Genomic DNA, 69,469 nt, shown 5'->3' with positions numbered 1-69,469 from the left:
GGGGTCAGTGTGTGTCTGTGTTACGGGGGTTCAGAGTATGTTTCGAACTGGGTGTCAGTGTGTGTCTGTGTTACTTGGTGTCAGTGTATGTCTGTGTTACTTGGTGTAAGTGTGTGCCTGTGTTACTGGGTGTCAGTGTGTGTCTGTGTTACTTGGTGTAAGTGTGTGTCTTTGTTACTTGGTGTCCGTGTGTGTCTGTGTTACTGGGTGTCAGTGCACGTCTTTGTTACTTGTTGCCAGTGTATATCTGTGTTACTTGGAGTAAGTGAGTGTCTTTGTTACTTGGTGTAATTGTATGTCTTTGTTACTTGGTGTCAGTGTATGTCTTTGTTCGTTGGTGTAAGTGTGTGTCTGTGTTACTTGGTGTAAGTGTGTGTCTGTATTCCTGGGTATCAGTGTGTGTCCTTGTTACTTGGTGTCAGTGTATGTCTGTGTTACTTGGTGTAAGTGTGTGTCTGTCTTACTGGGTATCAGTGTATGTCTTTGTTACTTGGTGTCAGCGTATGTCTGTGTTACTTGGTGTAAGTGTGTGTCTGTGTTACTGCGTGTCAGTGTGTGTCTGTGTTACTTGGTGTAAGTGTGTGTCTTTGTTACTTGGTGTCCGTGTGTGTCTGTGTTACTGGGTGTCAGTGTATGTCTTTGTTACCGGGTGTCATTGCATGTCTTTGTTACTTGGTGTAAGTGTGTGTCTGTGTTACTGGGTATCAGTGTCTTTCTTTGTGACTTGGTGTCAGAGTGTGTCTGTGTTACTGGGTAACAATGTATGTCTTTGTTACTTGGTGTCAGTGTATGTCTGTGTTACTTGGTGTAAGTGTGTGTCTGTGTTACGGGGTATCAGTGTATGTCTTTGTGACTTGGTGTCAGTGTATGTCTTTGTTACTGGGTGTCAGTTTGTGTCTTTGTGACTTGGTATCAGTGTATGCCTTTGTTACTGGTTGTCAGTGTGTGTCTGTGTTACTGGGTATCAGTGTATGTCTTTGTGACTTGGTATCAGTGCATGTCTTTGTTACTGGGTGTCAGTGTGTTTCTGTGTTACTGGGTATCAGTGTATGTCTTTGTGACTTGGTATCAGTGTATGTCTTTGTTACTGGGTGTCAGTGTGTGTCTGTGTTCCTGGGTATCAGTGTATGTCTTTGTCACTTGGTGTCAGTGTATGTCTTTGTTTCTGGGTGTGAGGATGTGTCTTTGTGACTTGGTGTCAGTGTATGTCTTTGTTACTTGGTGTAAGTGTGTGTCTGTGATACTGGGTATGAGTGTATGTCTTTGTTACTTGGTGTCAGTGTATGTCTGTGTTACTTGGTGTAAGTGTGTGTCTGTGTATCAGTGTATGTCTTTGTGACTTGGTGTCAGTGTATGTCTTTGTTACTGGGTGTCAGTGTGTGTCTTTGTGACTTGGTGTCAGTGTCTGTCTGTGTTACTGGGGGTCAGTGTGTGTCTGTGTTACGGGGGTTCAGAGTATGTTTCGAACTGGGTGTCAGTGTGTGTCTGTGTTACTTGGTGTCAGTGTATGTCTGTGTTACTTGGTGTAAGTGTATGTCTTTGTTACTTGGTGTAAGTGTGTGTCTGTGTTACTTGGTGTAAGTGTGCGTCTGTGTTCCTGGGTATCAGTGTATGTCTTTGTTACTTGGTGTCAGTGTATGTCTGTGTTACTTGGTGTAAGTGTGTGTCTGTGTTACTGGGTATCAGTGTATGTCTTTGTTACTTGGTGTCATGGTATGTCTGTGTTACTTGGTGTAAGTGTGTGTCTGTGTTACTGGGTGTCAGTGTGTGTCTGTGTTACTTGGTGTAAGTGTGTGTCTTTGTTACTTGGTGTCCGTGTGTGTCTGTGTTACTGGGTGTCAGTGCATGTCTTTGTTACTTGGTGCCAGTGTATAACTGTGTTACTTGGTGTAAGTGTGTGTCTTTGTTACTTGGTGTAATTGTATGTCTTAGTTACTTGGTGTCAGTGTATGTCTGTGTTACTTGGTGTAAGTGTGTGTCTGTGTTACTTGGTGTAAGTGTGTGTCTGTGTTCCTGGGTATCATTGTATGTCTTTGTTACTTGGTGTCAGTGTATGTCTGTGTGACTTGGTGTAAGTGTGTGTCTGTGTTACTGGGTATCAGTGTATGTCTTTGTCACTTTGTTTCAGTGTATGTCTGTGTTACTTGGTGTAATTGTGTGTCTGTGTTACTGGGTGTCAGTGTGTGTCTGTGTTACTTGCTGTAAGTGTGTGTCTTTGTTACTTGGTGTCCGTGTGTGTCTGTGTTACTTGGTGTAAGTGTGTGTCTTTGTTACTTGGTGTAATTGTATGTCTATGTTACTTGGTGTCAGTGTATGTCTGTGTTACTGGGTAACAGTGTATGTCTTTGTTACTTGGTGTAAGTGTGTGTCTGTATTCCTGGGTATCAGTGTATGTCTGTGTTACTTGGTGTAAGTGTGTGTCTGTGTTTCTGGGTATCAGTGTATGTCTTTGTTACTTGGTGTCAGTGTATGTCTGCGTTACTTGGTGTAAGTGTGTGTCTTTGTTACTTGGTGTCCATGTGTGTCTGTGTTACTGGGTGTCAGTGTATGTCTTTGTTACTGGGTGTCAGTGTATGTCTTTGTTACTTGGTGTCAGTGTGTGTCTGTGTTACTGGGTATCAGTGTCTGTCTTTGTTACTTTGTGTAAGTGTGTGTCTGTGTTACTGGCTATCAGTGTATGTCTTTGTTACTTGGTGTCAGTGTATGTCTTTGTTACTTGGTGTAAGTGTGTGTCTGTGTTACTGGGTATCAGTGTCTGTCTTTGTTACTTTGTGTAAGTGTGTGTCTGTGTTACTGGTTATCAGTGTATGTCTTTGTGACTTGGTGTAATTGTATGCCTTTGTTACTTGGTGTCAGTGTGTTTCTGTGTTACTGGGTATCAGTGTATGTCTTTGTGACTTGGTATCAGTGTATGTCTTTGTTACTGGGTGTCAGTGTGTGTCTGTGTTCCTGGGTATCAGTGTATGTCTTTGTGACTTGTTGTCAGTGTATGTCTTTGTTTCTGGGTGTCAGGATGTGTCTTTGTGACTTGGTGTCAGTGTATGTCTTTGTTACTTGGTGTCAGTGTTTGTCTGTGTTACTTGGTGTAAGTGTGTGTCTGTGTATCAGTGTATGTCTTTGTGACTTGGTGTCAGTGTATGTCTTTGTTACTGGGTGTCAGTGTGTGTCTTTGTGACTTGGTGTCAGTGTTTGTCTGTGTTACTGGGGGTCAGTGTGTGTCTGTGTTACGGGGGTTCAGAGTATGTTTCGAACTGGGTGTCAGTGTGTGTCTGTGTTACTTGGTGTCAGTGTATGTCTGTGTTACTTGGTGTAAGTGTGTGCCTGTGTTACTGGGTGTCAGTGTGTGTCTGTGTTACTTGGTGTAAGTGTGTGTCTTTGTTACTTGGTGTCCGTGTGTGTCTGTGTTACTGGGTGTCAGTGCACGTCTTTGTTACTTGTTGCCAGTGTATATCTGTGTTACTTGGAGTAAGTGAGTGTCTTTGTTACTTGGTGTAATTGTATGTCTTTGTTACTTGGTGTCAGTGTATGTCTTTGTTCGTTGGTGTAAGTGTGTGTCTGTGTTACTTGGTGTAAGTGTGTGTCTGTATTCCTGGGTATCAGTGTGTGTCCTTGTTACTTGGTGTCAGTGTATGTCTGTGTTACTTGGTGTAAGTGTGTGTCTGTCTTACTGGGTATCAGTGTATGTCTTTGTTACTTGGTGTCAGCGTATGTCTGTGTTACTTGGTGTAAGTGTGTGTCTGTGTTACTGCGTGTCAGTGTGTGTCTGTGTTACTTGGTGTAAGTGTGTGTCTTTGTTACTTGGTGTCCGTGTGTGTCTGTGTTACTGGGTGTCAGTGTATGTCTTTGTTACCGGGTGTCATTGCATGTCTTTGTTACTTGGTGTAAGTGTGTGTCTGTGTTACTGGGTATCAGTGTCTTTCTTTGTGACTTGGTGTCAGAGTGTGTCTGTGTTACTGGGTAACAATGTATGTCTTTGTTACTTGGTGTCAGTGTATGTCTGTGTTACTTGGTGTAAGTGTGTGTCTGTGTTACTGGGTATCAGTGTATGTCTTTGTGACTTGGTGTCAGTGTATGTCTTTGTTACTGGGTGTCAGTTTGTGTCTTTGTGACTTAGTGTCAGTGTATGTCTTTGTTACTTGGTGTAAGTGTGTGTCTGCGTTAATGGGTATCAGTGTATGTCTTTGTTACTTGGTGTCAGTGAATGTCAAAATACTTGGTGTAAGTGTATGTCTTTGTTACTTGGTGTAATTGTCTGTCTTTGTTACTTGGTGCAAGTGTATGTCTTAGTTACTTGGTGCCAGTGTATGTCTTTGTTACTTGGTGTCAGTGTATGTCTGTGTTACTTGGTGTAAGTGTGTGTCTTTGTTACTTGGTGTAAGTGTATGTCTTTGTTACTTGGTGTCAGTGCGCGTCTTTGTTACTTGGTGTCAGTGTGTGTCTGTGTTACTGGGTATCAGTGTATGTCTTTGTGACTTGGTATCAGTGTATGCCTTTGTTACTGGTTGTCAGTGTGTGTCTGTGTTACTGGGTATCAGTGTATGTCTTTGTGACTTGGTATCAGTGCATGTCTTTGTTACTGGGTGTCAGTGTGTTTCTGTGTTACTGGGTATCAGTGTATGTCTTTGTGACTTGGTATCAGTGTATGTCTTTGTTACTGGGTGTCAGTGTGTGTATGTGTTCCTGGGTATCAGTGTATGTCTTTGTCACTTGGTGTCAGTGTATGTCTTTGTTTCTGGGTGTGAGGATGTGTCTTTGTGACTTGGTGTCAGTGTATGTCTTTGTTACTTGGTGTAAGTGTGTGTCTGTGATACTGGGTATGAGTGTATGTCTTTGTTACTTGGTGTCAGTGTATGTCTGTGTTACTTGGTGTAAGTGTGTGTCTGTGTATCAGTGTATGTCTTTGTGACTTGGTGTCAGTGTATGTATTTGTTACTGGGTGTCAGTGTGTGTCTTTGTGACTTGGTGTCAGTGTCTGTCTGTGTTACTGGGGGTCAGTGTGTGTCTGTGTTAGGGGGGTTCAGAGTATGTTTCGAACTGGGTGTCAGTGTGTGTCTGTGTTACTTGGTGTCAGTGTATGTCTGTGTTACTTGGTGTAAGTGTATGTCTTTGTTACTTGGTGTAAGTGTGTGTCTGTGTTACTTGGTGTAAGTGTGCGTCTGTGTTCCTGGGTATCAGTGTATGTCTTTGTTACTTGGTGTCAGTGTATGTCTGTGTTACTAGGTGTAAGTGTGTGTCTGTGTTACTGGGTATCAGTGTATGTCTTTGTTACTTGGTGTCATGGTATGTCTGTGTTACTTGGTGTAAGTGTGTGTCTGTGTTACTGGGTGTCAGTGTGTGTCTGTGTTACTTGGTGTAAGTGTGTGTCTTTGTTACTTGGTGTCCGTGTGTGTCTGTGTTACTGGGTGTCAGTGCATGTCTTTGTTACTTGGTGCCAGTGTATAACTGTGTTACTTGGTGTAAGTGCGTGTCTTTGTTACTTGGTGTAATTGTATGTCTTAGTTACTTGGTGTCAGTGTATGTCTGTGTTACTTGGTGTAAGTGTGTGTCTGTGTTACTTGGTGTAAGTGTGTGTCTGTGTTCCTGGGTATCATTGTATGTCTTTGTTACTTGGTGTCAGTGTATGTCTGTGTGACTTGGTGTAAGTGTGTGTCTGTGTTACTGGGTATCAGTGTATGTCTTTGTCACTTTGTTTCAGTGTATGTCTGTGTTACTTGGTGTAATTGTGTGTCTGTGTTACTGGGTGTCAGTGTGTGTCTGTGTTACTTGGTGTAGGTGTGTGTCTTTGTTACTTGGTGTCCGTGTGTGTCTGTGTTACTTGGTGTAAGTGTGTGTCTTTGTTACTTGGTGTAATTGTATGTCTATGTTACTTGGTGTCAGTGTATGTCTGTGTTACTGGGTAACAGTGTATGTCTTTGTTACTTGGTGTAAGTGTGTGTCTGTATTCCTGGGTATCAGTGTATGTCTGTGTTACTTGGTGTAAGTGTGTGTCTGTGTTTCTGGGTATCAGTGTATGTCTTTGTTACTTGGTGTCAGTGTATGTCTGTGTTACTTGGTGTAAGTGTGTGTCTTTGTTACTTGGTGTCCATGTGTGTCTGTGTTACTGGGTGTCAGTGTATGTCTTTGTTACTGGGTGTCAGTGTATGTCTTTGTTACTTGGTGTCAGTGTGTGTCTGTGTTACTGGGTATCAGTGTCTGTCTTTGTTACTTTGTGTAAGTGTCTGTCTGTGTTACTGGCTATCAGTGTATGTCTTTGTTACTTGGTGTCAGTGTATGTCTTTGTTACTTGGTGTAAGTGTGTGTCTGTGTTACTGGGTATCAGTGTCTGTCTTTGTTACTTTGTGTAAGTGTGTGTCTGTGTTACTGGTTATCAGTGTATGTCTTTGTGACTTGGTGTAATTGTATGCCTTTGTTACTTGGTGTCAGTGTATGTCTGTGTTACTTGGTGTCAGTGTATGTCTTTGTTACTTGGTGTAAGTGTGTGTCTGTGTTACTTGGTGTAAGTGTGTGTCTGTGTTCCTGGGCATCAGTGTATGGCTTTGTTACTTGGTGTAAGTGCATGTCAAAATACTTGGTGTAAGTGTATGTCTTGGTTACTTGGTGTAAGTGTGTGTCTGTGTTCCTGGGTATCAGTGTATGTCTTTGTTACTTGGTGTCATGGTATGTCTGTGTTACTTGGTGTAAGTGTGTGTCTGTGTTACTGGGTGTCAGTGTGTGTCTGTGTTACTTGGTGTAAGTGTGTGTCTTTGTTACTTGGTGTCCGTGTGTGTCTGTGTTACTGGGTGTCAGTGCATGTCTTTGTTACTTGGTGCCAGTGTATAACTGTGTTACTTGGTGTAAGTGTGTGTCTTTGTTACTTGGTGTAATTGTATGTCTTAGTTACCTGGTGTCAGTGTATGTCTGTGTTACTTGGTGTAAGTGTGTGTCTGTGTTACTTGGTGTAAGTGTGTGTCTGTGTTCCTGGGTATCATTGTATGTCTTTGTTACTTGGTGTCAGTGTATGTCTGTGTGACTTGGTGTAAGTGTGTGTCTGTGTTACTGGGTATCAGTGTATGTCTTTGTCACTTTGTGTCAGTGTATGTCTGTGTTACTTGGTGTAATTGTGTGTCTGTGTTACTGGGTGTCAGTGTGTGTCTGTGTTACTTGGTGTAAGTGTGTGTCTTTGTTACTTGGTGTCCGTGTGTGTCTGTGTTACTTGGTGTAAGTGTGTCTCTTTGTTACTTGGTGTAATTGTATGTCTATATTACTTGGTGTCAGTGTATGTCTGTGTTACTGGGTAACAGTGTATGTCTTTGTTACTTGGTGTAAGTGTGTGTCTGTATTCCTGGGTATCAGTGTATGTCTGTGTTACTTGGTGTAAGTGTGTGTCTGTGTTACTGGGTATCAGTGTATGTCTTTGTTACTTGGTGTCAGTGTATGTCTGTGTTACTTGGTGTAAGTGTGTGTCTTTGTTACTTGGTGTCCATGTGTGTCTGTGTTACTGGGTGTCAGTGTATGTCTTTGTTACTGGGTGTCAGTGTATGTCTTAGTTACTTGGTGTCAGTGTGTGTCTGTGTTACTGGGTATCAGTGTCTGTCTTTGTTACTTTGTGTAAGTGTGTGTCTGTGTTACTGGGTATCAGTGTATGTCTTTGTTACTTGGTGTCAGTGTATGTCTTTGTTACTTGGTGTAAGTGTGTGTCTGTGTTACTGGGTATCAGTGTCTGTCTTTGTTTCTTTGTGTAAGTGTGTGTCTGTGTTACTGGTTATCAGTGTATGTCTTTGTGACTTGGTGTAATTGTATGCCTTTGTTACTTGGTGTCAGTGTATGTCTGTGTTACTTGGTGTCAGTGTATGTCTTTGTTACTTGGTGTAAGTGTGTGTCTGTGTTACTTGGTGTAAGTGTGTGTCTGTGTTCCTGGGCATCAGTGTATGGCTTTGTTACTTGGTGTAAGTGTATGTCAAAATACTTGGTGTAAGTGTATGTCTTTGTTACTTGGTGTAAGTGTGTGTCTGTGTTCCTGGGTATCTGTGTATGTCTTTGTTACTTGGTGTCAGTGTATGCCTGTGTTACTTGGTGTAAGTGTGTGTCTGTGTTACTGGGTGTCAGTGTGTGTCTGTGTTACTTAGTGTAAGTGTGTGTCATTGTTACTTGGTGTCCATGTGTGTCTTTGTTACTGGGTGTCAGTGTATGTCTTTGTTACTGGGTGTCAGTGTATGTCTTTGTTACTTGGTGTAAGTGTGTGTCTGTGTTACTGGGTATCAGTGTCTTTCTTTGTTACTTGGTGTAAGAGAGTGTCTGTGTTACTGGGTATCAGTGTATGTCTTTGTTACTTGGTGTCAGTGTATGTCTGTGTTACTTGGTGGAAGTGTGTGTCTGTGTTACTGGGTATCAGTGTATGTCTTTGTTACTGGGTGTCAGTGTGTGTCTATGTGACATAGTGTCAGTGTATGTCTTTGTTACTTGGTGTAAGTGTGTGTCTGTGTCACTGGGTATCAGTGTATGTCTTTGTTACTTGGTGTCAGTGTATGTCTTTGTTACAGGGTGTCAGTGTGTGTCTGTGTTACTTGGAGTAAGTGTCTGTCTGTGTTACTGCTTATCAGTGTATGTCTTTGTGACTTGGTGTCAGTGTATGTCTTTGTTACAGGGTGTCAGTGTGTGTCTTTGTGACGTGGTGTCAGTGTATGTCTTTGTTACTTGGTGTAAGTGTGTGTCTGTGTTACTGGGTATCAGTGTATGTCTTTGTTACTTGGTGTCAGTGTATGTCAAAATACTTGGTGTAAGTGTATGTCGTTGTTACTTGGTGTAATTGTCTGTCTTTGTTACTTGGTGTCAGTGTGTGTCTGTGTTACTGGGTATCAGTGTCTGTCTTTGTTACTTGGTGTAAGTGTGAGTCTTTTTTACTTTTTGTAATTGTATGTCTTCGTTACTTGGTGTCAGTCTATGTCTGTGTTACTTGGTGTAAGTGTATGTCTTTGTTACTTGGTGTAAGTGTGTGTCTGTGTTACTTGGTGTAAGTGTGTGTCTGTGTTCCTGGGTATCATTGTATGTCGTTGTTTCTTGGTGTCAGTGCGTGTCTGTGTTACTTGTTGTAAGTGTGTGTCTGTGTTACTGGGTATCAGTGTATGTCTTTGTTACTTGGTGTCAGTGTATGTCTGTCTTACTTGGTGTAAGTGTGTGTCTGTGTTACTGGGTGTCAGTGTGTGTCTGTATTACTTGGTGTAAGTGTGTGTCTTTGTTACTTGGTGTCCGTGTGTGTCTGTGTTACTGGGTGTCAGTGCATGTCTTTGTTACTTGTTGCCAGTGTATATCTGTGTTACTTGGTTTAAGTGTGTGTCTTTGTTACTTTGTGTATATGTATGTCTTTGTCACTTGGTGTCAGTGTATGTCTGTGTTACTTGGTGTAAGTGCATGTCTTTGTTACCTGGTGTAAGTGTGTGTCTGTATTCCTGGGTATCAGTGTATGTCGTTGTTACTTGGTGTCAGTGTATGTCTGTGTTACTTGGTGTAATTGTGTGTTTGCGTTACTGGGTATCAGTGGATGTCTTTGTTACTTGGTGTCAGTGTATATCAAAATACTTGGTGTAAGTCTATGTCTTTGTTACTTGGTTTAATTGTCTGTCTTTGTTACTTGTTGTCAGTGTATGTCTGTGTTACTTGGTGTAAGTGTGTGTCTTTGTTACTTGGTGTAAGTGTGTGTCGTTGTTACTTGGTGTCAGTGCGTGTCTTTGTTTCTTGGTGTCAGTGTGTGTCTGTGTTACTGGGTATCAGTGTATGTCTTTGTGACTTGGTATCAGTGTATGTCTTTGTTACTGGTTGTCAGTGTGTGTCTGTGTTCCTGGGTATCAGTGTATGTCTTTGTGACTTGGTGTCAGTGTATGTCTTTGTTACTGGGTGTCAGTGTGTGTCTTTGTGACTTGGTGTCACTGTATGTCTTTGTTACTTGGTGTAAGTGTGTGTCTGTGATACTGGGGATCAGTGTATGTCTTTGTTACTTGGTGTCAGTGAATGTCTGTGTTACTTGGTGTAAGTGTGTGTCTGTGTTACTGGGTATCAGTGCATATCTTTGTCACTTGGTGTCAGTGTATGTCCTTGTTAATTGGTGTAAGTGTGTGTCTGTGTTACTGGGTATCAGTGTATGTCTTTGTTACTTGGTGTCAGTGTATGTCTGTGTTACTTGGTGTAAGTGTGTGTCTGGTTTACTGGGTGTCAGTGTGTGTCTGTGTTACTTGGTGTAAGTGTGTGTCTTGGTTACTTGGTGTCCATGTGTGTCTGTGTTACTGGGTGTCAGTGTATGTCTTTGTTACTTGGTGCCAGTGTATAACTGTGTTACTTGGTGTAAGTGTGTGTCTTTGTTACTTGGTGTAATTGTATGTCTTTTTTACTTGGTGTAAATGTGTGTCTTTGTTACTGGGTGTCAGTGTGCGTCTGTGTAACTTGGTGTAAGTGTGTGTCTTTGTTACTTGGTGTCCATGTGTGTCTGCGTTACTGGGTGTCAGTGTATGTCTTTGTTACTGGGTGTCAGTGTATGTCTTTGTTACTTGGTGTCAGTGTATGTCAAAATACTTGGTGTAAGTGTATGTCTTTGTTACTTGGTGTAATTGTCTGTCTTTGTTACTTGGTGTCAGTGTGTGTCTGTGTTACTGGGTAACAGTGTATGTCTTTGTGACTTGGTATCAGTGTACGTCTTTGTGACTTGGTGTCAGTGTATGTCTTTGTTACTGATTATTAGTGTTTCTCTGTGTTACTGCGTGTCAGTGTGTGTTTGTTTGTGTTACTGGGTGTCAGTATTTTTCTTTGTTACTTGGTGTAAGTTTGTGTCTGTGTTACTGGGTATCAGTGTCTGTCTTTGTTACTTGGTGTAAGTGTCAGTCTATTTTACTTGGTGTAATTGTATGTCTTCGTTACTTGGTGTCAGTCTATGTCTGTGTTACTTGGTGTAAGTGTATGTCTTTGTTACTTGGTGTAAGTGTGTGTCTGTGTTACTTGGTGTAAGTGTGTGTCTGTGTTCCTGGGTATCATTGTATGTCTTTGTTACTTGGCGTCAGTGCATGTCTGTGTTACTTGGTGTAAGTGTGTGTCTGTGTTACTGGGTATCAGTGTATGTCTTTGTTACTTGGTGTCAGTGTATGTATGTCTTACTTGGTGTAAGTGTGTGTCTGTGTTAATGGGTCTCAGTGTGTGTCTGTGTTACTTGGTGTAAGTGTGTGTCTTTGTTACTTGGTGTCCGTGTTTGTCTGTGTTACTGGGTGTCAGTGCATGTCTTTGTTACTTGTTGCCAGTGTATATCTGTGTTACTTGGTTTAAGTGTGTGTCTTTGTTACTTGGTGCAATTGTATGTCTTTGTTACTTGGTGTCAGTGTATGTCTGTGTTACTTGGTGTAAGTGTATGTCTTTGTTACCTGGTGTAAGTGTGTGTCTGTGTTACTTGGTGTAAGTGTGTGTCTGTATACCTGGGTATCAGTGAATGCCTTTGTTACTTGGTGTCAGTGTATGTCTGTGTTACTTGGTGTAATTGTGTGTCTGTGTTACTGGGTATCAGTGTATGTCTTTGTTACTTGGTGTCAGTGTATGTCTTTGTTACTTGGTGTCAGTGTATGTCTGTGTTACTTGGTGTAAGTGTGTGTCTTTGTTAATTGGTGTAAGTGTATGTCGTTGTTACTTGGTGTCAGTGCGTGTCTTTGTTACTTGGTGTCAGTGTGAGTTGGTGTTACTGGGTATCAGTGTATGTCTATGTGACTTGTTATCAGTGTATGCCTTTGTTACTGGGTGTCAGTGTGTGTCTGTGTTACTGGGTATCAGTGTATGTCTTGGTGACTTGGTATCAGTGTATGTCTTTGTTACTGGGTGTCAGTGTGTTTCTGTGTTACTGGGTATCAGTGTATGTCTTTGTGACTTTGTATCAGTGTATGTCTTTGTTACTGGTTGTCAGTGTGTGTCTGTGTTCCTGGGTATCAGTGTATGTCTTTGTGACTTGGTGTCAGTGTATGTCTTTGTTACTGGGTGTCAGTGTGTGTCTTTGTGACTTGGTGTCACTGTATGTCTTTGTTACTTGGTGTAAGTGTGTGTCCGTGATACTGGGTATCAGTGTATGTCTTTGTTACTTGGTGTCAGTGTATGTCTGTGTTACTTGGTGTAAGTGTGTGTCTGTGTTACTGGATATCAGTGTATATCTTTGTCACTTGGTGTCAGTGTATGTCTGTGTTACTTGGTGTAAGTGTGTGTCTTTGTTAATTGGTGTAAGTGTATGTCGTTGTTACTTGGTGTCAGTGCGTGTCTTTGTTACTTGGTGTCAGTGTGTGTCTGTGTTACTGGGTATCAGTGTATGTCTATGTGACTTGTTATCAGTGCATGTCTTTGTTACTTGGTGTCAGTGTATAACTGTGTTACTTGGTGTAAGTGTGTGTCTTTGTTACTTGGTGTAATTGTATGTCTTTGTTACTTGGTGTAAGTGTGTGTCTGTATTCCTGGGTATCAGTGTATGTCTGTGTTACTTGTTGTAAGTGTGTGTCTGTGTTCCTGGGTATCAGTGTATGTCTTTGTTACTTGGTGTCAGTGTATATCTGTGTTACTTGGTGTAAATGTGTGTCTGTGTTACTGGGTGTCAGTGTGTGTCTGTGTTACTTGGTGTTAGTGTGTGTCTTTGTTACTTGGTGTCCATGTGTGTCTGCGTTACTGGGTGTCAGTGTATGTCTTTGTTACTGGGTGTCAGTGTATGTCTTTGATACTTGGTGTAAGTGTGTGTCTGTGCTACTGGGTATCAGTGTCTTTCTTTGCTACTTGGTGTAAGAGAGTGTCTGTGTTACTGGGAATCAGTGTATGTCTTTGTTACTTGGTGTCAGTGTATGTCTGTGTTACTTGGTGTAAGTGTGTCTCTGTGTTACAGGGTATCAGTGTATGTCTTTGTGACCTGGTGTCAGTGTATGTCTTTGTTACTGGGTGTCAGTGTGTGTCTATGTTACTTGGTGTAAGAGTGTGTCTGTGTTACTGGGTATCAGTGTTTCTTTGTTACTTGGTGTCAGTGTGTTTCTGTGTTACTGGGTATCAGTGTATGTCTTTGTGACTTTGTATCAGTGTATGTCTTTGTTACTGGTTGTCAGTGTGTGTCTGTGTTCCTGGTTATCTGTGTATGTCTTTGTGACTTGGTGTCAGTGTATGTCTTTGTTACTGGGTGTCAGTGTGTGTCTTTGTTACTTGGTGTCACTGTATGTCTTTGTTACTTGGTGTCAGTGTGTGTCTGTGATACTGGGTATCAGTGTATGTCTTTGCTACTTGGTGTCTGTGTATGTCTGTGTTACTTGGTGTAAGTGTGTGTCTTTGTTACTGGGTATCAGTGTATATCTTTGTCACTTGGTGTCAGTGTATGTCTGTGTTACTTGGTGTAAGTGTGTGTCTGTGTTACTGGGTATCAGTGTATGTCTTTGTTACTTGGTGTCAGTGTATGTCTGTGTTACTTGGTGTAAGTGTGTGTCTGTGTTACTGGGTGTCAGTGTGTGTCTGTGTTACTTGGTGTAAGTGTGTGTCTTGGTTACTTGGTGTCCGTGTGTGTCTGTGTTACTGGGTGTCAGTGCATGTCTTTGTTACTTGGTGCCAGTGTATAACTGTGTTACTTGGTGTAAGTGTGTGTCTTTGTTACTTGGTGTAATTGTATGTCTTTGTTACTTGGTGTAAGTGTGTGTCTGTATTCCTGGGTATCAGTGTATGTCTGTGTTAATTGGTGTAAGTGTGTGTCTGTGTTACTGGGTATCAGTGTATGTCTTTGTTACTTGTTGTCAGTGTATGTCTGTGTTACTTGGTGTAAGTGTGTGTCTTTGTTACTTGGTGTAAGTGTATGTCGTTGTTACTTGGTGTCAGTGCGTGGCTTTGTTTCTTGGTGTCAGCGTGTGTCTGTGTTACTGGGTATCTGTGTATGTCTTTGTGACTTGTTATCAGTGTATGCCTTTGTTACACGGTGTCAGTGTGTGTCTGTGTTACTGGGTATCAGTGTATGTCTTGGTGACTTGGTATCAGTGTGTGTCTTTGTTACTTGGTGTCATTGTGTTTCTGCGTTACTGGTTATCAGTGTATGTCTTTGTGACTTGGTATCAGTGTATGTCTTTGTTACTGGTTGTCAGTGTGTGTCTGTGTTCCTGGGTATCAGTGTATGTCTTTGTGACTTGGTGTCAGTGTATGTCTTTGTTACTGGGTGTCAGTGTGTGTCTTTGTGACTTGGTGTCACTGTATGTCTTTGTTACTTGGTGTAAGTGTGTGTCTGTGATACTGGGTATCAGTGTATGTCTTTGTTACTTGGTGTCAGTGTATGTCTGTGTTACTTGGTGTAAGTGTGTGTCTGTGTTACTGGGTATCAGTGTATATCTTTGTCACTTGGTGTCAGTGTATGTCCGTGTTACTTGGTGTAAGTGTGTGTCTGTGTTACTGGGTATCAGTGTATGTCTTTGTTACTTGGTGTCAGTGTATGTCTGTGTTACTTGGTGTAAGTGTGTGTCTGTGTTAATGGGTGTGAGTGTGTGTCTGTGTTACTTGGTGTAAGTGTGTGTCTTTGTTACTTGGTGTCCGTGTGTGTCTGTGTTACTGGGTGTCAGTGCATGTCTTTGTTACTTGGTGCCAGTGTATAACTGTGTTACTTGGTGTAAGTGTGTGTCTTTGTTACTTGGTGTAAGTGTATGTCTGTGATACTGGGTATCAGTGTATGTCTTTGTTACTTGGTGTCAGTGTATGTCTGTGTTACTTGGTGTAAGTGCATGTCTTTGTTACCTGGTGTAACTGTGTGTCTGTATTCCTGGGTATCAGTGTATGTCGTTGTTACTTGGTGTCAGTGTATGTCTGTGTTACTTGGTGTAATTGTGTGTTGGCGTTACTGGGTATCAGTGGATGTCTTTGTTACTTGGTGTCAGTGTATATCAAAATACTTGGTGTAAGTCTATGTCTTTGTTACTTGGTTTAATTGTCTGTCTTTGTTACTTGTTGTCAGTGTATGTCTGTGTTACTTGGTGTAAGTGTGTGTATTTGTTACTTGGTGTAAGTGTATGTCGTTGTTACTTGGTGTCAGTGCGTGTCTTTGTTTCTTGGTGTCAGTGTGTGTCTGTGTTACTGGGTATCAGTGTATGTCTTTGTGACTTGGTATCAGTGTATGTCTTTGTTACTGGTTGTCAGTGTGTGTCTGTGTTCCTGGGTATCAGTGTATGTATTTGTGACTTGGTGTCAGTGTATGTCTTTGTTACTGGGTGTCAGTGTGTGTCTTTGTGACTTGGTGTCACTGTATGTCTTTGTTACTTGGTGTAAGTGTGTGTCTGTGATACTGGGGATCAGTGTATGTCTTTGTTACTTGGTGTCAGTGTATGTCTGTGTTACTTGGTGTAAGTGTGTGTCTGTGTTACTGGGTATCAGTGTATATCTTTGTCACTTGGTGTCAGTGTATGTCCGTGTTACTTGGTGTAAGTGTGTGTGTCTGTGTTACTGGGTATCAGTGTATGTCTTTGTTACTTGGTGTCAGTGTATGTCTGTGTTACTTGGTGTAAGTGTGTGTCTGGTTTACTGGGTGTCAGGGTGTGTCTGTGTTACTTGGTGTAAGTGTGTGTCTTGGTTACTTGGTGTCCATGTGTGTCTGTGTTACTGGGTGTCAGTGCATGTCTTTGTTACTTGGTGCCAGTGTATAACTGTGTTACTTGGTGTAAGTGTGTGTCTTTGTTACTTGGTGTAATTGTATGTCTTTTTTACTTGGTGTAAATGTGTGTCTGTGTTACTGGGTGTCAGTGTGCGTCTGTGTAACTTGGTGTAAGTGTGTGTCTTTGTTACTTGGTGTCCATGTGTGTCTGCGTTACTGGGTGTCAGTGTATGTCTTTGTTACTGGGTGTCAGTGTATGTCTTTGTTACTTGGTGTAAGTGTGTGTCTGTGTTTCTGGGTATCAGTGTATGTCTTTGTTACTTGGTGTCAGTGTATGTCAAAATACTTGGTGTAAGTGTATGTCTTGTTACTTGGTGTAATTGTCTGTCTTTGTTACTTGGTGTCAGTGTGTGTCTGTGTTACTGGGTAACAGTGTATGTCTTTGTGACTTGGTATCAGTGTACATCTTTGTGACTTGGTGTCAGTGTATGTCTTTGTTACTGATTATTAGTGTTTCTCTGTGTTACTGCGTGTCAGTGTGTGTTTGTTTGTGTTACTGGGTGTCAGTGTTTTTCTTTGTTACTTGGTGTAAGTTTGTGTCTGTGTTACTGGGTATCAGTGTCTGTCTTTGTTACTTGGTGTAAGTGTCATTCTTTTTTACTTGGTGTAATTGTATGTCTTGGTTACTTGGTGTCAGTCTATGTCTGTGTTACTTGGTGTAAGTGTATGTCTTTGTTACTTGGTGTAAGTGTGTGTCTGTGTTACTTGGTGTAAGTGTGTGTCTGTGTTCCTGGGTATCATTGTATGTCTTTGTTACTTGGTGTCAGTGCATGTCTGTGTTACTTGGTGTAAGTGTGTGTCTGTGTTACTGGGTATCAGTGTATGTCTTTGTTACTTGGTGTCAGTGTATGTATGTCTTACTTGGTGTAAGTGTGTGTCTGTGTTACTGGGTCTCAGTGTGTGTCTGTGTTACTTGGTGTAAGTGTGTGTCTTTGTTACTTGGTGTCCGTGTGTGTCTGTGTTACTGGGTGTCAGTGCATGTCTTTGTTACTTGTTGCCAGTGTATATCTGTGTTACTTGGTTTAAGTGTGTGTCTTTGTTACTTGGTGCAATTGTATGTCTTTGTTACTTGGTGTCAGTGTATGTCTGTGTTACTTGGTGTAAGTGTATGTTTTTGTTACCTGGTGTAAGTGTGTGTCTGTGTTACTTGGTGTAAGTGTGTGTCTGTATACCTGGGTATCAGTGAATGCCTTTGTTACTTGGTGTCAGTGTATGTCTGTGTTACTTGGTGTAATTGTGTGTCTGTGTTACTGGGTATCAGTGTATTTCTTTGTTACTTGGTGTCAGTGTATGTCTTTGTTACTTGGTGTCAGTGTATGTCTGTGTTACTTGGTGTAAGTGTGTGTTTTTGTTAATTGGTGTAAGTGTATGTCGTTGTTACTTGGTGTCAGTGCGTGTCTTTGTTACTTGGTGTCAGTGTGTGTCTGTGTTACTGGGTATCAGTGTATGTCTATGTGACTTGTTATCAGTGTATGCCTTTGTTACTGGGTGTCAGTGTGTGTCTGTGTTACTGGGTATCAGTGTATGTCTTGGTGACTTGGTATCAGTGTATGTCTTTGTTACTGGGTGTCAGTGTGTTTCTGTGTTACTGGGTATCAGTGTATGTCTTTGTGACTTTGTATCAGTGTATGTCTTTGTTACTGGTTGTCAGTGTGTGTCTGTGTTCCTGGGTATCAGTGAATGTCTTTGTGACTTGGTGTCAGTGTATGTCTTTGTTACTGGGTGTCAGTGTGTGTCTTTGTGACTTGGTGTCACTGTATGTCTTTGTTACTTGGTGTAAGTGTGTGTCCGTGATACTGGGTATCAGTGTATGTCTTTGTTACTTGGTGTCAGTGTATGTCTGTGTTACTTGGTGTAAGTGTGTGTCTGTGTTACTGGATATCAGTGTATATCTTTGTCACTTGGTGTCAGTGTATGTCTGTGTTACTTGGTGTAAGTGTGTGTCTGTGTTACTGGGCATCAGTGTATGTCTTTGTTACTTGGTGTCAGTGTATGTCTGTGTTACTTGGTGTAAGTGTGTGTCTGTGTTACTGGGTGTCAGTGTGTGTCTGTGTTACTTGGTGTAAGTGTGTGTCTTGGTTACTTGGTGTCCGTGTGTGTCTGTGTTACTGGGTGTCAGTGCATGTCTTTGTTACTTGGTGTCAGTGTATAACAGTGTTACTTGGTGTAAGTGTGTGTCTTTGTTACTTGGTGTAATTGTATGTCTTTGTTACTTGGTGTAAGTGTGTGTCTGTATTCCTGGGTATCAGTGTATGTCTTTGTTACTTGGTGTCAGTGTATATCTGTGTTACTTGGTGTAAACGTGTGTCTGTGTTACTGGGTGTCAGTGTGTGTCTGTGTTACTTGGTGTTAGTGTGTGTCTTTGTTACTTGGTGTCCATGTGTGTCTGCGTTACTGGGTGTCAGTGTATGTCTTTGTTACTGGGTGTCAGTGTATGTCTTTGTTACTTGGTGTAAGTGTGTGTCTGTGCTACTGGGTATCAGTGTCTTTCTTTGTTACTTGGTGTAAGAGAGTGTCTGTGTTACTGGGAATCAGTGTATGTCTTTGTTACTTGGTGTCAGTGTATGTCTGTGTTACTTGGTGTAAGTGTGTGTCTGTGTTACAGGGTATCAGTGTATGTCTTTGTGACTTGGTGTCAGTGTATGTCTTTGTTACTGGGTGTCAGGGTGTGTCTATGTTACTTGGTGTAAGAGTGTGTCTGTGTTACTGGGTATCAGTGTTTCTTTGTTACTTGGTGTCAGTGTGTTTCTGTGTTACTGGGTATCAGTGTATGTCTTTGTGACTTTGTATCAGTGTATGTCTTTGTTACTGGTTGTCAGTGTGTGTCTGTGTTCCTGGTTATCAGTGTATGTCTTTGTGACTTGGTGTCAGTGTATGTCTTTGTTACTGGGTGTCAGAGTGTGTCTTTGTTACTTGGTGTCACTGTATGTCTTTGTTACTTGGTGTCAGTGTGTGTCTGTGATACTGGGTATCAGTGTATGTCTTTGCTACTTGGTGTCTGTGTATGTCTGTGTTACTTGGTGTAAGTGTGTGTCTTTGTTACAGGGTATCAGTGTATATCTTTGTCACTTGGTGTCAGTGTATGTCTGTGTTACTTGGTGTAAGTGTGTGTCTGTGTTACTGGGTATCAGTGTATGTCTTTGTTACTTGGTGTCAGTGTATGTCTGTGTTACTTGGTGTAAGTGTGTGTCTGTGTTACTGGGTGTCAGTGTGTGTCTGTGTTACTTGGTGTAAGTGTGTGTCTTGGTTACTTGGTGTCCGTGTGTGTCTGTGTTACTGGGTGTCAGTGCATGTCTTTGTTACTTGGTGCCAGTGTATAACTGTGTTACTTGGTGTAAGTGTGTGTCTTTGTTACTTGGTGTAATTGTATGTCTTTGTTACTTGGTGTAAGTGTGTGTCTGTATTCCTGGGTATCAGTGTATGTCTGTGTTACTTGGTGTAAGTGTGTGTCTGTGTTACTGGGTATCAGTGTATGTCTTTGTTACTTGTTGTCAGTGTATGTCTGTGTTACTTGGTGTAAGTGTGTGCCTTTGTTACTTGGTGTAAGTGTATGTCGTTGTTACTTGGTGTCAGTGCGTGGCTTTGTTTCTTGGTGTCAGCGTGTGTCTGTGTTACTGGGTATCAGTGTCTGTCTTTGTGACTTGATATCAGTGTATGCCTTTGTTACACGGTGTCAGTTTGTGTCTGTGTTACTGGGTATCAGTGTATGTCTTGGTGACTTGGTATCAGTGTGTGTCTTTGTTACTTGGTGTCATTGTGTTTCTGCGTTACTGGTTATCAGTGTATGTCTTTGTGACTTGGTATCAGTGTATGTCTTTGTTACTGGTTGTCAGTGTGTGTCTGTGTTCCTGGATATCAGTGTATGTCTTTGTGGCTTGGTGTCAGTGTATGTCTTTGTTACTGGGTGTCAGTGTGTGTCTTTGTGACTTGGTGTCACTGTATGTCTTTGTTACTTGGTGTAAGTGTGTGTCTGTGATACTGGGTATCAGTGTATGTCTTTGTTACTTGGTGTCAGTGTATGTCTGTGTTACTTGGTGTAAGTGTGTGTCTGTGTTACTGTGTATCAGTGTATATCTTTGTCACTTGGTGTCAGTGTATGTCCGTGTTACTTGGTGTAAGTGTGTGTCTGTGTTACTGGGTATCAGTGTATGTCTTTGTTACTTGGTGTCAGTGTATGTCTGTGTTACTTGGTGTAAGTGTGTGTCTGTGTTAATGGGTGTGAGTGTGTGTCTGTGTTACTTGGTGTAAGTGTGTGTCTTGATTACTTGGTGTCCGTGTGTGTCTGTGTTACTGGGTGTCAGTGCATGTCTTTGTTACTTGGTGCCAGTGTATAACTGTGTTACTTGGTGTAAGTGTGTGTCTTTGTTACTTGGTGTAAGTGTATGTCTGTGATACTGGGTATCAGTGTATGTCTTTGTTACTTGGTGTCAGTGTATGTCTGTGTTACTTGGTGTAAGTGTGTGTCTGTATTCCTGGTTATCAGTGTATGTCTGTGTTACTTTGTGTAAGTGTGTGTCTGTGTTACTGGGTATCAGTGTATGTCTTTGTTACTTGGTGTCAGTGTATGTCTGTGTTACTTGGTGTAAATGTGTGTCTGTGTTACTGGGTGTCAGTGTGCGTCTGTGTTACTTGGTGTAAGTGTGTGTCTTTGTTACTTGGTGTCCATGTGTGTCTGCGTTACTGGGTGTCAGTGTATGTCTTTGTTACTGGGTGTCAGTGTATGTCAAAATACTTGGTGTAAGTGTATGTCTTTGTTACTTGGTGTAATTGTCTGTCTTTGTGACTTGGTGTCAGTGTATGTCTTTGTTACTATGTGTCAGTGTGTGTCTGTGATACTTGGTGTCAGTGTATGTCTTTGTTACTGATTATTAGTGTTTCTCTGTGTTACTGCGTGTCAGTGTGTGTTTGTTTGTGTTACTTGGTGTCAGTGTTTTTCTTTGTTACTTGGTGTAAGTTTGTGTCTGTGTTACTGGGTATCAGTGTCTGTCTTTGTTACTTGGTTTAAGTGTGTGTCTTTGTTAATTGGTGTAAGTGTGAGTCTTTGTTACTTGGTGTAATTGTATGTCTTCGTTACTTGGTGTCAGTCTATGTCAGTGTTACTTGGTGTAAGTGTATGTGTTTGTTACTGGGTGTCAGTGTGTGTCTGTGTTACTTGGTGTAAGTGTGTGTCTGTGTTCCTGGGTATCATTGTATGTCTTTGTTACTTGTTGCCAATGTATATCTGTGTTACTTGGTTTAAGTGTGTGTCTTTGTTACTTGGTGTAATTGTATGTCTTTGTTACTTGGTGTCAGTGTATGTCTGTGTTACTTGGTGTAAGTGTATGTCTTTGTGACCTGGTGTAAGTGTGCGTCTGTGTTACTTGGTGTAAGTGTGTGTCTGTAATCCTGGGTATCAGTGTATGTCTTTGTTACTTGGTGTCAGTGTATGTCTGTGTTACTTGGTGTAATTGTGTGTCTGTGTTACTGGGTATCAGTGTATGTCTGTGTTACTTGGTGTAAGTGTGTGTCTGTGTTACTGGGTGTCAGTGTGTGTCTGTGTTACTTGGTGTAAGTGTGTGTCTTGGTTACTTGGTGTCCGTGTGTGTCTGTGTTACTGGGTGTCAGTGCATGTCTTTGTTACTTGGTGTCAGTGTATAACTGTGTTACTTGGTGTAAGTGTGTGTCTTTGTTACTTGGTGTAATTGTATGTCTTTGTTACTTGGTGTAAGTGTGTGTCTGTATTCCTGGGTATCAGTGTATGTCTGTGTTACTTGTTGTAAGTGTGTGTCTGTGTTACTGGGTATCAGTGTATGTCTTTGTTACTTGGTGTCAGTGTATATCTGTGTTACTTGGTGTAAATGTGTGTCTGTGTTACTGGGTGTCAGTGTGTGTCTGTGTTACTTGGTGTTAGTGTGTGTCTTTGTTACTTGGTGTCCATGTGTGTCTGCGTTACTGGGTGTCAGTGTATGTCTTTGTTACTGGGTGTCAGTGTATGTCTTTGTTACTTGGTGTAAGTGTGTGTCTGTGCTACTGGGTATCTGTGTCTTTCTTTGTTACTTGGTGTAAGAGAGTCTCTGTGTTACTGGGAATCAGTGTATGTCTTTGTTACTTGGTGTCAGTGTATGTCTGTGTTACTTGGTGTAAGTGTGTGTCTGTGTTACAGGGTATCAGTGTATGTCTTTGTGACTTGGTGTCAGTGTATGTCTTTGTTACTGGGTGTCAGTGTGTGTCTATGTTACTTGGTGTAAGAGTGTGTCTGTGTTACTGGGTATCAGTGTTTCTTTGTTACTTGGTGTCAGTGTGTTTCTGTGTTACTGGGTATCAGTGTATGTCTTTGTGACTTTGTATCAGTGTATGTCTTTGTTACTGGTTGTCAGTGTGTGTCTGTGTTCCTGGTTATCAGTGTATGTCTTTGTGACTTTGTGTCAGTGTATATCTTTGTTACTGGGTGTCAGTGTGTGTCTTTGTTACTTGGTGTCACTGTATGTCTTTGTTACTTGGTGTCAGTGTGTGTCTGTGATACTGGGTATCAGTGTAAGTCTTTGCTACTTGGTGTCTTTGTATGTCTGTGTTACTTGGTGTAAGTGTGTGTCTTTGTTACTGGGTATCAGTGTATATCTTTGTCACTTGGTGTCAGTGTATGTCTGTGTTACTTGGTGTAAGTGTGTGTCTGTGTTACTGGGTATCAGTGTATGTCTTTGTTACTTGGTGTCAGTGTATGTCTGTGTTACTTGGTGTAAGTTTGTGTCTGTGTTACTGGGTGTCAGTGTGTGTCTGTGTTACTTGGTGTAAGTGTGTGTCTTGGTTACTTGGTGTCCGTGTGTGTCTGTGTTACTGGGTGTCAGTGCATGTCTTTGTTACTTGGTGCCAGTGTATAACTGTGTTACTTGGTGTAAGTGTGTGTCTTTGTTACTTGGTGTAATTGTATGTCTTTGTTACTTGGTGTAAGTGTGTGTCTGTATTCCTGGGTATCAGTGTATGTCTGTGTTACTTGGTGTAAGTGTGTGTCTGTGTTACTGGGTATCAGTGTATGTCTTTGTTACTTGTTGTCAGTGTATGTCTGTGTTACTTGGTGTAAGTGTGTGCCTTTGTCACTTGGTGTAAGTGTATGTCGTTGTTACTTGGTGTCAGTGCGTGGCTTTGTTTCTTGGTGTCAGCGTGTGTCTGTGTTACTGGGTATCAGTGTATGTCTTTGTGACTTGTTATCAGTGTATGCCTTTGTTACACGGTGTCAGTGTGTGTCTGTGTTACTGGGTATCAGTGTATGTCTTGGTGACTTGGTATCAGTGTGTGTCTTTGTTACTTGGTGTCATTGTGTTTCTGCGTTACTGGTTATCAGTGTATGTCTTTGTGACTTGGTATCAGTGTATGTCTTTGTTACTGGTTGTCAGTGTGTGTCTGTGTTCCTGGGTATCAGTGTATGTCTTTGTGACTTGGTGTCAGTGTATGTCTTTGTTACTGGGTGTCAGTGTGTGTCTTTGTGACTTGGTGTCACTGTATGTCTTTGTTACTTGGTGTAAGTGTGTGTCTGTGATACTGGGTATCAGTGTATGTCTTTGTTACTTGGTGTCAGTGTATGTCTGTGTTACTTGGTGTAAGTGTGTGTCTGTGTTACTGTGTATCAGTGTATATCTTTGTCACTTGGTGTCAGTGTATGTCCGTGTTACTTGGTGTAAGTGTGTGTCTGTGTTACTGGGTATCAGTGTATGTCTTTGTTACTTGGTGTCAGTGTATGTCTGTGTTACTTGGTGTAAGTGTGTGTCTGTGTCAATGGGTGTGAGTGTGTGTCTGTGTTACTTGGTGTAAGTGTGTGTCTTGATTACTTGGTGTCCGTGTGTGTCTGTGTTACTGGGTGTCAGTGCATGTCTTTGTTACTTGGTGCCAGTGTATAACTGTGTTACTTGGTGTAAGTGTGTGTCTTTGTTACTTGGTGTAAGTGTATGTCTGTGATACTGGGTGTAAGTGTGTGTCTGTATTCCTGGTTATCAGTGTATGTCTGTGTTACTTGGTGTAAGTGTGTGTCTGTGTTACTGGGTATCAGTGTATGTCTTTGTTACTTTGTGTCAGTGTATGTCTGTGTTACTTGGTGTAAATGTGTGTCTGTGTTACTGGGTGTCAGTGTGCGTCTGTGTTACTTGGTGTAAGTGTGTGTCTTTGTTACTTGGTGTCCATGTGTGTCTGCGTTACTGGGTGTCAGTGTATGTCTTTGTTACTGGGTGTCAGTGTATGTCAAAATACTTGGTGTAAGTGTATGTCTTTGTTACTTGGTGTAATTGTCTGTCTCTGTTACTTGGTGTCAGTGTGTGTCTGTGTTACTGGGTAACAGTGTCTGTCTTTGTGAGTTGGTATCAGTGTACGTCTTTGTGACTTGGTGTCAGTGTATGTCTTTGTTACTATGTGTCAGTGTGTGTCTGTGATACTTGGTGTCAGTGTATGTCTTTGTTACTGATTATTAGTGTTTCTCTGTGTTACTGCGTGTCAGTGTGTGTTTGTTTGTGTTACTGGGTGTCAGTGTTTTTCTTTGTTACTTGGTGTAAGTTTGTGTCTGTGTTACTGGGTATCAGTGTCTGTCTTTGTTACTTGGTGTAAGTTTGAGTCTTTGTTACTTGGTGTAATTGTATGTCTTCGTTACTTGGTGTCAGTCTATGTCTGTGTTACTTGGTGTAAGTGTATGTGTTTGTTACTGGGTGTCAGTGTGTGTCTGTGTTACTTGGTGTAAGTGTGTGTCTGTGTTCCTGGGTATCATTGTATGTCTTTGTTACTTGTTGCCAATGTATATCTGTGTTACTTGGTTTAAGTGTGTGTCTTTGTTACTTGGTGTAATTGTATGTCTTTGTTACTTGGTGTCAGTGTATGTCTGTGTTACTTGGTGTAAGTGTATGTCTTTGTTACCTGGTGTAAGTGTGCTTCTGTGTTACTTGGTGTAAGTGTGTGTCTGTAATCCTGGGTATCAGTGTATGTCTTTGTTACTTGGTGTCAGTGTATGTCTGTGTTACTTGGTGTAATTGTGTGTCTGTGTTACTGGGTATCAGTGTATGTCTTTGTTACTTGGTGTCAGTGTATGTCAAAATACTTGGTGTAAGTGTATGTCTTTGTTACTTGGTGTAATTGTCTGTCTTTGTTACTTGGTGTAAGTGTATGTCTTTGTTACTTGGTGTCAGTGTATGTCTTTGTTACTTGGTGTCAGTGTATGTCTGTGTTACTTGGTGTAAGTGTGTGTCTTTGTTACTTGGTGTAAGTGTATGTCGTTGTTACTTGTTGCCAGTGTATATCTGTGTTACTTGGTTTAAGTGTGTGTCTTTGTTACTTGGTGCAATTGTATGTCTTTGTTACTTGGTGTCAGTGTATGTCTGTGTTACTTGGTGTAAGTGTATGTCTTTGTTACCTGGTGTAAGTGTGTGTCTGTGTTACTTGGTGTAAGTGTGTGTCTGTTTACCGGGGTATCAGTGAATGCCTTTGTTACTTGGTGTCAGTGTATGTCTGTGTTACTTGGTGTAATTGTGTGTCTGTGTTACTGGATATCAGTGTATGTCTTTGTTACTTGGTGTCAGTGTATGTCTTTGTTACTTGGTGTCAGTGTATGTCTGTGTTACTTGGTGTAAGTGCGTGTCTTTGTTAATTGGTGTAAGTGTATGTCGTTGTTACTTGGTGTCAGTGCGTGTCTTTGTTACTTGGTGTCAGTGTGTGTCTGTGTTACTGGGTATCAGTGTATGTCTATGTGACTTGTTATCAGTGTATGCCTTTGTTACTGGGTGTCAGTGTGTGTCTGTGTTACTGGGTATCAGTGTATGTCTTGGTGACTTGGTATCAGTGTATGTCTTTGTTACTGGGTGTCAGTGTGTTTCTGTGTTACTGGGTATCAGTGTATGTCTTTGTGACTTTGTATCAGTGTATGTCTTTGTTACTGGTTGTCAGTGTGTGTCTGTGTTCCTGGGTATCAGTGTATGTCTTTGTGACTTGGTGTCAGTGTATGTCTTTGTTACTGGGTGTCAGTGTGTGTCTTTGTGACTTGGTGTCACTGTATGTCTTTGTTACTTGGTGTAAGTGTGTGTCCGTGATACTGGGTATCAGTGTATGTCTTTGTTACTTGGTTTCAGTGTATGTCTGTGTTACTTGGTGTAAGTGTGTGTCTGTGTTACTGGATATCAGTGTATATCTTTGTCACTTGGTGTCAGTGTATATCTGTGTTACTTGGTGTAAGTGTGTGTCTTTGTTAATTGGTGTAAGTGTATGTCGTTGTTACTTGGTGTCAGTGCGTGTCTTTGTTACTTGGTGTCAGTGTGTGTCTGTGTTACTGGGTATCAGTGTATGTCTATGTGACTTGTTATCAGTGTATGCCTTTGTTACTGGGTGTCAGTGTGTGTCTGTGTTACTGGGTATCAGTGTATGTCTTGGTGACTTGGTATCAGTGTATGTCTTTGTTACTGGGTGTCAGTGTGTTTCTGTGTTACTGGGTATCAGTGTATGTCTTTGTGACTTTGTATCAGTGTATGTCTTTGTTACTGGTTGTCAGTGTGTGTCTGTGTTCCTGGGTATCAGTGTATGTCTTTGTGACTTGGTGTCAGTGTATGTCTTTGTTACTGGGTGTCAGTGTGTGTCTTTGTGACTTGGTGTCACTGTATGTCTTTGTTACTTGGTGTAAGTGTGTGTCCGTGATACTGGGTATCAGTGTATGTCTTTGTTACTTGGTGTCAGTGTATGTCTGTGTTACTTGGTGTAAGTGTGTGTCTGTGTTACTGGATATCAGTGTATATCTTTGTCACTTGGTGTCAGTGTATGTCTGTGTTACTTGGTGTAAGTGTGTGTCTGTGTTACTGGGTATCAGTGTATGTCTTTGTTACTTGGTGTCAGTGTATGTCTGTGTTACTTGGTGTAAGTGTGTGTCTGTGTTACTGGGTGTCAGTGTGTGTCTGTGTTACTTGGTGTAAGTGTGTGTCTTGGTTACTTGGTGTCCGTGTGTGTCTGTGTTACTGGGTGACAGTGCATGTCTTTGTTACTTGTTGTCAGTGTATAACTGTGTTACTTGGTGTAAGTGTGTGTCTTTGTTACTTGGTGTAATTGTATGTCTTTGTTACTTGGTGTAAGTGTGTGTCTGTATTCCTGGGTATCAGTGTATGTCTGTGTTACTTGTTGTAAGTGTGTGTCTGTGTTACTGGGTATCAGTGTATGTCTTTGTTAATTGGTGTCAGTGTATATCTGTGTTACTTGGTGTAAATGTGTGTCTGTGTTACTGGGTGTCAGTGTGTGTCTGTGTTACTTGGTGTTAGTGTGTGTCTTTGTTACTTGGTGTCCATGTGTGTCTGCGTTACTGGGTGTCAGTGTATGTCTTTGTTACTGGGTGTCAGTGTATGTCTTTGTTACTTGGTGTAAGTGTGTGTCTGTGCTACTGGGTATCAGTGTCTTTCTTTGTTACTTGGTGTAAGAGAGTGTCTGTGTTACTGGGAATCAGTGTATGTCTTTGTTACTTGGTGTCAGTGTATGTCTGTGTTACTTGGTGTAAGTGTGTGTCTGTGTTACAGGGTATCAGTGTATGTCTTTGTGACTTGGTGTCAGTGTATGTCTTTGTTACTGGGTGTCAGTGTGTGTCTATGTTACTTGGTGTAAGATTGTGTCTGTGTTACTGGGTATCAGTGTTTCTTTGTTACTTGGTGTCAGTGTGTTTCTGTGTTACTGGGTATCAGTGTTTGTCTTTGTGACTTTGTATCAGTGTATGTCTTTGTTACTGGTTGTCAGTTTGTGTCTGTGTTCCTGGTTATCAGGGTATGTCTTTGTGACTTGGTGTCAGTGTATGTCTTTGTTACTGGGTGTCAGTGTGTGTCTTTGTTACTTGGTGTCACTGTATGTCTTTGTTACTTGGTGTCAGTGTGTGTCTGTGATACTGGGTATCAGTGTATGTCTTTGCTACTTGGTGTCTGTGTATGTCTGTGTTACTTGGTGTAAGTGTGTGTCTTTGTTACTGGGTATCAGTGTATATCTTTGTCACTTGGTGTCAGTGTATGTCTGTGTTACTTGGTGTAAGTGTGTGTCTGTGTTACTGGGTATCAGTGTATGTCTTTGTTACTTGGTGTCAGTGTATGTCTGTGTTACTTGGTGTAAGTGTGTGTCTGTGTTACTGGGTATCAGTGTATGTCTTTGTTACTTTGTGTCAGTGTATGTCTGTGTTACTTGGTGTAAATGTGTGTCTGTGTTACTGGGTGTCAGTGTGCGTCTGTGTTACTTGGTGTAAGTGTGTGTCTTTGTTACTTGGTGTCCATGTGTGTCTGCGTTACTGGGTGTCAGTGTATGTCTTTGTTACTGGGTGTCAGTGTATGTCAAAATACTTGGTGTAAGTGTATGTCTTTGTTACTTGGTGTAATTGTCTGTCTTTGTTACTTGGTGTCAGTGTGTGTCTGTGTTACTGGGTAACAGTGTCTGTCTTTGTGAGTTGGTATCAGTGTACGTCTTTGTGACTTGGTGTCAGTGTATGTCTTTGTTACTATGTGTCAGTGTGTGTCTGTGATACTTGGTGTCAGTGTATGTCTTTGTTACTGATTATTAGTGTTTCTCTGTGTTACTGCGTGTCAGTGTGTGTTTGTTTGTGTTACTGGGTGTCAGTGTTTTTCTTTGTTACTTGGTGTAAGTTTGTGTCTGTGTTACTGGGTATCAGTGTCTGTCTTTGTTACTTGGTGTAAGTTTGAGTCTTTGTTACTTGGTGTAATTGTATGTCTTCGTTACTTGGTGTCAGTCTATGTCTGTGTTACTTGGTGTAAGTGTATGTGTTTGTTACTGGGTGTCAGTGTGTGTCTGTGTTACTTGGTGTAAGTGTGTGTCTGTGTTCCTGGGTATCATTGTATGTCTTTGTTACTTGTTGCCAATGTATATCTGTGTTACTTGGTTTAAGTGTGTGTCTTTGTTACTTGGTGTAATTGTATGTCTTTGTTACTTGGTGTCAGTGTATGTCTGTGTTACTTGGTGTAAGTGTATGTCTTTGTTACCTGGTGTAAGTGTGCTTCTGTGTTACTTGGTGTAAGTGTGTGTCTGTAATCCTGGGTATCAGTGTATGTCTTTGTTACTTGGTGTCAGTGTATGTCTGTGTTACTTGGTGTAATTGTGTGTCTGTGTTACTGGGTATCAGTGTATGTCTTTGTTACTTGGTGTCAGTGTATGTCAAAATACTTGGTGTAAGTGTATGTCTTTGTTACTTGGTGTAATTGTCTGTCTTTGTTACTTGGTGTAAGTGTATGTCTTTGTTACTTGGTGTCAGTGTATGTCTTTGTTACTTGGTGTCAGTGTATGTCTGTGTTACTTGGTGTAAGTGTGTGTCTTTGTTACTTGGTGTAAGTGTATGTCGTTGTTACTTGTTGCCAGTGTATATCTGTGTTACTTGGTTTAAGTGTGTGTCTTTGTTACTTGGTGCAATTGTATGTCTTTGTTACTTGGTGTCAGTGTATGTCTGTGTTACTTGGTGTAAGTGTATGTCTTTGTTACCTGGTGTAAGTGTGTGTCTGTGTTACTTGGTGTAAGTGTGTGTCTGTTTACCGGGGTATCAGTGAATGCCTTTGTTACTTGGTGTCAGTGTATGTCTGTGTTACTTGGTGTAATTGTGTGTCTGTGTTACTGGATATCAGTGTATGTCTTTGTTACTTGGTGTCAGTGTATGTCTTTGTTACTTGGTGTCAGTGTATGTCTGTGTTACTTGGTGTAAGTGCGTGTCTTTGTTAATTGGTGTAAGTGTATGTCGTTGTTACTTGGTGTCAGTGCGTGTCTTTGTTACTTGGTGTCAGTGTGTGTCTGTGTTACTGGGTATCAGTGTATGTCTATGTGACTTGTTATCAGTGTATGCCTTTGTTACTGGGTGTCAGTGTGTGTCTGTGTTACTGGGTATCAGTGTATGTCTTGGTGACTTGGTATCAGTGTATGTCTTTGTTACTGGGTGTCAGTGTGTTTCTGTGTTACTGGGTATCAGTGTATGTCTTTGTGACTTTGTATCAGTGTATGTCTTTGTTACTGGTTGTCAGTGTGTGTCTGTGTTCCTGGGTATCAGTGTATGTCTTTGTGACTTGGTGTCAGTGTATGTCTTTGTTACTGGGTGTCAGTGTGTGTCTTTGTGACTTGGTGTCACTGTATGTCTTTGTTACTTGGTGTAAGTGTGTGTCCGTGATACTGGGTATCAGTGTATGTCTTTGTTACTTGGTTTCAGTGTATGTCTGTGTTACTTGGTGTAAGTGTGTGTCTGTGTTACTGGATATCAGTGTATATCTTTGTCACTTGGTGTCAGTGTATATCTGTGTTACTTGGTGTAAGTGTGTGTCTTTGTTAATTGGTGTAAGTGTATGTCGTTGTTACTTGGTGTCAGTGCGTGTCTTTGTTACTTGGTGTCAGTGTGTGTCTGTGTTACTGGGTATCAGTGTATGTCTATGTGACTTGTTATCAGTGTATGCCTTTGTTACTGGGTGTCAGTGTGTGTCTGTGTTACTGGGTATCAGTGTATGTCTTGGTGACTTGGTATCAGTGTATGTCTTTGTTACTGGGTGTCAGTGTGTTTCTGTGTTACTGGGTATCAGTGTATGTCTTTGTGACTTTGTATCAGTGTATGTCTTTGTTACTGGTTGTCAGTGTGTGTCTGTGTTCCTGGGTATCAGTGTATGTCTTTGTGACTTGGTGTCAGTGTATGTCTTTGTTACTGGGTGTCAGTGTGTGTCTTTGTGACTTGGTGTCACTGTATGTCTTTGTTACTTGGTGTAAGTGTGTGTCCGTGATACTGGGTATCAGTGTATGTCTTTGTTACTTGGTGTCAGTGTATGTCTGTGTTACTTGGTGTAAGTGTGTGTCTGTGTTACTGGATATCAGTGTATGTCTTTGTCACTTGGTGTCAGTGTATGTCTGTGTTACTTGGTGTAAGTGTGTGTCTGTGTTACTGGGTATCAGTGTATGTCTTTGTTACTTGGTGTCAGTGTATGTCTGTGTTACTTGGTGTAAGTGTGTGTCTGTGTTACTGGGTGTCAGTGTGTGTCTGTGTTACTTGGTGTAAGTGTGTGTCTTGGTTACTTGGTGTCCGTGTGTGTCTGTGTTACTGGGTGTCAGTGCATGTCTTTGTTACTTGGTGTCAGTGTATAACTGTGTTACTTGGTGTAAGTGTGTGTCTTTGTTACTTGGTGTAATTGTATGTCTTTGTTACTTGGTGTAAGTGTGTGTCTGTATTCCTGGGTATCAGTGTATGTCTGTGTTACTTGTTGTAAGTGTGTGTCTGTGTTACTGGGTATCAGTGTATGTCTTTGTTAATTGGTGTCAGTGTATATCTGTGTTACTTGGTGTAAATGTGTGTCTGTGTTACTGGGTGTCAGTGTGTGTCTGTGTTACTTGGTGTTAGTGTGTGTCTTTGTTACTTGGTGTCCATGTGTGTCTGCGTTACTGGGTGTCAGTGTATGTCTTTGTTACTGGTTGTCAGTGTATGTCTTTGTTACTTGGTGTAAGTGTGTGTCTGTGCTACTGGGTATCAGTGTCTTTCTTTGTTACTTGGTGTAAGAGAGTGTCTGTGTTACTGGGAATCAGTGTATGTCTTTGTTACTTGGTGTCAGTGTATGTCTGTGTTACTTGGTGTAAGTGTGTGTCTGTGTTACAGGGTATCAGTGTATGTCTTTGTGACTTGGTGTCAGTGTATGTCTTTGTTACTGGGTGTCAGTGTGTGTCTATGTTACTTGGTGTAAGAGTGTGTCTGTGTTACTGGGTATCAGTGTTTCTTTGTTACTTGGTGTCAGTGTGTTTCTGTGTTACTGGGTATCAGTGTATGTCTTTGTGACTTTGTATCAGTGTATGTCTTTGTTACTGGTTGTCAGTGTGTGTCTGTGTTCCTGGTTATCAGGGTATGTCTTTGTGACTTGGTGTCAGTGTATGTCTTTGTTACTGGGTGTCAGTGTGTGTCTTTGTTACTTGGTGTCACTGTATGTCTTTGTTACTTGGTGTCAGTGTGTGTCTGTGATACTGGGTATCAGTGTATGTCTTTGCTACTTGGTGTCTGTGTATGTCTGTGTTACTTGGTGTAAGTGTGTGTCTTTGTTACTGGGTATCAGTGTATATCTTTGTCACTTGGTGTCAGTGTATGTCTGTGTTACTTGGTGTAAGTGTGTGTCTGTGTTACTGGGTGTCAGTGTGTGTCTGTGTTACTTGGTGTAAGTGTGTGTCTTGGTTACTTGGTGTCCGTGTGTGTCTGTGTTACTGGGTGTCAGTGCATGTCTTTGTTACTTGGTGCCAGTGTATAACTGTGTTACTTGGTGTAAGTGTGTGTCTTTGTTACTTGGTGTAATTGTATGTCTTTGTTACTTGGTGTAAGTGTGTGTCTGTATTCCTGGGTATCAGTGTATGTCTGTGTTACTTGGTGTAAGTGTGTGTCTGTGTTACTGGGTATCAGTGTATGTCTTTGTTACTTGTTGTCAGTGTATGTCTGTGTTACTTGGTGTAAGTGTGTGCCTTTGTTACTTGGTGTAAGTGTATGTCGTTGTTACTTGGTGTCTGTGCGTGGCTTAGTTTCTTGGTGTCAGCGTGTGTCTGTGTTACTGGGTATCAGTGTATGTCTTTGTGACTTGTTATCAGTGTATGCCTTTGTTACACGGTGTCAGTGTGTGTCTGTGTTACTGGGTATCAGTGTATGTCTTGGTGACTTGGTATCAGTGTGTGTCTTTGTTACTTGGTGTCTTTGTGTTTCTGCGTTACTGGTTATCAGTGTATGTCTTTGTGACTTGGTATCAGTGTATGTCTTTGTTACTGGTTGTCAGTGTGTGTCTGTGTTCCTGGGTATCAGTGTATGTCTTTGTGACTTGGTGTCAGTGTATGTCTTTGTTGCTGGGTGTCAGTGTGTGTCTTTGTGACTTGGTGTCACTGTATGTCTTTGTTACTTGGTGTAAGTGTGTGTCTGTGATACTTGGTGTAAGTGTGTGTCTGTGTTACTGTGTATCAGTGTATATCTTTGTCACTTGGTGTCAGTGTATGTCCGTGTTACTTGGTGTAAGTGTGTGTCTGTGTTACTGGGTATCAGTGTATGTCTTTGTTACTTGGTGTCAGTGTATGTCTGTGTTACTTGGTGTAAGTGTGTGTCTGTGTTAATGGGTGTGAGTGTGTGTCTGTGTTACTTGGTGTAAGTGTGTGTCTTGATTACTTGGTGTCCGTGTGTGTCTGTGTTACTGGGTGTCAGTGCATGTCTTTGTTACTTGGTGCCAGTGTATAACTGTGTTACTTGGTGTAAGTGTGTGTCTTTGTTACTTGGTGTAAGTGTATGTCTGTGATACTGGGTATCAGTGTATGTCTTTGTTACTTGGTGTCAGTGTATGTCTGTGTTACTTGGTGTAAGTGTGTGTCTGTATTCCTGGTTATCAGTGTATGTCTGTGTTACTTGGTGTAAGTGTGTGTCTGTGTTACTGGGTATCAGTGTATGTCTTTGTTACTTGGTGTCATTGTATGTCTGTGTTACTTGGTGTAAATGTGTGTCTTTGTTACTGGGTGTCAGTGTGCGTCTGTGTTACTTGGTGTAAGTGTGTGTCTTTGTTACTTGGTGTCCATGTGTGTCTGCGTTACTGGGTGTCAGTGTATGTCTTTGTTACTGGGTGTCAGTGTATGTCAAAATACTTGGTGTAAGTGTATGTCTTTGTTACTTGGTGTAATTGTCTGTCTTTGTTACTTGGTGTCAGTGTGTGTCTGTGTTACTGGGTAACAGTGTCTGTCTTTGTGAGTTGGTATCAGTGTACGTCTTTGTGACTTGGTGTCAGTGTATGTCTTTGTTACTGATTATTAGTGTTTCTCTGTGTTACTGCGTGTCAGTGTGTGTTTGTTTGTGTTACTGGGTGTCAGTGTTTTTCTTTGTTACTTGGTGTAAGTTTGTGTCTGTGTTACTGGGTATCAGTGTCTGTCTTTGTTACTTGGTGTAAGTGTGAGTCTTTGTTACTTGGTGTAATTGCATGTCTTCGTTACTTGGTGTCAGTCTATGTCTGTGTTACTTGGTGTAAGTGTATGTGTTTGTTACTGGGTGTCAGTGTGTGTCTGTGTTACTTGGTGTAAGTGTGTGTCTGTGTTCCTGGGTATCATTGTATGTCTTTGTTACTTGTTGCCAATGTATATCTGTGTTACTTGGTTTAAGTGTGTGTCTTTGTTACTTGGTGTAATTGTATGTCTTTGTTACTTGGTGTCAGTATATGTCTGTGTTACTTGGTGTAAGTGTATGTCTTTGTTACTTGGTGTAAGTGTATGTCTTTGTTACTGGGTGTCAGTGTGTGTCTTTGTGACTTGGTGTCACTGTATGTCTGTGTTACTTGGTGTAAGTGTGTGTCTGTGTTACTGGATATCAGTGTATATCTTTGTCACTTGGTGTCAGTGTATGTCTGTGTTACTTGGTGTAAGTGTGTGTCTGTGTTACTGGGTATCAGTGTATGTCTTTGTTACTTGGTGTCAGTGTATGTCTGTGTTACAAGGTGTAAGTGTGTCTGTGTTACTGGGTGTCAGTGTGTGTCTGTGTTACTTGGTGTAAGTGTGTGTCTTGGTTACTTGGAGTCCGTGTGTGTCTGTGTTACTGGGTGTCAGTGAATGTCTTTGTTACTTGGTGTCAGTGTATAACTGTGTTACTTGGTGTAAGTGTGTGTCTTTGTTACTTGGTGTAATTGTATGTCTTTGTTACTTGGTGTAAGTGTGTGTCTGTATTCCTGGGTATCAGTGTATGTCTGTGTTACTTGGTGTAAGTGTGTGTCTGTGTTACTGGGTATCAGTGTATGTCTTTGTTACTTGGTGTCAGTGTATGTCTGTGTTACTTGGGGTAAATGTGTGTCTGTGTTACTGGGTGTCAGTGTGTGTCTGTGTTACTTGGTGTTAGTGTGTGTCTTTGTTACTTGGTGTCCATGTGTGTCTGCGTTACTGGGTGTCAGTGTCTGGCTTTGTTACTGGGTGTCAGTGTATGTCTTTGTTACTTGGTGTAAGTGTGTGTCTGTGTTACAGGGTATCAGTGTGTGTCTTTGTTACTTGGTGTAAGTGTGTGTCTGTGTTACTGGGTATCAGTGTATGTCTTTGTTACTTGGTGTCAGTGTATGTCTGTGTTACTTGGTGTAAGTGTATGTCTTTGTTACCTGGTGTAAGTGTGTGTCTGTGTTACTTGGTGTAAGTGTGTGTCTGTAATCCTGGGTATCAGTGTATTTCTTTGTTACTTGGTGTCAGTGTATGTCTGTGTTACTTGGTGTAATTGTGTGTCTGTGTTACTGGGTATCAGTGTATGTCTTTGTTACTTGGTGTCAGTGTATGTCAAAATACTTGGTGTAAGTGTATGTCTTTGTTACTTGGTGTAATTGTCTGTCTTTGTTACTTGGTGTAAGTGTATGTCTTTGTTACTTGGTGTCAGTGTATGTCTTTGTTACTTGGTGTCAGTGTATGTCTGTGTTACTTGGTGTAAGTGTGTGTCTTTGTTACTTGGTGTAAGTGTATGTCGTTGTTACTTGGTGTCAGTGCGTGTCTTTGTTACTTGGTGTCAGTGTGTGTCTGTGCTACTGGGTATCAGTGTATGTCTTTGTGACTTGTTATCAGTGCATGCCTTTGTTACTGGGTGTCAGTGTGTGTCTGTGTTACTGGGTATCAGTGTATGTCTTGGTGACTTGGTATCAGTGTATGTCTTTGTTACTGGGTGTCAGTGTGTTTCTGTGTTACTGGGTATCAGTGTATGTCTTTGTGACTTTGTATCAGTGTATGTCTTTGTTACTGGTTGTCAGTGTGTGTCTGTGTTCCTGGGTAACAGTGTATGTCTTTGTGACTTGGTGTCAGTGTATGTCTTTGTTACTGGGTGTCAGTGTGTGTCTTTGTGACTTGGTGTCACTGTATGTCTGTGTTACTTGGTGTAAGTGTGTGTCTGTGTTACTGGATATCAGTGTATATCTTTGTCACTTGGTGTCAGTGTATGTCTGTGTTACTTGGTGTAAGTGTGTGTCTGTGTTACTGGGTATCAGTGTATGTCTTTGTTACTTGGTGTCAGTGTATGTCTGTGTTACCTGGTGTAAGTGTGTGTCTGTGTTACTGGGTGTCAGTGTGTGTCTGTGTTACTTGGTGTAAGTGTGTGTCTTGGTTACTTGGTGTCCGTGTGTGTCTGTGTTACTGGGTGTCAGTGCATGTCTTTGTTACTTGTTGTCAGTGTATAACTGTGTTACTTGGTGTAAGTGTGTGTCTTTGTTACTTGGTGTAATTGTATGTCTTTGTTACTTGGTGTAAGTGTGTGTCTGTATTCCTGGGTATCAGTGTATGTCTGTGTTACTTGGTGTAAGTGTGTGTCTGTGTTACTGGGTATCAGTGTATGTCTTTGTTACTTGGTGTCAGTGTATGTCTGTGTTACTTGGGGTAAATGTGTGTCTGTGTTACTGGGTGTCAGTGTGTGTCTTTGTTACTTCGTGTTAGTGTGTGTCTTTGTTACTTGGTGTCCATGTGTGTCTGCGTTACTGGGTGTCAGTGTCTGGCTTTGTTACTGGGTGTCTGTGTATGTCTTTGTTACTTGGTGTAAGTGTGTGTCTGTGTTACAGGGTATCAGTGTGTGTCTTTGTTACTTGGTGTAAGTGTGTGTCTGTGTTACTGGGTATCAGTGTATGTCTTTGTTACTTGGTGTCAGTGTATGTCTGTGTTACTTGGTGTAAGTGTATGTCTTTGTTACCTGGTGTAAGTGTGTGTCTGTGTTACTTGGTGTAAGTGTGTGTCTGTAATCCTGGGTATCAGTGTATGTCTTTGTTACTTGGTGTCAGTGTATGTCTGTGTTACTTGGTGTAATTGTGTGTCTGTGTTACTGGGTATCAGTGTATGTCTTTGTTACTTGGTGTCAGTGTATGTCAAAATACTTGGTGTAAGGGTATGTCTTTGTTACTTGGTGTAATTGTCTGTCTTTGTTACTTGGTGTAAGTGTATGTCTTTGTTACTTGGTGTCAGTGTATGTCTTTGTTACTTGGTGTCAGTGTATGTCTGTGTTACTTGGTGTAAGTGTGTGTCTTTGTTACTTGGTGTAAGTGTATGTCGTTGTTACTTGGTGTCAGTGCGTGTCTTTGTTACTTGGTGTCAGTGTGTGTCTGTGCTACTGGGTATCAGTGTATGTCTTTGTGACTTGTTATCAGTGCATGCCTTTGTTACTGGGTGTCAGTGTGTGTCTGTGTTACTGGGTATCAGTGTATGTCTTGGTGACTTGGTATCAGTGTATGTCTTTGTTACTGGGTGTCAGTGTGTTTCTGTGTTACTGGGTATCAGTGTATGTCTTTGTGACTTTGTATCAGTGTATGTCTTTGTTACTGGTTGTCAGTGTGTGTCTGTGTTCCTGGGTAACAGTGTATGTCTTTGTGACTTGGTGTCAGTGTATGTCTTTGTTACTGGGTGTCAGTGTGTGTCTTTGTGACTTGGTGTCACTGTATGTCTGTGTTACTTGGTGTAAGTGTGTGTCTGTGTTACTGGATATCAGTGTATATCTTTGTCACTTGGTGTCAGTGTATGTCTGTGTTACTTGGTGTAAGTGTGTGTCTGTGTTACTGGGTATCAGTGTATGTCTTTGTTACTTGGTGTCAGTGTATGTCTGTGTTACCTGGTGTAAGTGTGTGTCTGTGTTACTGGGTGTCAGTGTGTGTCTGTGTTACTTGGTGTAAGAGTGTGTCTTGGTTACTTGGTGTCCGTGTGTGTCTGTGTTACTGGGTGTCAGTGCATGTCTTTGTTACTTGTTGTCAGTGTATAACTGTGTTACTTGGTGTAAGTGTGTGTCTTTGTTACTTGGTGTAATTGTATGTCTTTGTTACTTGGTGTAAGTGTGTGTCTGTATTCCTGGGTATCAGTGTATGTCTGTGTTACTTGGTGTAAGTGTGTGTCTGTGTTACTGGGTATCAGTGTATGTCTTTGTTACTTGGTGTCAGTGTATGTCTGTGTTACTTGGGGTAAATGTGTGTCTGTGTTACTGGGTGTCAGTGTGTATCTTTGTTACTTGGTGTTAGTGTGTGTCTTTGTTACTTGGTGTCCATGTGTGTCTGCGTTACTGGGTGTCAGTGTCTGGCTTTGTTACTGGGTGTCTGTGTATGTCTTTGTTACTTGGTGTAAGTGTGTGTCTGTGTTACAGGGTATCAGTGTGTGTCTTTGTTACTTGGTGTAAGTGTGTGTCTGTGTTACTGGGTATCAGTGTATGTCTTTGTTACTTCTAGTCAGTGTATGTCTGTGTTACTTAGATTAAGTGTGTATCTGTTTTACTGGTTATCAGTGAATGTCTTTGTGACTTGGTGTAATTGTATGTCTTTGTTACTTGGTGTCAGTGTTTGTCTGTGTTACTTGGTGTAAGTGTATGTCTTTGTTACTTGGTGTAAGTGTGTGTCTGTGTTACTTGGTGTAAGTGTGTGTCAGTGTTCCTGGTTATCAGTGTATGTCTTTGTTACTTGGTGTCAGTGTATGTCTGTGTTACTTGGTGTAAGTGTGTTTCTGTGTTACTGGGTATCAGTGTTTGTCTTTGTTACTTGGTGTCAGTGTATGACTGTGTTACTTGGTGTAAGTGTGTTCCTGTGTTACTGGGTGTCAGTGTGTGTCTGTGTTACTTGGTGTTAGTGTGTGTCTTTGTTACTTGGTGTCCATGTGTGTCTGTGTTACTTGTTGTCAGTGTATGTCTTTGTTACTGGGTGTCAGTGTATGTCTTTGTTACTTGGTGGAAGTGTGTGTCTGTGTTACTGGGTATCCGTGTCTTTCTTTGTTACTTGGTGTAAGAGAGTGTCTGTGTTACTGGGTATCAGTGTATGTCTTTGTTACTTGGTGTCAGTGTATGTCTGTGTTACTTGGTGTAAGTGTGTGGCTGTGTTACAGGGTATCAGTGTATGTCTTTGTGACTTGGTGTCAGTGTATGTCTTTGTTACTGGGTGACAGTGTGTGTCTATGTTACTTGGTGTAAGTGTGTGTCTGTAATACTGGGTATCAGTGTTTCTTTGTTACTTGGTGTCAGTGTATTTCTGTGTTACTGGGTATCAGTGTATGTCTTTGTGACTTTGTATCAGTGTATGTCTTTGTTACTGGTTGTCAGTGTGTGTCTGTGTTCCTGGTTATCAGTGTATGTCTTTGTGACTTGGTGTAAGTGTGTGTCTGTGATACTGGGCATCAGTGTATGTCTTTGTTACTTGGTGTCAGTGTATGTCTGTGTTACTTGGTGTAAGTGTGTGTCTGTGTTACTGGGTATCAGTGTATATCTTTGTCACTTGGTGTCAGTGTATGTCTGTGTTACTTGGTGTAAGTGTGTGTCTGTGTAACTGGGTATCAGTGTATGTCTTTGTTACTTGGTGTCAGTGTATGTCTGTGTTACTTGGTGTAAGTGTGTGTCTGTGTTACTGGGTGTCAGTGTGTGTCTGTGTTACTTGGTGTAAGTGTGTGTCTTGGTTACTTGGTGTCCGTGTGTGTCCGTGTTACTGGGTGTCAGTGCATGTCTTTGTTACTTGGTGCCAGTGTATAACTGTGTTACTTGGTGTAAGTGTGTGTCTTTGTTACTTGGTGTAATTGTATGTCTTTGTTACTTGGTGTAAGTGTGTGTCTGTATTCCTGGGTATCAGTGTATGTCTTTGTTACTTGGTGTCAGTGTATGTCTGTGTTACTTGGTGTAAATGTGTGTCTGTGTTACTGGGTGGCCATGTGTGTCTGCGTTACTGGGTGTCAGTGTATGTCTTTGTTACTGGGTGTCAGTGTATGTCTGTGTTACTTGGTGTAAATGTGTGTCTGTGTTACTGGGTGTCAGTGTATGTCTTTGTTACTTGGTGTCAGTGTATGTCTTTGTTACTTGGTGTAAGTGTGTGTCTGTGTTACAGTGTATCAGTGTCTGTCTTTCTTACTTGGTGTAAGTGTGTGTCTGTGTTACTGGTTATCAGTGTATGTCTTTGTTACTTGGTGTCAGTGTATGTCTGTGTTACTTTGATAAAGTGTGTGTCTGTTTTACTGGTTATCAGTGAATGTCTTTGTGACTTGGTGTAATTGTATGTCTTTGTTACTTGGTGTCAGTGTTTGTCTGTGTTACTTGGTGTAAGTGTATGTCTTTGTTACTTGGTGTAAGTGTGTGTCTGTGTTACTTGGTGTAAGTGTGTGTCTGTGTTCCTGGTTATCAATGTATGTTTTTGTTGCTTGGTGTCAGTGTATGTCCGTGTTACTTGATGTAAGTGTGTGTCTGTGTTACTGGGTATCAGTGTTTGTCTTTGTTACTTGGTGTCAGTGTATGTCTGTGTTACTTGGTGTAAGTGTGTGCCTCTGTTACTGGGTGTCAGTGTGTGTCTGTGTTACTTGGTGTAAGTGTGTGTCTTTGTTACTTGGTGTCCATGTGTGTCTGTGTTACTGGTTGTCAGTGTATGTCTTTGTTACTGGGTGTCAGTGTATGTCTTTGTTACTTGGTGAAAGTATGTGTCTGTGTTACTGGGTATCAGTGTCTTTCTTTGTTACTTGGTGTAAGAGAGTGTCTGTGTTCCTGGGTATCAGTGTATGTCTTTGTTACTTGGTGTCAGTGTATGTCTGTGTTACTTGGTGTAAGTGTGTGTCTGTGTTACAGGGTATCAGTGTATGTCTTTGTGACTTGGTGTCAGTGTATGTCTTTGTTACTGGGTGTCAGTGTGTGTCTGTGTTACTGGGTATCAGTGTTTCTTTGTTACTTGGTGTAAGTGTGTGTCTGTGTTACTGGGTATCAGTGTATGTCTTTGCTACTTGGTGTCAGTGGATGTCTTTGTTACTGGGTGTCAGTGTATGTCTTTGTTACTTGTTGTAAGTGTGTGTCTGTGTTACTTGGAGTAAGTGTCTGTCTGTGTTACTGCTTATCAGTGTATGTCATTGTGACTTGGTGTCAGTTGATGTCTTTGTTACTGGGTGTCAGTGTGTGTCTTTGTGACTTGGTGTCAGTGTATGTCTTTGTTACTTGTTGTCAGTGTGTGTCTGTGTTACTGGCTATCAGTGTATGTCTTTGTTCCTTGGTGTCAGTGTATGTCTGTGTTACTTGGTGTAAATGTGTGTCTGTGTTACTGGGTGTCAGTGTGTGTCTGTGTTACTTGGTGTAAGTGTGTGTCTTGGTTACTTGGTGTCCGTGTGTGTCTGTGTTACTGGGTGTCAGTGCATGTCTGTGTTACTTGGTGTAAGTGTATGTCTTTGTTACTTGGTGTAAGTGTGTGTCTGTGTTACTGGGTGTCAGTGTGTGTCTGTGTTACCTGTTGTAAGTGTGTGTCTTGGTTACTTGGTGTCCGTGTGTGTCTGTGTTACTGGGTGCCAGTGTCTTACTGTGTTACTTGGTGTAAGTGTGTGTCTTTGTTACTTGGTGTAATTGTATGTCTTTTTTACCTGGTGTCAGTGTATGTCTGTGTTATTTGGTGTAAGTGTATGTCTTTGTTACTTGGTGTAAGTGTGTGTCTGTATTCCTGGGTATCAGTGCATGTCTGTGTTACTTGGTGTAAGTGTGTGTCTGTGTTACTGGGTATCAGTGTATGTCTTTGTTACTTGGTGTCAGTGTATGTCTGTGTTACTTGGTGTAAATGTGTGTCTGTGTTACTGGGTGTCAGTGTGTGTCTGTGTTACTTGGTGTAAGTGTGTGTCTTTGTTACTTGGTGTCCATGTGTGTCAGCGTTACTGGGTGTCAGTGTATGTCTGTGTTAGTTGGTGTAAATGTGTGTCCGTGTTACTGGGTGTCAGTGTGTGTCTTTGTTACTTGGTGTAAGTGTGTGTCTGTGTTCCAGGGTATCAGTGTCTGTCTTTGTTACTTGGTGTAAGTGTGTGTCTGTGTTACTGGGTAACAGTGTATGTCTTTGTTACTTGGTGTCAGTGTATGTCTGTGTTACTTAGATTAAGTGTGTGTCTGTTTTACTGGTTATCAGTGAATGTCTTTGTGACTTGGTGTAATTGTATGTCTTTGTTACTTGGTGTCAGTGTATGTCTGTGTTATTTGGTGTAAGTGTATGTCTTTGTTACTTGGTGTCCGTGTGTGTCTGTGTTACGGGGTGTCAATGTGTGTCTGTGTTACTTGGTGTAAGTGTGTGTCTTCGTTACTTGGTGTCCGTGTGTGTCTGTGTTACTGGTTGTCAGTGTATGTCTTTGTTACTGGGTGTCAGTGTATGTCTTTGTTACTTGGTGTAAGTGTGTGTCTGTGTTACTGGGTATCATTGTCTTTCTTTGTTACTTGGTGTAAGAGTGTGTCTGTGTTACTGGGTGTCAGTGTATGTCTTTGTTACTTGGTGTCAGTGTATGTCTGTGTTACTTGGTGTAAGTGTGTGTCTGTGTTACAGGGTATCAGTGTATGTCTTTGTGACTTGGTGTCAGTGTATGTCTTTGTTACTGGGTGTCAGTGTGTGTCTGTGTTACTGGGTATCAGTGTTTCTTTGTTACTTGGTGTAAGTGTGTGTCTGTGTTACTGGGTATCAGTGTATGTCTTTGCTACTTGGTGTCAGTGGATGTCTTTGTTACTGGGTGTCAGTGTATGTCTTTGTTACTTGTTGTAAGTGTGTGTCTGTGTTACTTGGAGTAAGTGTCTGTCTGTGTTACTGCTTATCAGTGTATGTCATTGTGACTTGGTGTCAGTTGATGTCTTTGTTACTGGGTGTCAGTGTGTGTCTTTGTGACTTGGTGTCAGTGTATGTCTTTGTTACTTGTTGTCAGTGTGTGTCTGTGTTACTGGCTATCAGTGTATGTCTTTGTTACTTGATGTCAGTGTATGTCTGTGTTACTTGGTGTAACTGTGTGTCTGTGTTACTGGGTGTCAGTGTGTGTCTGTGTTACTTGGTGTAAGTGTGTGTCTTGGTTACTTGGTGTCCGTGTGTGTCTGTGTTACTGGGTGTCAGTGCATGTCTGTGTTACTTGGTGTAAGTGTATGTCTTTGTTACTTGGTGTAAGTGTGTGTCTGTGTTACAGGGTGTCAGTGTGTGTCTGTGTTACCTGTTGTAAGTGTGTGTCTTGGTTACTTGGTGTCCGTGTGTGTCTGTGTTACTGGGTGCCAGTGTCTTACTGTGTTACTTGGTGTAAGTGTGTGTCTTTGTTACTTGGTGTAATTGTATGTCTTTTTTACTTGGTGTCAGTGTATGTCTGTGTTACTTGGTGTAAGTGTATGTCTTTGTTACTTGGTGTAAGTGTGTGTCTGTATTCCTGGGTATCAGTGCATGTCTGTGTTACTTGGTGTAAGTGTGTGTCTGTGTTACTGGGTATCAGTGTATGTCTTTGTTACTTGGTGTCAGTGTATGTCTGTGTTACTTGGTGTAAATGTGTGTCTGTGTTACTGGGTGTCAGTGTGTGTCTGTGTTACTTGGTGTAAGTGTGTGTCTTTGTTACTTGGTGTCCATGTGTGTCAGCGTTACTGGGTGTCAGTGTATGTCTGTGTTAGTTGGTGTAAATGTGTGTCTGTGTTACTGGGTGTCAGTGTGTGTCTTTGTTACTTGGTGTAAGTGTGTGTCTGTGTTCCAGGGTATCAGTGTCTGTCTTTGTTACTTGGTGTAAGTGTATGTCTGTGTTACTGGGTAACAGTGTATGTCTTTGTTACTTGGTGTCAGTGTATGTCTGTGTTACTTAGATTAAGTGTGTGTCTGTTTTACTGGTTATCAGTGAATGTCTTTGTGACTTGGTGTAATTGTATGTCTTTGTTACTTGGTGTCCGTGTGTGTCTGTGTTACGGGGTGTCAATGTGTGTCTGTGTTACTTGGTGTAAGTGTGTGTCTTCGTTACTTGGTGTCCGTGTGTGTCTGTGTTACTGGTTGTCAGTGTATGTCTTTGTTACTGGGTGTCAGTGTATGTCTTTGTTACTTGGTATAAGTGTGTGTCTGTGTTACTGGGTATCAGTGTATGTCTTTGTTACTTGGTGTCAGTGTATGTCTTTGTTACTGGGTGTCAGTGTATGTCTTTGTTACTGGGTGTAAGTGTGTGTCTGTGTTACTGGGTATCAGTGTCTTGCTTTGTTACTTGGTGTAAGAGTGTGTCTGTGTCACTGGGTATCGGTGTATGTCTTTGTTACTTGGTGTCAGTGTATGTCTGTGTTACTTGGTGTAAGTGTGTGTCTGTGTTAATGGGTATCAGTGTATGTCTTTGTGACTTGGTGTCAGTGTATGTCTTTGTTACTGGGTGTCAGTGTGTGTCTTTGTGACTTAGTGTCAGTGTATGTCTTTGTTACTGGGTGTCCGTGTGTGTCTGTGTTACTTGGTGTCAGTGTATGTCTTTGCTACTGTTTATTAGTGTTTCTCTCTGTTACTGGGTGTCAGTGTGTGTTTGTCTGTGTTACTGGGTGTCGGTGTATGTCTTTGTGACTTGGTGTAAGTGTGTGTCTGTGTTCCTGGGTATCATTGTATGTCTTTGTTACTTGGTGTCAGTGTATGTCTGTGTTACATGGTGTAAGTGTGTGTCTGTGTTACTGGGTATCAGTGTATGTCTTTGTGACTTGTTATCAGTGTATGCCTTTGTTACTGGGTGTCAGTGTGTTTCTGTGTTACTTGGTGTAAGTGTGTGTCTTTGTTACTTGGTGTCCATGTGTGTCAGCGTTACTGGGTGTCAGTGTATGTCTGTGTTAGTTGGTGTAAATGTGTATCTGTGTTACTGGGTGTCAGTGTGTGTCTTTGTTACTTGGTGTAAGTGTGTGTCTGTGTTACAGGGTATCAGTGTCTGTCTTTGTTACTTGGTGTAAGTGTGTGTCTGTGTTACTGGGTATCAGTGTATGTCTTTGTTACTTGCTGTCAGTCTATGACTGTGTTACTTAGATTAAGTGTGTGTCTGTTTTACTGGTTCTCAGTGAATGTCTTTGTGACTTGGTGTAATTGTATGTCTTTGTTACTTGGTGTCAGTGTATGTCTGTGTTACTTGGTGTAAGTGTATGTCTTTGTTACTTGGTGTAAGTGTGTGTCTGTGTTACTTGGTGTAAGTGTGTGTCTGTGTTCCTGGTTATCAGTGTATGTCTTTGTTACTTGGTGTCAGTGTATGTCTGTGTTACTTGATCTAAGAGTGTGTCTGTGTTACTGGGTATCAGTGTTTGTCTTTGTTACTTGGTGTCAGTGTATGTCTGTGTTACTTGGTGTAAGTGTGTGTCTGTGTTACTGGGTGTCAGTGTGCGTCTGTGTTACTTGGTGTAAGTGTGTGCCTTCGATACTTGGTGTCCGTGTGTGTCTGTGTTACTGGTTGTCAGTGTATGTCTTTGTTACTGGGTGTCAGTGTATGTCTTTGTTACTTGGTGTAAGTGTGTGTCTGTGTTAGTGGGTATCAGTGTCTTTCTTTGTTACTTGGTGAAAGAGTGTGTCTGTGTTACTGGGTGTCAGTGTATGTCTTTGTTACTTGGTGTCAGTGTATGTCTGTGTTACTTGGTGTAATTGTGTGTCTGTGTTACAGGCTATCAGTGTATGTCTTTGTGACTTGGTGTCAGTGTATGTCTTTGTTACTGGGTGTCAGTGTGTGTCTTTGTGACTTAGTGTCAGTGTATGTCTTTGTTACTTGGTATAAGTGTGTGTCTGTGTTACTGGGTATCAGTGTATAACTTTGTTACTTGGGGTAAGTGTATGTCTTTGTTACTGGGTGTCAGTGTATGTCTTTGTTACTTGGTGTAAGTGTGTGTCTGTGTTACTGGGTATCAGTGTCTTGCTTTGTTACTTGGTGTAAGAGTATGTCTGTGTTACTGGGTATCGGTGTATGTCTTTGTTACTTGGTGTCAGTGTATGTCTGTGTTACTTGGTGTAAGTGTGTGTCTGTGTTAATGGGTATCAGTGTATGTCTTTGTGACTTGGTGTCAGTGTATGTCTTTGTTACTGGGTGTCAGTGTGTGTCTTTGTGACTTAGTGTCAGTGTATGTCTTTGTTACTGGGTGTCCGTGTGTGTCTGTGTTACTTGGTGTCAGTGTATGTCGTTGCTACTGTTTATTAGTGTTTCTCTCTGTTACTGGGTTTCAGTGTGTGTTTGTCTGTGTTACTGAGTGTCGGTGTATGTCTTTGTTACTTGGTGTAAATTTGTGTCTGTGTTACTGGGTGTCAGTGTCTGTCTTTGTTACTTGGTGTCAGTGTATGTCTGTGTTACTTGGTGTAAGTGTATGTCTTTGTTACTTGGTGTAAGTGTGTGTCTGTGTTACTTGGTGTAAGTGTGTGTCTGTGTTCCTGGGTATCATTGTATGTCGTTGTTACTTGGTGTAAGTGATTGTCTGTGTTACTGGGTGTCAGTGTGTGTCTGTGTTACTTGGTGTAAGTGTGTGTCTTTGTTACTTGGTGTCCGTGTGTGTCTGTGTTACTGGGTGTCAGTGCATGTCTTTGTTACTTGTTGCCTGTGTATATCTGTGTTACTTGGTGTAAGTGTGTGTCTTTGTTACTTGGTGTAATTGTATGTCTTTGTTACTTGGTGTCAGTGTGTGTCTGTGTTACTTGGTGTAAGTGTGTGTCTGTGTTCCTGTGTATCAGTGTATGTCTTTGTTACTTGGTGTCAGTGTATGTCTGTGTTACTTGGTGCAAGTGTGTGTCTGTGTTACTGGGTATCAGTGTATGTCTTTGTTACTTGGTGTCAGTGTATGTCTGTGTCACTTGGTGTAAGTGTGTGTCTGTGTTACTGGGTGTCAGTGTGTGTCTGTGTTCCTTGGTGTAAGAGTGTGTCTTTGTTACTTTGTGTCCGTGTGTGTCTGTGTCACTGGCTGTCAGTGTATGTCTTTGTTACTGGGTGTCAGTGTATGTCTTTTTTACTTGGTGTAAGTGTGTGTCTGTGTTACTGGGATTCATTGTCTTTCTTTGTTACTTGGTGTAAGAGTGTGTCTGTGTTACTGGGTATCAGTGTATGTCTTTGTGACTTTGTGTCAGTGTATGTCTTTGTTACTGGGTGTCAGTGTGCGTCTTTGTGACTTAGTGTCAGTGGATGTCTTTGTTACTTGGTGTAAGTGTGTGTCTGTGTTTCTGGGTATCAGTGTATGTCTTTGTTACTTGGTGTCAGTGTATGTCTGTTTTACTTGGTGTAAGTGTGTGTCTGTGTTAGTGGGTGTAAGTGTGTGTCTTTGTTACTTAGTGTACGTGTGTGTCTCTGTTTCTGGGAGTCAGTGCATGTCTTTGTTACTTGGTGCCAGTGCATATCTGTGTTACCTGGTGTCAGTGTGTGTTTTTGTTACATGCTGCAATTGTATGTCTTTGTTACTTGGTGTCAGTGTATGTCTTTGTTACATGGTGTAAGTGTGCGTCTGTGTTGATTGGTGTAAGTGTGTGTCTGTGTTCCTGGGGATCAGTGTATGTCTGTGTTACTTGGTGTAAGTGTGTGTCTGTGTTACTGGGTATCAGTGTATGTCTTTGTGACTTGGTGTCAGTGTATGTCTGTGTTACTGGTTGTAAGTGTGTGTCTGTGTTACTGGGTGTCAGTGTGTGTCTTTGTTACTTGGTGTAAGTGTGTGTCTGTGCTCCTGGGTGTCAGTGCATGTCTTTGTTACTTGGTGCCAGTGTATATCTGTGTTACTTGGTGTCAGTGTGTGTCTTTGTTACATGCTGCAATTGTATGTCTTTGTTACTTGGTGTCAGTGTATGTCTGTGATAAATGGTGTAAGTGTATGTCTTTGTTACTTGGTGTAAGTGTGCGTCTGTGTTGCTTGGTGTAAGTGTGTGTCTGTGTTCCTGGGGATCAGTGTATGTCTGTTTTCCTTGGTGTAAGAGTGTGTCTATGTTACTGGGTATCAGTGTATGTCTTTGTTACTTGGTGTCAGTGTCTGTCTGTGTTACTTGGTGTAAATGTGTGTCTGTGTTACTGGGTGTCAGTGTGTGTCTGTGTTACTTGGTGCAAGTGTGTGTCTTTGTTACTTGGTGTCCATGTGTGTCTGTGTTACTGGGTGTCAGTGTATGTCTTTGTTACTGGGTGTCAGTGTATGTCTTTGTTACTTGGTGTAAGTGTGTGTTTGTGTTACTGGGTATCAGTGTCTGTCTTTATTACTTGGTGTAAGTGTGTTTCTGTGTTACTGGGTATCAGTGTATGTCTTTGTTACTTGGTGTCAGTGTATGTCTTTGTTACTTGGTGTCAGTGTGCGTCTATGTTACTGGGTATCAATGTATGTCTTTGTGCCTTGGTATCAGTGTATGTCTTTGTGACTTGGTGTCAGTGTATGTCTTTGTTACTGGGTGTCAGTGTGTGTCTGTGTTACTTGGTGTCAGTGGATGTCTTTGTTACTGTTTCTTAGTGTTTCTCTGTGTTACTGGGTGTCACTGTGTGATCGTTTGTGTTACTGGGTGTCAGTGTATGTCTTTGTTACTTGGTGTAAGTTTATGTCTGTGTTACTGGGTATCAGTGTCTGTCTTTGTTACTTGGTGTAAGTGTGTGTCTTTGTTCCTTGGTGTAATTGTATGTCTTTGTTACTTGGTGTCAGTGTATGTCTGTGTTACTTGGTGTAAGTGTATGTCTTTGTTACTTGGTGCACGTGTGTGTCTGTGTTACTTGGTGTAAGTGTGTGTCTGTGTTCCTGGGTATCATTGTATGTCTTTGTTACTTGGTGTCAGTGTATGTCTGTGTTACTTGATGTAAGTGTGTGTCTGTGTTACTGGGTATCAGTGCATGTCTTTGTTACTTGGTGTCAGTGTATGTCTGTGTTACTTGGTGTAAGTGTGTGTCTTTGTTACTTGGTGTAATTGTATGTCTTTGTTACTTGGTGTCAGTGTATGTCTGTGTTCCTTGGTGTAAGTGTATGTCTTTGTTAGTTGGTGTAAGTGTGTGTCTGTGTTACTTGGTGTAAGTGTGTTTCTGTGTTCCTGGTTATCAGTGTATGTCTTTGTTACTTGGTGTCAGTGCATGTCTGTGTTACTTGGTGTAAGTGTGTGTCTGTGTTACTGGGTATCAGTGTATGTCTTTGTTACTTGGTGTCAGTGTATGTCTGTGTTACTTGGTGTAAGTGTGTGCCTGAGTTACTGGGTGTCAGTGTGTGTCTGTGTTACTTGGTGTAAGTGTGTGTCTTTGTTACTTGGTGTCCGTGTATGTCCGTGTTACTGGGTGTCAGTGTATGTCTTTGTTACTGGGTGTCAGTGTATGTCTTTGTTACTTGGTGTAAGTGTGTTTCTGTGTTACTGGGTATCAGTGTATGTCTTTGTTACTTGGTGTCAGTGTATGTCTGTGTTACTTGGTGTAAGTGTGTGTCTGTGTTACTGGGTATCAGTGTTTGTCTTTGTGACTTGGTGTCAGTGTATGTCTGTGTTACTGGGTGTCAGTGTATGTCTTTGTTTCTTGGTGTCAGTGTATGTCTGTGTTACTTGGAGCAAGTGTGTGTCTGTGTTACTGGGTAGCAGTGTATGTCTTTGTTACTTGGTGTCAGTGTATGTCTGTTTTACTTGGTGTAAGTGTGTGTCTGTGTTACTGGGTGTCAGTGTGTGTCTATGTTACTTGGTGTAAGTGTGTGTCTTTGTTCCTTAGTGTACGTGTGTGTCTGTGTTCCAGGGTGTCAGTGCATGTCTTTGTTACTTGGTGCCAGTGTATATCTGTGTTACCTGGTGTCAGTGTGTGTCTTTGTTACATGCTGCAATTGTATGTCTTTGTTACTTGGTGTCAGTGGATGTCTTTGTTACTGTTTCTTAGTGTTTCTCTGTGTTACTGGGTGTCACTGTGTGATCGTTTGTGTTACTGGGTGTCAGTGTATGTCTTTGTTACTTGGTGTAAGTTTATGTCTGTGTTACTGGGTATCAGTGTCTGTCTTTGTTACTTGGTGTAAGTGTGTGTCTTTGTTCCTTGGTGTAATTGTATGTCTTTGTTACTTGGTGTCAGTGTATGTCTGTGTTACTTGGTGTAAGTGTATGTCTTTGTTACTTGGTGCACGTGTGTGTCTGTGTTACTTGGTGTAAGTGTGTGTCTGTGTTCCTGGGTATCATTGTATGTCTTTGTTACTTGGTGTCAGTGTATGTCTGTGTTACTTGATGTAAGTGTGTGTCTGTGTTACTGGGTATCAGTGCATGTCTTTGTTACTTGGTGTCAGTGTATGTCTGTGTTACTTGGTGTAAGTGTGTGTCTTTGTTACTTGGTGTAATTGTATGTCTTTGTTACTTGGTGTCAGTGTATGTCTGTGTTCCTTGGTGTAAGTGTATGTCTTTGTTAGTTGGTGTAAGTGTGTGTCTGTGTTACTTGGTGTAAGTGTGTTTCTGTGTTCCTGGGTATCAGTGTATGTCTTTGTTACTTGGTGTCAGTGCATGTCTGTGTTACTTGGTGTAAGTGTGTGTCTGTGTTACTGGGTATCAGTGTATGTCTTTGTTACTTGGTGTCAGTGTATGTCTGTGTTACTTGGTGTAAGTGTGTGTCTGTGTTACTGGGTGTCAGTGTGTGTCTGTGTTACTTGGTGTAAGTGTGTGTCTTTGTTACTTGGTGTCCGTGTATGTCCGTGTTACTGGGTGTCAGTGTATGTCTTTGTTACTGGGTGTCAGTGTATGTCTTTGTTACTTGGTGTAAGTGTGTTTCTGTGTTACTGGGTATCAGTGTATGTCTTTGTTACTTGGTGTCAGTGTATGTCTGTGTTACTTGGTGTAAGTGTGTGTCTGTGTTACTGGGTATCAGTGTTTGTCTTTGTGACTTGGTGTCAGTGTATGTCTGTGTTACTGGGTGTCAGTGTATGTCTTTGTTTCTTGGTGTCAGTGTATGTCTGTGTTACTTGGAGCAAGTGTGTGTCTGTGTTACTGGGTATCAGTGTATGTCTTTGTTACTTGGTGTCAGTGTATGTCTGTTTTACTTGGTGTAAGTGTGTGTCTGTGTTACTGGGTGTCAGTGTGTGTCTATGTTACTTGGTGTAAGTGTGTGCCTTTGTTACTTAGTGTACGTGTGTGTCTGTGTTCCAGGGTGTCAGTGCATGTCTTTGTTACTTGGTGCCAGTGTATATCTGTGTTACTTGGTGTCAGTGTGTGACTTTGTTACATGCTGCAATTGTATGTCTTTGTTACTTGGTGTCAGTGTATGTCTGTGATACTTGGTGTAAGTGTATGTCTTTGTTACTTGGTGTAAGCGTGCGTCTGTGTTGCTTGGTGTAAGTGTGTGTCTGTGTTCCTGGGGATCAGTGTATGTCTGTGTTACTTGGTGTAAGTGTGTGTCTGTGTTACTGGGTATCAGTGTATGTCTTTATTACTTGGTGTAAGTGTGTGTCTGTGTTACTGGGTATCAGTGTCTGTCTTTATTACTTGGTGTAAGTGTGTGTCTGTGTTACTGGGTATCAGTGTATGTCTTTGTTACTTGGTGTCAGTGTATGTCTTTGTTACTTGGTGTCAGTGTGCGTCTATGTTACTGGGTATCAATGTATGTCTTTGTGCCTTGGTATCAGTGTATGTTTTTGTTACTTGGTGTCAGTGCATGTCTTTGTTACTTGGTGTCAGTGTGTGTCTGTGTTACTTGGTGTAAGTGTGTGTCTGTGTTACTGGGTATCAGTGTATGTCTTTGTGACTTGGTGTCAGTGTATGTCTGTGTTACTGGGTGTAAGTGTGTGTCTGTGTTACTGGGTGTCAGTGTGTGTCTTTATTACTTGGTGTAAGTGTGTGTCTGTGTTCCTGGGTGTCAGTGCATGTCTTTGTTACTTGGTGCCAGTGTATATCTGTGTTACTTGGTGTCAGTGTGTGTCTTTGTTACATGCTGCAATTGTATGTCTTTGTTACTTGGTGTCAGTGTATGTCTGTGATAAATGGTGTAAGTGTATGTCTTTGATACTTGGTGTAAGTGTGCGTCTGTGTTGCTTGGTGTAAGTGTGTGTCTGTGTTCCTGGGGATCAGTGTATGTCTGTTTTCCTTGGTGTAAGAGTGTGTCTATGTTACTGGGTATCAGTGTATGTCTTTGTTACTTGGTGTCAGTGTCTGTCTGTGTTACTTGGTGTAAATGTGTGTCTGTGTTACTGGGTGTCAGTGTGTGTCTGTGTTACTTGGTGCAAGTGTGTGTCTTTGTTACTTGGTGTCCATGTGTGTCTGTGTTACTGGGTGTCAGTGTATGTCTTTGTTACTGGGTGTCAGTGTATGTCTTTGTTACTTGGTGTAAGTGTGTGTTTGTGTTACTGGGTATCAGTGTCTGTCTTTATTACTTGGTGTAAGTGTGTTTCTGTGTTACTGGGTATCAGTGTATGTCTTTGTTACTAGGTGTCAGTGTATGTCTTTGTTACTTGGTGTCAGTGTGCATCTATGTTACTGGGTATCAATGTATGTCTTTGTGCCTTGGTATCAGTGTATGTCTTTGTGACTTGGTGTCAGTGTATGTCTTTGTTACTGGGTGTCAGTGTGTGTCTGTGTTACTTGGTGTCAGTGGATGTCTTTGTTACTGTTTCTTAGTGTTTCTCTGTGTTACTGGGTGTCACTGTGTGATCGTTTGTGTTACTGGGTGTCAGTGTATGTCTTTGTTACTTGGTGTAAGTTTATGTCTGTGTTACTGGGTATCAGTGTCTGTCTTTGTTACTTGGTGTAAGTGTGTGTCTTTGTTCCTTGGTGTAATTGTATGTCTTTGTTACTTGGTGTCAGTGTATGTCTGTGTTACTTGGTGTAAGTGTATGTCTTTGTTACTTGGTGCACGTGTGTGTCTGTGTTACTTGGTGTAAGTGTGTGTCTGTGTTCCTGGGTATCATTGTATGTCTTTGTTACTTGGTGTCAGTGTATGTCTGTGTTACTTGATGTAAGTGTGTGTCTGTGTTACTGGGTATCAGTGCATGTCTTTGTTACTTGGTGTCAGTGTATGTCTGTGTTACTTGGTGTAAGTGTGTGTCTTTGTTACTTGGTGTAATTGTATGTCTTTGTTACTTGGTGTCAGTGTATGTCTGTGTTCCTTGGTGTAAGTGTATGTCTTTGTTAGTTGGTGTAAGTGTGCGTCTGTGTTACTTGGTGTAAGTGTGTTTCTGTGTTCCTGGGTATCAGTGTATGTCTTTGTTACTTGGTGTCAGTGCATGTCTGTGTTACTTGGTGTAAGTGTGTGTCTGTGTTACTGGGTATCAGTGTATGTCTTTGTTAATTGGTGTCAGTGTATGTCTGTGTTACTTGGTGTAAGTGTGTGTCTGTGTTACTGGGTGTCAGTGTGTGTCTGTGTTACTTGGTGTAAGTGTGTGTCTTTGTTACTTGGTGTCCGTGTATGTCCGTGTTACTGGGTGTCAGTGTATGTCTTTGTTACTGGGTGTCAGTGTATGTCTTTGTTACTTGGTGTAAGTGTGTTTCTGTGTTACTGGGTATCAGTGTATGTCTTTGTTACTTGGTGTCAGTGTATGTCTGTGTTACTTGGTGTAAGTGTGTGTCTGTGTTACTGGGTACCAGTGTTTGTCTTTGTTTCTTGGTGTCAGTGTATGTCTGTGTTACTTGGAGCAAGTGTGTGTCTGTGTTACTGGGTATCAGTGTATGTCTTTGTTACTTGGTGTCAGTGTATGTCTGTTTTACTTGGTGTAAGTGTGTGTCTGTGTTACTGGGTATCAGTGTGTGTCTATGTTACTTGGTGTAAGTGTGTGTCTTTGTTACTTAGTGTACGTGTGTGTCTGTGTTCCAGGATGTCAGTGCATGTCTTTGTTACTTGGTGCCAGTGTATATCTGTGTTACTTGGTGTCAGTGTGTGTCTTTGTTACATGCTGCAATTGTATGTCTTTGTTACTTGGTGTCAGTGTATGTCTGTGATACTTGATGTAAGTGTATGTCTTTGTTACTTGGTGTAAGCGTGCGTCTGTGTTGCTTGGTGTAAGTGTGTGTCTGTGTTCCTGGGGATCAGTGTATGTCTGTGTTACTTGGTGTAAGTGTGTGTCTGTGTTACTGGGTATCAGTGTATGTCTTTATTACTTGGTGTAAGTGTGTGTCTGTGTTACTGGGTATCAGTGTCTGTCTTTATTACTTGGTGTAAGTGTGTGTCTGTGTTACTGGGTATCAGTGTATGTCTTTGTTACTTGGTGTCAGTGTATGTCTTTGTTACTTGGTGTCAGTGTGCGTCTATGTTACTGGGTGTCAGTGTGTGTCTGTGTTACTTGGTGTAAGTGTGTGTCTTTGTTACTTGGTGTCCGTGTATGTCCGTGTTACTGGGTGTCAGTGTATGTCTTTGTTACTGGGTGTCAGTGTATGTCTTTGTTACTTGGTGTAAGTGTGTTTCTGTGTTACTGGGTATCAGTGTATGTCTTTGTTACTTGGTGTCAGTGTATGTCTGTGTTACTTGGTGTAAGTGTGTGTCTGTGTTACTGGGTACCAGTGTTTGTCTTTGTTTCTTGGTGTCAGTGTATGTCTGTGTTACTTGGAGCAAGTGTGTGTCTGTGTTACTGGGTATCAGTGTATGTCTTTGTTACTTGGTGTCAGTGTATGTCTGTTTTACTTGGTGTAAGTGTGTGTCTGTGTTACTGGGTATCAGTGTGTGTCTATGTTACTTGGTGTAAGTGTGTGTCTTTGTTACTTAGTGTACGTGTGTGTCTGTGTTCCAGGATGTCAGTGCATGTCTTTGTTACTTGGTGCCAGTGTATATCTGTGTTACTTGGTGTCAGTGTGTGTCTTTGTTACATGCTGCAATTGTATGTCTTTGTTACTTGGTGTCAGTGTATGTCTGTGATACTTGATGTAAGTGTATGTCTTTGTTACTTGGTGTAAGCGTGCGTCTGTGTTGCTTGGTGTAAGTGTGTGTCTGTGTTCCTGGGGATCAGTGTATGTCTGTGTTACTTGGTGTAAGTGTGTGTCTGTGTTACTGGGTATCAGTGTATGTCTTTATTACTTGGTGTAAGTGTGTGTCTGTGTTACTGGGTATCAGTGTCTGTCTTTATTACTTGGTGTAAGTGTGTGTCTGTGTTACTGGGTATCAGTGTATGTCTTTGTTACTTGGTGTCAGTGTATGTCTTTGTTACTTGGTGTCAGTGTGCGTCTATGTTACTGGGTATCAATGTATGTCTTTGTGCCTTGGTATCAGTGTATGTCTTTGTTACTTGGTGTCAGTGCATGTCTTTGTTACTTGGTGTCAGTGTGTGTCTGTGTTACTTGGTGTAAGTGTGTGTCTGTGTTACTGGGTATCAGTGTATGTCTTTGTTACTTGGTGCCAGTGTATATCTGTGTTACTTGGTGTAAGTGTGTGTCTGTGTTACTGGGTACCAGTGTTTGTCTTTGTTTCTTGGTGTCAGTGTATGTCTGTGTTACTTGGAGCAAGTGTGTGTCTGTGTTACTGGGTATCAGTGTATGTCTTTGTTACTTGGTGTCAGTGTATGTCTGTTTTACTTGGTGTAAGTGTGTGTCTGTGTTACTGGGTATCAGTGTGTGTCTATGTTACTTGGTGTAAGTGTGTGTCTTTGTTACTTAGTGTACGTGTGTGTCTGTGTTCCAGGATGTCAGTGCATGTCTTTGTTACTTGGTGCCAGTGTATATCTGTGTTACTTGGTGTCAGTGTGTGTCTTTGTTACATGCTGCAATTGTATGTCTTTGTTACTTGGTGTCAGTGTATGTCTGTGATACTTGATGTAAGTGTATGTCTTTGTTACTTGGTGTAAGCGTGCGTCTGTGTTGCTTGGTGTAAGTGTGTGTCTGTGTTCCTGGGGATCAGTGTATGTCTGTGTTACTTGGTGTAAGTGTGTGTCTGTGTTACTGGGTATCAGTGTATGTCTTTATTACTTGGTGTAAGTGTGTGTCTGTGTTACTGGGTATCAGTGTCTGTCTTTATTACTTGGTGTAAGTGTGTGTCTGTGTTACTGGGTATCAGTGTATGTCTTTGTTACTTGGTGTCAGTGTATGTCTTTGTTACTTGGTGTCAGTGTGCGTCTATGTTACTGGGTATCAATGTATGTCTTTGTGCCTTGGTATCAGTGTATGTCTTTGTTACTTGGTGTCAGTGCATGTCTTTGTTACTTGGTGTCAGTGTGTGTCTGTGTTACTTGGTGTAAGTGTGTGTCTGTGTTACTGGGTATCAGTGTATGTCTTTGTGACTTGGTGTCAGTGTATGTCTGTGTTACTGGGTGTAAGTGTGTGTCTGTGTTACTGGGTGTCAGTGTGTGTCTTTGTTACTTGGTGTAAGTGTGTGTCTGTGTTCCTGGGTGTCAGTGCATGTCTTTGTTACTTGGTGCCAGTGTATATCTGTGTTACTTGGTGTCAGTGTGTGTCTTTGTTACATGCTGCAATTGTATGTCTTTGTTACTTGGTGTCAGTGTATGTCTGTGATAAATGGTGTAAGTGTATGTCTTTGTTACTTGGTGTAAGTGTGCGTCTGTGTTGCTTGGTGTAAGTGTGTGTCTGTGTTCCTGGGGATCAGTGTATGTCTGTTTTCCTTGGTGTAAGAGTGTGTCTATGTTACTGGGTATCAGTGTATGTCTTTGTTACTTGGTGTCAGTGTCTGTCTGTGTTACTTGGTGTAAATGTATGTCTTTGTTACTGGGTGTCAGTGTGTGTCTGTGTTACTTGGTGCAAGTGTGTGTCTTTGTTACTTGGTGTCCATGTGTGTCTGTGTTACTGGGTGTCAGTGTATGTCTTTGTTACTGGGTGTCAGTGTATGTCTTTGTTACTTGGTGTAAGTGTGTGTTTGTGTTACTGGGTATCAGTGTCTGTCTTTATTACTTGGTGTAAGTGTGTTTCTGTGTTACTGGGTATCAGTGTATGTCTTTGTTACTTGGTGTCAGTGTATGTCTTTGTTACTTGGTGTCAGTGTGCGTCTATGTTACTGGGTATCAATGTATGTCTTTGTGCCTTGGTATCAGTGTATGTCTTTGTGACTTGGTGTCAGTGTATGTCTTTGTTACTGGGTGTCAGTGTGTGTCTGTGTTACTTGGTGTCAGTGGATGTCTTTGTTACTGTTTCTTAGTGTTTCTCTGTGTTACTGGGTGTCACTGTGTGATCGTTTGTGTTACTGGGTGTCAGTGTATGTCTTTGTTACTTGGTGTAAGTTTATGTCTGTGTTACTGGGTATCAGTGTCTGTCTTTCTTACTTGGTGTAAGTGTGTGTCTTTGTTCCTTGGTGTAATTGTATGTCTTTGTTACTTGGTGTCAGTGTATGTCTGTGTTACTTGGTGTAAGTGTATGTCTTTGTTACTTGGTGCACGTGTGTGTCTGTGTTACTTGGTGTAAGTGTGTGTCTGTGTTCCTGGGTATCATTGTATGTCTTTGTTACTTGGTGTCAGTGTATGTCTGTGTTACTTGATGTAAGTGTGTGTCTGTGTTACTGGGTATCAGTGCATGTCTTTGTTACTTGGTGTCAGTGTATGTCTGTGTTACTTGGTGTAAGTGTGTGTCTTTGTTACTTGGTGTAATTGTATGTCTTTGTTACTTGGTGTCAGTGTATGTCTGTGTTCCTTGGTGTAAGTGTATGTCTTTGTTAGTTGGTGTAAGTGTGTGTCTGTGTTACTTGGTGTAAGTGTGTTTCTGTGTTCCTGGGTATCAGTGTATGTCTTTGTTACTTGGTGTCAGTGCATGTCTGTGTTACTTGGTGTAAGTGTGTGTCTGTGTTACTGGGTATCAGTGTATGTCTTTGTTACTTGGTGTCAGTGTATGTCTGTGTTACTTGGTGTAAGTGTGTGTCTGTGTTACTGGGTGTCAGTGTGTGTCTGTGTTACTTGGTGTAAGTGTGTGTCTTTGTTACTTGGTGTCCGTGTATGTCCGTGTTACTGGGTGTCAGTGTATGTCTTTGTTACTGGGTGTCAGTGTATGTCTTTGTTACTTGGTGTAAGTGTGTTTCTGTGTTACTGGGTATCAGTGTATGTCTTTGTTACTTGGTGTCAGTGTATGTCTGTGTTACTTGGTGTAAGTGTGTGTCTGTGTTACTGGGTATCAGAGTTTGTCTTTGTGACTTGGTGTCAGTGTATGTCTGTGTTACTGGGTGTCAGTGTATGTCTTTGTTTCTTGGTGTCAGTGTATGTCTGTGTTACTTGGAGCAAGTGTGTGTCTGTGTTACTGGGTATCAGTGTATGTCTTTGTTACTTGGTGTCAGTGTATGTCTGTTTTACTTGGTGTAAGTGTGTGTCTGTGTTACTGGGTGTCAGTGTGTGTCTGTGTTACTTGGTGTAAGTGTGTGTCTTTGTTACTTAGTGTACGTGTGTGTCTGTGTTCCAGGGTGTCAGTGCATGTCTTTGTTACTTGGTGCCAGTGTATATCTGTGTTACTTGGTGTCAGTGTGTGTCTTTGTTACATGCTGCAATTGTATGTCTTTGTTACTTGGTGTCAGTGTATGTCTGTGATACTTGGTGTAAGTGTATGTCTTTGTTACTTGGTGTAAGCGAGCGTCTGTGTTGCTTGGTGTAAGTGTGTGTCTGTGTTCCTGGGGATCAGTGCATGTCTGTGTTACTTGGTGTAAGTGTGTGTCTGTGTTACTGGGTATCAGTGTATGTCTTTATTACTTGGTGTAAGTGTGTGTCTGTGTTACTGGGTATCAGTGTCTGTCTTTATTACTTGGTGTAAGTGTGTGTCTGTGTTACTGGGTATCAGTGTATGTCTTTGTTACTTGGTGTCAGTGTATGTCTTTGTTACTTGGTGTCAGTGTGCATCTATGTTACTGGGTATCAATGTATGTCTTTGTGCCTTGGTATCAGTGTATGTCTTTGTGACTTGGTGTCAGTGTATGTCTTTGTTACTGGGTGTCAGTGTGTGTCTGTGTTACTTGGTGTCAGTGGATGTCTTTGTTACTGTTTCTTAGTGTTTCTCTGTGTTACTGGGTGTCACTGTGTGATCGTTTGTGTTACTGGGTGTCAGTGTATGTCTTTGTTACTTGGTGTAAGTTTATGTCTGTGTTACTGGGTATCAGTGTCTGTCTTTGTTACTTGGTGTAAGTGTGTGTCTTTGTTCCTTGGTGTAATTGTATGTCTTTGTTACTTGGTGTCAGTGTATGTCTGTGTTACTTGGTGTAAGTGTATGTCTTTGTTACTTGGTGCACGTGTGTGTCTGTGTTACTTGGTGTAAGTGTGTGTCTGTGTTCCTGGGTATCATTGTATGTCTTTGTTACTTGGTGTCAGTGTATGTGTGTGTTACTTGATGTAAGTGTGTGTCTGTGTTACTGGGTATCAGTGCATGTCTTTGTTACTTGGTGTCAGTGTATGTCTGTGTTACTTGGTGTAAGTGTGTGTCTTTGTTACTTGGTGTAATTGTATGTCTTTGTTACTTGGTGTCAGTGTATGTCTGTGTTCCTTGGTGTAAGTGTATGCCTTTGTTAGTTGGTGTAAGTGTGTGTCTGTGTTACTTGGTGTAAGTGTGTTTCTGTGTTCCTGGGTATCAGTGTATGTCTTTGTTACTTGGTGTCAGTGCATGTCTGTGTTACTTGGTGTAAGTGTGTGTCTGTGTTACTGGGTATCAGTGTATGTCTTTGTTACTTGGTGTCAGTGTATGTCTGTGTTACTTGGTGTAAGTGTGTGTCTGTGTTACTGGGTGTCAGTGTGTGTCTGTGTTACTTGGTGTAAGTGTGTGTCTTTGTTACTTGGTGTCCGTGTATGTCCGTGTTACTGGGTGTCAGTGTATGTCTTTGTTACTGGGTGTCAGTGTATGTCTTTGTTACTTGGTGTAAGTGTGTTTCTGTGTTACTGGGTATCAGTGTCTGTCTTTGTTACTTGGTGTAAGTGTGTGTCTGTGTTACTGGGTATCAGTGTATGTCTTTGTTACTTGGTGTCAGTGTATGTCTGTGTTACTTGGTGTAAGTGTGTGTCTGTGTTACTGGGTATCAGTGTTTGTCTTTGCGACTTGGTGTCAGTGTATGTCTGTGTTACTGGGTGTCAGTGTATGTCTTTGTTTCTTGGTGTCAGTGTATGTCTGTGTTACTTGGAGCAAGTGTGTGTCTGTGTTACTGGGTATCAGTGTATGTCTTTGTTACCTGGTGTCAGTGTATGTCTGTTTTACTTGGTGTAAGTGTGTGTCTGTGTTACTGGGTGTCAGTGTGTGTCTATGTTACTTGGTGTAAGTGTGTGTCTTTGTTACTTAGTGTACGTGTGTGTCTGTGTTCCAGGGTGTCAGTGCATGTCTCTGTTACTTGGTGCCAGTGTATATCTGTGTTACTTGGTGTCAGTGTGTGTCTTTGTTACATGCTGCAATTGTATGTCTTTGTTACTTGGTGTCAGTGTATGTCTGTGATACTTGGTGTAAGTGTATGTCTTTGTTACTTGGTGTAAGCGTGCGTCTGTGTTGCTTGGTGTAAGTGTGTGTCTGTGTTCCTGGGGATCAGTGTATGTCTGTGTTACTTGGTGTAAGTGTGTGTCTGTGTTACTGGGTATCAGTGTATGTCTTTGTGACTTGGTGTCAGTGTATGTCTGTGTTACTTGGAGCAAGTGTGTGACTGTGTTACTGGGTATCAGTGTATGTCTTTGTTACTTGGTGTCAGTGTATGTCTGTTTTACTTGGTGTAAGTGTGTGTCTGTGTTACTGGGTGTCAGTGTGTGTCTATGTTACTTGGTGTAAGTGTGTGTCTTTGTTACTTAATGTACGTGTGTGTCTGTGTTCCTGGGTGTCAGTGCATGTCTTTGTTACTTGGTGCCAGTGTATATCTGTGTTACTTGGTGTCAGTGTGTGTCTTTGTTACATGCTGCAATTGTATGTCTTTGTTACTTGGTGTCAGTGTATGTCTGTGATACTTGGTGTAAGTGTATGTCTTTGTTACTTGGTGTAACTGTGCGTCTGTGTTGCTTGGTGTAAGTGTGTGTCTGTGTTCCTGGGGATCAGTGTATGTCTGTGTTACTTGGTGTAAGAGTGTGTCTGTGTTACTGGGTATCAGTGTATGTCTTTGTTACTTGGTGTCAGTGTCTGTCCGTGTTACTTGGTGTAAATGTGTGTCTGTGTTACTGGGTGTCAGTGTATGTCTCTGTTACTTGGTGTAAGTGTGTGTCTTTGTTACTTGGTGTCCAAGTGTGTCTATGTTACTGGGTGTCAGTGTATGTCTTTGTTACTGGGTGTCAGTGTATGTCTTTGTTACTTGGTGTAAGTGTGTGTCTGTGTTACTGGGTATCAGTGTCTGTCTTTATTACTTGGTGTAAGTGTGTGTCTGTGTTACTGGGTATCAGTGTATGTCTTTGTTACTTGGTGTCAGTGTATGTCTTTGTGCCTTGGTGTCAGTGTGTGTCTGTGTTACTTGGTGTCAGTGTATGTCTTTGTTACTGTTTATTAGTGTTTCTCTGTGTTACTGGGTGTCATTGTGTGTTCGTTTGTGTTACTGGGTGTCAGTGTATTTCTTTGTTAATTGGTGTAAGTTTATGTCTGTGTTACTGGGTATCAGTGTCTGTCTTTGTTACTTGGTGTAAATGTGTGTCTTTGTTCCTTGGTTTAATTGTATGTCTTTGTTACTTGGTGTCAGTGTATGTCTGTGTTACTTGGTGTAAGTGTATGTCATTGTTACTTGGTGCAAGTGTGTGTCTGTGTTACTTGGTGTCAGTGTGTGTTCGTTTGTGTTACTGGGTGTCAGTGTATGTCATTGTTACTTGGTGTAAGTTTATGTCTGTGTTACTGGCTATCAGTGTCTGTCTTTGTTACTTGGTGTAAGTGTGTGTCTTTGTTCCTTCGTGTAATTGTATGTCTTTGTTCCTTGGTGTCAGTGTGTGTCTGTGTTACTGGGTGTCAGTGTGTGTCTGTGGTACTTGATGTATGTGTGTGTCTTTGTTACTTGGTGTCCTTGTGTGCCTGTGTTACTGGGTGTCAGTGCATGTCTTTGCTACTTGTTGCCAGTGTATATCTGTGTTACTTGGTGTAAGTGTGTGTCTTTGTTACTTGTTGTAATTGTATGTCTTTGTTACTTGGTGTCAGTGTATGTCTGTGTTCCTTGGTGTAAGTGTATGCCTTTGTTAGTTGGTGTAAGTGTGTGTCTGTGTTACTTGGTGCAAGTGTGTTTCTGTGTTCCTGGGTATCAGTTTATGTCTTTGTTACTTGGTGTCAGTGTATGTCTGTGTTACTTGGTGTAAGTGTGTGTCTGTGTTACTGGGTATCAGTGTATGTCTTTGTTACTTGGTGTCAGTGTATGTCTGTGTTACTTGTTGTAAGTGTGTGTCTGTGTTACTGGGTGTCAGTGTGTGTCTTTGTTACTTGGTGTAATTGTCTGTCTTTGTTACTTGGTGTAAGTGTATGTCTGTGTTACTTGGTGTCAGTGTATGTCTTTGTTACTTGGTGTCAGTGTATGTCTGTGTTACTTGGTGTAAGTGTGTATCTGTGTTACTGGGTATCAGTGCATGTCTTTGTTACTTGGTGTCAGTGTATGTCTGTGTTACTTGGTGTAAGTGTGTGTCTTTGTTACTGGGTATCAGTGTATGTCTTTGTGACTTGGTGTCAGTGTACGTCTTTGTTACTGGGTGTCAGTGTGTGTCTTTGTGACTTGGTGTCAGTGTATGTCTTTGTTAATTGGTGTAAGTGTGTGTCTGTGTTACTGGGTATCACTGAATGTTTTTGTTACTTGGTGTCAGTGTATAATAAATTACTTGGTGTAAGTGTATGTCTTTGTTACTTGGTGTAATTGTCTTTCTTTGTTACTTGTTGTAAGTGTATGTCTTTGTTACTTGGTGTCAGTGTATGTCTTTGTTACTTGGTGTCAGTGTATGTCTGTGTTACTTGGTGTAAGTGTGTTTCTTTGTTACTTGGTGTAAGTGTATGTCTTTGTTACTTGGTGTCAGTGCATGTCTTTGTTACTTGGTGTCAGTGTGTGTCTGTGTTACTTGCTGTAAGTGTCTGTCTGTGTTCCTGGGTATCATTGTAAGTCTTTGTTACTTGGTGTCAGTGTATGTCTGTGTTACTTGGTGTAAGTGTGTGTCTGTGTTACTGGGTATCAGTGTACGTCTTTGTTACTTGGTGTCAGTGTATGTTTGTGTTACTTGGTGTAAGTGTGTGTCTGTGTTACTGGGTGTCAGTGTGTGTCTGTGTTACTTGGTGTAAGTGTTTGTCTTTGTTACTTGGTGTCCGTGTGTGTCTGTGTTACTGGGTGTCCGTGCATGTCTTTGTTGCTTGTTGCCAGTGGATATCTGTGTTACTTCGTGTCAGTGTGTGTCTTTGTTACTTCGTGTGATTGTATGTCTTTGTTACTTGTTGTCAGTGTCTGCCTGTGTTACTTGGTGTAAGTGTATGTCTTTGTTTCTTGGTGCAAGTGTGTGTCTGTGTTACTTGGTGTCAGTGTGTGTCTGTTTTCCTGGGTATCAGTATATGTCTTTGTTACTTGGTGTCAGTGTATGTCTGTGTTACCTGGTGTAAGTGTGCGTCTGTGTTACTGGGTATCAGTGTTTGTCTTTGTTACTTAGTGTCAGTGTATGTCTGTGTTACTTGGTGTCCGTGTGTGTCTGTGTTACTGGGTGTCAGTGTATGTCTTTCTTACTGCGTGTCAGTGTATGTCTGTGTTACTTGGTGTAAGAGTGTGTCTGTGTTACTGGGTATCAGTGTATGTCTTTGTGACTTGGTGTCAGTGTTTGTCTTTGTTCCTGGGTGTCAGTGTGTGTCTTTGTGACTTAGTGTCAGTGTATGTCTTTGTTACTTGGTGTAAGTGTGTGTCTGTGTTACTGGGTATCAGTGTATGTCTTTGTTACTTGGTGTCAGTGTATGTCAAAATACTTGGTGTATGTGTATGTCTTTGTTACTTGGTGTAATTGTCTGTCTTTGTTACTTGGTGTAAGTTTATGTCTTTGTTACTTGGTGTCAGTGTATGTCTTTGTTACTTGGTGTCAGTGTGTGTCTGTGTTACTGTGTATCAGTGTAAGTCTTTGTGACTTGGTATCAGTGTATGTCTTTGTTACTGGGTGTGAGTGTGTTTCTGTGTTACTGGCTATCAGTGTATGTCTTTGTGACTTGGTATCAGTGTATGTCTTTGTTACTGGGTGTCAGTGTTTTTCTGTGTTACTGGGTATCAGTGCATGTCTTTGTGACTTTGTATCAGTGAATGTCTTTGTTACTGGGTGTCAGTGTGTGTCTGTGTTCCTGGGTATCAGTGTATGTCTCTGTGACTTGGTGTCAGTGTACGTCTTTGTTACTGGGTGTCAGTGTGTGTCTTTGTGACTTGGTGTCAGTGTACGTATTTGTTACTTGGTGTAACTGTGTGTCTGTGATACTGGGTGTCAGTGTATGTCTTTGTTACTTGGTGTCAGTGTATGTCTGTGTTACTTGGTGTAAGTGTGTATCTGTGTTACTGGGTATCAGTGCATGTCTTTGTTACTTGGTGTCAGTGTATGTCTGTGTTACTTGGTGTAAGTGTGTGTCTTTGTTACTCGGTATCAGTGCATGTCTTTGTGACTTGGTGTCAGTGTACGTCTTTGTTACTGGGTGTCAGTGTGTGTCTTTGTGACTTGGTGTCAGTGTATGTCTTTGTTACTTGGTGTAAGTGTGTGTCTGTGTTACTGGGTATCAGTGAATGTTTTTGTTACTTGGTGTCAGTGTATAATAAAATACTTGGTGTAAATGTATGTCTTTGTTACTTGGTGTAATTGTCTGTCTTTGTTACTTGGTGTAAGTGTATGTCTTTGTTACTTGGTGTCAGTGTATGTCTTTGTTACTTGGTGTCAGTGTATGTCTGTGTTACATGGTGTAAGTGTGTGTCTTTGTTACTTGGTGTAAGTGTATGTCTTTGTTACTTGGTGTCAGTGCATGTCTTTGTTACTTGGTGTCAGTGTGTGTCTGTGTTACTTGCTGTAAGTGTGTGTCTGTGTTCCTGGGTATCATTGTAAGTCTTTGTTACTTGGTGTCAGTGTATGTCTGTGTTACTTAGTGTAAGTGTATGTCTGTGTTACTGGGTATCAGTGTATGTCTTTGTTACTTGGTGTCAGTGTATGTTTGTGTTACTTGGTGTCAGTGTGTGTCTGTGTTCCTGGGTATCAGTATATGTCTTTGTTACTTGGTGTCAGTGTATGTCTGTGTTACTTGGTGTAAGTGTGCGTCTGTGTTACTGGGTATCAGTGTTTGTCTTTGTTACTTGGTGTCAGTGTATGTCTGTGTTACTTGGTGTCCGTGTGTGTCTGTGTTACTGGGTGTCAGTGTATGTCTTTCTTACTGGGTGTCAGTGTATGTCTTTGTTACTTGGTGTAAGTGTGTGTCTGTGTTACTGGGTCTCAGTGTCTTTCTTTGTTACTTGGTGTAAGAGTGTGTCTTTGTTACTGGGTATCAGTGTATGTCTCTGTTACTTGGTGTCAGTGCATGTCTGTGTTACTTGGTGTAAGTGTGTGTCTGTGTTACTGGGTATCAGTGTATGTCTTTGTGACTTGGTGTCAGTGTATGTCTTTGTTCCTGGGTGTCAGTGTGTGTCTTTGTGACTTAGTGTCAGTGTATGTCTTTGTTACTTGGTGTAAGTGTGTGTCTGTGTTACTGGGTATCAGTGTATGTCTTTGTTACTTGGTGTCAGTGTATGTCAAAATACTTGGTGTATGTGTATGTCGTTGTTACTTGGTGTAATTGTCTGTCTTTGTTACTTGGTGTAAGTGTATGTCTTTGTTACTTGGTGTCAGTGTATGTCTTTGTTACTTGGTGTCAGTGTGTGTCTGTGTTACTGGGTATCAGTGTATGTCTTTGTGTCTTGGTATCAGTGTATGTCTTTGTTACTGGGTGTCAGTGTGTGTCTGTGTTACTGGGTATCAGTGTATGTCTTTGTGACTTGGTATCAGTGTATGTCTTTGTTACTGGGTGTCAGAGTTTTTCTGTGTTAGTGGGTATCAGTGCATGTCTTTGTGACTTTGTATCAGTGAATGTCTTTGTTACTGGGTGTCAGTGTGTGTCTGTGTTCCTGGGTATCAGTGTATGTCTTTGTGACTTGGTGTCAGTGTATGTCCTTGTTACTGGGTGTCAGTGTGTGTCTTTGTGACTTGGTGTCAGTATACGTATTTGTTACTTGGTGTAACTGTGTGTCTGTGATACTGGGTGTCAGTGTATGTCTTTGTTACTTGGTGTCAGTGTATGTCTTTATTACTTGGTGTCAGTGTATGTCTGTGTTACTTGGTGTAAGTGTGTATCTGTGTTACTGGGTATCAGTGCATGTCTTTGTTACTTGGTGTCAGTGTATGTCTGTGTTACTTGGTGTAAGTGTGTGTCTTTGTTACTGGGTATCAGTGTATGTCTTTGTGACTTGGTGTCAGTGTACGTCTTTGTTACTGGGTGTCAGTGTGTGTCTTTGTGACTTGGTGTCAGTGTATGTCTTTGTTACTTGGTGCAAGTGTGTGTCTGTGTTACTGGGTATCAGTGAATGTTTTTGTTACTTGGTGTCAGTGTATAATAAAATACTTGGTGTAAGTGTATGTCTTCGTTACTTGGTGTAATTGTCTGTCTTTGTTACTTGGTGTAAGTGTATGTCTTTGTTACTTGGTGTCAGTGTATGTCTTTGTTACTTGTTGTCAGTGTATGTCTGTGTTACTTGGTGTCAGTGTGTGTCTTTGTTACTTGATGTAAGAGTATGTCTTTGTTCCTTGGTGTCAGTGTATGCCTGTGTTACTTGGTGTAAGTGTATGTCTGTGTTACTGGGTGTCAGTGTATGTCTTTCTTACTGGGTGTCTGTGTATGTCTTTGTTACTTGGTGTAAGTGTGTGTCTGTGTTACTGGGTCTCAGTGTCTTTCTTTGTTACTTGGTGTAAGAGTGTGTCTTTGTAACTGGGTATCAGTGTATGTCTCTGTTACTTGGTGTCAGTGTATGTCTGTGTTACTTGGTGTAAGTTTGTCTGTGTTTCTGGGTATCAGTGTATGTCTTTGTGACTTGGTGTCAGTGTTTTTTTTTGTTACTTGGTGTAAGTGTGTGTCTGTGTTACTGGGTATCAATGTATGGCTTTGTTACTTGGTGTCAGTGTATGTCAAAATACTTGGTGTATGTGTATGTCTTTGTTACTTGGTGTAATTGTCTGTCTTTGTTACTTGGTGTAAGTGTATGTCTTTGTTACTTTGTGTCAGTGTATGTCTTTGTTACTTGGTGTCAGTGTGTGTCTGTGTTACTGGGTATCAGTGTATGTCTTTGTGTCTTGGTATCAGTGTATGTCTTTGTTACTGGGTGTCAGTGTGTGTCTGTGTTACTGGGTATCAGTGTATGTCTTTGTGACTTGGTATCAGTGTATGTCTTTGTTACTGGGTGTCAGTGTTTTTCTGTGTTACTGGGTATCAGTGCATGTCTTTGTGACTTTGTATCAGTGAATGTCTTTGTTACTGGGTGTCAGGGTATGTCTTTGTTACTGGGTGTCAGTGTGTGTCTTTGTGACTTGGTGTCAGTGTATGTCGCTGTTACTTGGTGTAAGTGTGTATCTGTGTTACTGGGTATCAGTGCATGTCTTTGTTACTTGGTGTCAGTGTATGTCTGTGTTACTTGGTGTAAGTGTGTGTCTTTGTTACTGGGTATCAGTGTATGTCTCTGTTACTTGGTGTCAGTGTATGTCTGTGTTACTTGGTGTAAGTGTGTGTCTGTGTTACTGGGTCTCTGTGTCTTTCTTTGTTACTTGGTGTAAGAGTGTGTCTTTGTTACTGGGTATCAGTGTATGTCTCTGTTACTTGGTGTCAGTGTATGTCTGTGTTACTTGGTGTAAGTGTGTGTCTGTGTTACTGGGTATCAGTGTATGACCTTGTGACTTGGTGTCAGTGTATGTCTTTGTTCCTGGGTGTCAGTGTGTGTCTTTGTGACTTAGTGTCAGTGTATGTCTTTGTTACTTGGTGTAAGTGTGTGTCTGTGTTACTGGCTATCAGTGTATGTCTTTGTTACTTGGTGTCAGTGTATGACAAAATACTTGGTGTATGTGTATGTCTTTGTTACTTGGTGTAATTGTCTGTCTTTGTTACTTGGTGTACGTGATTGTCTTTGCTACTTGGTGTCAGTGTATGTCTTTGTTACTTGGTTTCAGTATGTGTCTGTGTTACTGGGTATCAGTGTATGTCTTTGTGTCTTGGTATCAGTTTATGTCTTTGCTACTGGGTGTCAGTGTGTGTATGTGCTACTGGCTATCAGTGTATGTCTTTGTGACTTGGTATCAGTGTATGTCTTTGTTACGGGGTGTCAGTGTTTTTCTGTGTTACTGGGTATCAGTGCATGTCTTTGTGACTTTGTATTAGTGAATGTCTTTGTTACTGGGTGTCAGTGTGTGTCTGTTTTCCTGGGTATCAGTATATGTCTTTGTTACTTGGTGTCAGTGTATGTCTGTGTTACTTGGTGTAAGTGTGCGTCTGTGTTACTGGGTATCAGTGTTTGTCTTTGTTACTTAGTGTCAGTGCTTGTCTGTGTTACTTGGTGTCCGTGTGTGTCTGTGTTACTGGGTGTCAGTGTATGTCTTTCTTACTGCGTGTCAGTGTATGTCTATGTTACTTGGTGTAAGTGTGTGTCTGTGTTACTGGGTCTCAGTGTCTTTCTTTGTTACTTGGTGTAAGAGTGTGTCTTTGTTACTGGGTATCAGTGTATGCTCTGTTACTTGGTGTCAGTGTATGTCTGTGTTACTTGGTGTAAGAGTGTGTCTGTGTTACTGGGTATCAGTGTATGTCTTTGTGACTTGGTGTCAGTGTTTGTCTTTGTTCCTGGGTGTCAGTGTGTGTCTTTGTGACTTAGTGTCAGTGTATGTCTTTGTTACTTGGTGTAAGTGTGTGTCTGTGTTACTGGGTATCAGTGTATGTCTTTGTTACTTGGTGTCAGTGTATGTCAAAATACTTGGTGTATGTGTATGTCTTTGTTACTTGGTGTAATTGTCTGTCTTTGTTACTTGGTGTAAGTTTATGTCTTTGTTACTTGGTGTCAGTGTATGTCTTTGTTACTTGGTGTCAGTGTGTGTCTGTGTTACTGTGTATCAGTGTATGTCTTTGTGACTTTTTATCAGTGTATGTCTTTGTTACTGGGTGTGAGTGTGTTTCTGTGTTACTGGCTATCAGTGTATGTCTTTGTGACTTGGTATCAGTGTATGTCTTTGTTACTGGGTGTCAGTGTTTTTCTGTGTTACTGGGTATCAGTGCATGTCTTTGTGACTTTGTATCAGTGAATGTCTTTGTTACTGGGTGTCAGTGTGTGTCTGTGTTCCTGGGTATCAGTGTATGTCTTTGTGACTTGGTGACAGTGTATGTCAAAATACTTGGTGTATGTGTATGTCGTTGTTACTTGGTGTAATTGTCTGTCTTTGTTACTTGGTGTAAGTGTATGTCTTTGTTACTTGGTGTCAGTGTATGTCTTTGTTACTTGGTGTCAGTGTGTGTCTGTGTTACTGGGTATCAGTGTATGTCTTTGTGTCTTGGTATCAGTGTATGTCTTTGTTACTGGGTGTCAGTGTGTGTCTGTGTTACTGGGTATCAGTGTATGTCTTTGTGACTTGGTATCAGTGTATGTCTTTGTTACTGGGTGTCAGAGTTTTTCTGTGTTAGTGGGTATCAGTGCATGTCTTTGTGACTTTGTATCAGTGAATGTCTTTGTTACTGGGGGTCAGTGTGTGTCTGTGTTCCTGGGTATCAGTGTATGTCTTTGTGACTTGGTGTCAGTGTATGTCCTTGTTACTGGGTGTCAGTGTGTGTCTTTGTGACTTGGTGTCAGTATACGTATTTGTTACTTGGTGTAACTGTGTGTCTGTGATACTGGGTGTCAGTGTATGTCTTTGTTACTTGGTGTCAGTGTATGTCTTTATTACTTGGTGTCAGTGTATGTCTGTGTTACTTGGTGTAAGTGTGTATCTGTGTTACTGGGTATCAGTGCATGTCTTTGTTACTTGGTGTCAGTGTATGTCTGTGTTACTTGGTGTAAGTGTGTGTCTTTGTTACTGGGTATCAGTGTATGTCTTTGTGACTTGGTGTCAGTGTACGTCTTTGTTACTGGGTGTCAGTGTGTGTCTTTGTGACTTGGTGTCAGTGTATGTCTTTGTTACTTGGTGCAAGTGTGTGTCTGTGTTACTGGGTATCAGTGAATGTTTTTGTTACTTGGTGTCAGTGTATAATAAAATACTTGGTGTAAGTGTATGTCTTTGTTACTTGGTGTAATTGTCTGTCTTTGTTACTTGGTGTAAGTGTATGTCTTTGTTACTTGGTGTCAGTGTATGTCTTTGTTACTTGGTGTCAGTGTATGTCTGTGTTACTTGGTGTCAGTGTGTGTCTTTGTTACTTGATGTAAGAGTATGTCTTTGTTCCTTGGTGTCAGTGTATGCCTGTGTTACTTGGTGTAAGTGTATGT

This window comes from Heterodontus francisci, unplaced genomic scaffold (genome assembly GCF_036365525.1).
Source record: "Heterodontus francisci isolate sHetFra1 unplaced genomic scaffold, sHetFra1.hap1 HAP1_SCAFFOLD_99, whole genome shotgun sequence".
Taxonomy (NCBI): domain Eukaryota; kingdom Metazoa; phylum Chordata; class Chondrichthyes; order Heterodontiformes; family Heterodontidae; genus Heterodontus; species Heterodontus francisci.
Note: the sequence above shows the minus strand (reverse complement) of the source record.